Genomic DNA, 50,968 nt, shown 5'->3' on the forward strand with positions numbered 1-50,968 from the left:
TATTTCTCCAGGCCTAAGCAGAGCAAGGCACGAGATGCCATCTGAGATAAGCCTGAGGTAATCCCAGCACTTTGGGAGGTCGTGGCAGGTGGATCACAGGTCAGGAGTTCAAGACTAGCCTGGCCAAGATCGTGAAACCCTGTCTCTACTAAAAATACAAAAATTGCCAGGCGCGGTGGCAGGCGCCTGTAATCCCAGCTACTTGGGAGGCTGAGGCAGGAAAATTGCTTGAACCTGGGGAGGCGGAGGTTGCAGTGAGCTGAGATTGCGCCCTTGCACTCCAGCCTGGGCAACAGAGCAAGACTCCCTCTAAAAAAAACAAAACAAAACAAAACAAAAAAAACCACACACAAAAAAACACCTCAGCATAGTGGCTAAAGGAAGGGGTGAAGGAACTCTAGTTCCAGGGGAACTGGGTTCAAATCCCACCTGTACCACTTACTAGCTGTGTGGCTTTTGACAAACTATCCTATCTTTCTGGAGTAAGCCTCAGTTTTCTCGTTGGTGAACCAGAATTGTCCCTACCTCACAAGGATGCTGTGAGGGTTACCTGTGACAGGACATTTAAAGTGCTGAGCTTGGTTCCTGGAACTCAGTGAATGCCAGCCATTCTAGACGTACAATGAGAGTGTGTAACTCTCATTGCCACCACAAAGAGAATATGTAATCTTCACCACCACAACACATGCAGTGCCTTGGCGGGCTTCCCTCCCCTCAACGTTTAACTTTGAGGCTATCTTCGCTTTCCTTCCCACTTGGAGGTGGAGAAGGAAATTGGGAACAGGCCCCCAGCGGGGGTAGATCTGGGCAGAAGCCTGGAGGAGGGAGGAGGATCATCAATTATTGGCCATTGATTTGCTTGAGCGTCTTTGTGTCCTGCGAAACTGGAAGCCACAGAAGGAGCTGCTTTTGTTACCATTTCTCCCTAGAGCCTGTGACAGAGACTAGGTGTTTTATAAATAGTTGCTGCATGAATGAAAGAGGGTGTCGAGCTCCTTCTGAGGACAAACTCCCCTCCATGAAGTACAAACCAAGGAGTCTCCTAGGGGATACTTGGTGATGAGGGGAGTATTCAGGGACTCCCAGATTCTTTCTTTGCATGCAAGAAACTCAGACAGTTGGTTTCATAAATTCTTCGAATCCTGGAATCTCTGGGTGGAGAGAAGTTCTGGCAGCTGCCCAGCTCCTCCTCCTCCCAGCAGTGCCTGGACTGGGGCTGGGTGGGAGAGGCCTGATGACCTGGCTAGAAAGGAGGCTAAGGGAGTGATCAGGCTAAGGGAAAGTTCAGGGAGAAACCCCCACTGTTTCACCAAAGCAGAAAATAAATCGGAGAACAAGAAAGGGTGCGATCCTGGCTCTGCTACTTCCTGGCTTTGTTATCTTGGGCAAATTCCTTCACCTCTGTGAGGCATAGTTTCCATATCTGTAAAAGCGGGTGATAGTAATAACACTAACCACATGGAATTGTGAGGAGTCAATGAGATAATGCATGAGACTACGCCAAGTCCATAGTGAACATTCAACAATGCTCATTCTTATGTACCTTATTTTTATGGGAGCGGACTCTTGTCCTGCATCTTACACCCATGTTCATCTCTGACATTTCCCCCTGATTCCCCATTTTATTATTTACATAGCTGGTTTCATGTAGCTTTAAGAGCTCAATGACATTTCTGACAGACATAAGACCTTTTTCCATGAAGCGGTCTAAACAATAATATGTAAAGAAAGAAAACCAACTGGAGTATTTGTTTGTCAGCCTTGACCATTCAGAAAAGGCCCGACACTGGTGTGTTTGAACAAAATAGGACAGCTGGTAGGAGGATGGGAGAAAGAGCCTGGGACTGGGGGCCTGGGGGCCTAGGTTCAAGGCCGAGGTCTACCTTGATGCATTGTTTGGCTTTAGGAGGCTTCTTGCCCTTGGGAAACAAGGGAAGGCTGAACTTGGAGACTCCTGAGCCCACTCCATTCCTCCGAAGTCTGAGGGTCTTAAACCTGTAATGATCCAAACATGTCCCCTCTTTGGGATGGGGAAGGGGAACGGGAGTAGGGTGAAGTGAGACAGACCTGTGTGAGGGCCAGGGTGCCACCCTCTCCCTCACCCCCAATTCAGGCCTCTTACATGCCTCAGTTTACCAGGTGTTCCAGATCCATCCAGGTACCCTGTGACCATTCCCCATAACACCTCAGCTAAGTCCTTCCAGGGAAAGGAGCTCACCACACCACACCCATTAATCCTCCTCTGGAAGAGGAGAAAAATAGGTGTCAGAGATGGTAACTTGCTGAGCGGAACTGAAGCCAGATGTGTGTGATTCTCAATATGCCACCACTGCTTTTTAAAAAATTATTTCGGCCAGGCGCAGTCGCTCACGTCTGTAATGCCAACACTTTTGGGAGGCGGGTGGATCACCTGAGGTCAGGAGTTTAAGACCAGCCTGACCAACATGGTGAAACCCCGTCTCTACTAAATACAAAAAAATTAGCCTGGTGTGTTGGCGGGCACCTGTAATCCCGGCTATTTGGGAGGCTGAGACAGGAGAATCGCTTGAACCCAGGAGGTGGAGGTTGCGGTGAGCTGAGATTGCGCCATTGCACTCCAGCCTGGGTGACAGAGCGAGACTCTGTCTCAAAAAAAAAAAAAAAAAAATTCAATCATTAGGACAATCTCAAGTATGTCTCATTCCCAATTGACAGGGGAATGGGCCATAAACCTGGGTGTCATCCTCGGGTGGAGCACCTACAGTAGGAAACAGGCCCTAGGAAGTGGAGTGAAATCCAGAGCTGTCACAGGGTACTCCGCTGTGCCACAGGCCTCTTCCTGTCTTTGGAACTCGGTTTTCTCATCTACAGAATAGCAGTGTTTGCTCCAGAACCTCTAATATCCAGGTCGGGACTTTGTGTTGCTGTGAGCCCAGGTCCCCACCCTGAAGTCTAGGACAGCCCCATGAGCTTGGGTGGGAGAGAAGGGCAATGCAGACGTGACTGTCCTGCCAGGCGGGGGCGCCGCCGCCAGACGCACGAAAACAACCAAATAAATCAGACCCAGGAACTCCTAATCCTTCCCGGCTGTGGCTGCTACCGCTTGCCCCGCCTGGGAGGGGGGCACCGCCCTGCCAAGGGTGCAGAGTCGGGCCAGCAGAGCCGGATTGATGCCTGGCCATCCAGGAGTCCTCAGCCCCCGAGGTGGGAGGTTGCGGGGTTGGAGAAGAAGAAGGCTCTCCCGACACGGTGACTCAGGCCCTCCTGGGTGGGCACGTCCCTGCGCCCCGGTCTACTTTTAGAGCCGGCTCTGGGCCTGAGCGCAGACTGGAGGGAAGGGGGCCCTCATGGGAGGCGCAAGGGCCTGACTAGCTCCTCCAGCTCGGGGTTCAAGCCCCAGGACCTCCAGTTGTCTACCTGGAAAAGGATGAAAGCACATGGAGGGTGGGTGTCACGGGGTGCGGCGCAGGCCCAGAGAATGCGCCCCCCTTCCCCACAAGGCCTGGCAGTTCCAGAGAACTGGGTGCGGCCTCCCAAATAACGACCTCTGTTAAGTGGGACCAGGAGCCTCCTGATGGTCGCTCTGTCTGCCTATTGAACCAGGGGCCAGGGCGGGCGGGGCGTTGGGCGACAGAACTGGGCAGGATGGGAGAGGAGAGGAAGCTGCCAGGTTCTGGGGATCCCGACCCCACCCCGCCGACGGCCACGCCTCCAGCCCACTCTGGCCACGCCCCCGGTCTGCCTTTGGGTCACACTCGTGGCCGGGGTGCCTTCCCTGACTCCGCCCTAGGCCCTGCCTCCTATCTGGCTCCGCCCAGCCCTGGCCAACCTTAGATCCTGTCCCAAGGTCCAGAGAGGCCTAGATGAGGGGTAGTCTGCCTCTGAGAGGCATGGAGCCCTCCTCCCGCGTGGGGTCAGGGAGAAGGGGGGCGTTGAGGGTGAGAAGAAGGGGTGAGGAAACGTTCCTGGCGCCGCGAACGGGAAACCTCCAGGCGGCAGGACGTAGCTGCGGGGACCCGGCAGTCTGCGAGGCTGGAGTGGCCGAGGCCGTCCCGAGCATAGAAACAACTTTGTATACGTGGGAACAGAAAGGCCCAGGGAGGCGCCTGGGCAGAAGTGTCTATCTAGGACGATGCCCCTGCCACGGAACCCTGGAGTGGGGGCAGCTGATGGCTCAAGACACATGGGCTCTGGTGGCGAGTACAGGGATGCAGGGTTTGGGGAGGCCCATGTCAAGGTCCATCCTTCTGGGGTGAGGGGCGGAGGGTGGGAGGCGGAGCCCGGTCTCCGGGGCACCAGCCCTCCACCTAGCGGGAAGCTTGGGAATCGCGGAGTGCAGAGGTGGGGTGCGGGAAAGAGTTCCACCGCCGCGCCACGCTCCTTTTTCTCCCTGGAGGTCCCACTGGCGCCTACCCACCACCATCCTGCCCAGTCTGCTCCATCCCCGGGATTCGCGCCAGATAGAAAGGGGAGTCATTCTAACATTTGTCTTCCCTTCTTCCTCCCACCTCCAGGTCCCATCCCCTTCCCTTCTTCCTTGCAGTTATCCCTGGGAACTGCCTCTGTCCGTTCCAGGCCCTGGAACACCTGAAAACTGCTCTTCCGGCCACCAGTTTTACCTTCTCCCCCATCCGTTTTTCATTGCCATGTGGCATTTCTAAACAGGAATCTGGTTGTGTCACTTTCTTGATTAGAATCATTCAATGGCATCTCATGATCCAAATAGACTCCAAACACTTGGAGCTTGAGCTCTTCACCATCCAGCTCCACCTCCCTCAGCCCCAGTCCCTCTCTGGGGCTTTCTACGTTCCACCCATACGGGGGAACTGTCAGCTCCTCATCCCTTTTCCAGGAACGCCCTCCCTGGCCTAATCCTTGCTGTCTTCAGGGCTTAGTCTGGCAGACTCCCCTTCTTGGGAGGCCTTTCCTGAACCCCAGGTCTAAGTTAGGTGCCCCTTGTCTAAGCTCCCACAGCCCCCACTATGTGCCTGCCTCTCTCAGAGCAGTCACTGCCTGGGTCTCTAATGGCTTATTCATTCCCGTGGCAGGACAATTGATTGAGATATTAATTGCTTTGCTCTCCTGTAGTTTCCCCTCCCACTTGCAAGCTGTAGCGAAGCCCTTTGATTTTTCTAGCCTCGGGGAACTGTGCAGGCCTGAATGCAAAGAGCTGCTTGAAGTCTGATGGCTCATCCTGCGTTTGGAAAGAGCTAAACTTCTCGAAGCAGGCGTGCCAGGTGTTCCCAAGGGATGGGGAGAAGAGGACAGAGAAATGAGGGACGAAAGCTAGCTGCAGAGGGTGCAGAAGCTGGGGGTCCTTTGGGTGGTAGGGACCTGTGTCTAGCTCCCCTGACAGGTGGTAGCTCCCTTGACAGGTGACAGGAGCTGTGGGGATGTGTGGTAACACACCTGGGGTGGCTGGAGTGCGAACACTGGGGAACCAGCCTTAGTGCCCCAAAGTAGCAGGGGAACACCTTAGTCACTGAGCCTCAAGAGACCATATGGACTACTAGGACAATGGACATCTCTGTGTAATCAATGTAGACTGAATACAGGAGGCACTTCTTCTGTGCCCATGTTCAAGGGGGCCAGCAGCTCCTTGCACACGTCAGTGGGAGAGGTGGTAGGGAGCCTCAGTGATGGTTGAGATTAAATTTTTTGCCAACTCATAGGAAAACGTTTAGAGTGAGTCAGACTGGAGTTGGTTTAAAGTGAACACAGAAATGGGGTATTTCTTATTTGTGTGCCAAGCTTCCTCCCTACTACACCTGTGTGTCTCTTAATACACTGCAGAGCTGAGACTGTATGTACCTCATTCAGAATTGTATCCTCAGCACCCAGCGTGGTACCTGGCATATACTGAGAGCTCAAAATATATCGGTTGAATTCACTTTTCTTCTGTAACTACAGAAATCCTTCTAAAACCCAAGTCTGCTTCAGTGGTTCCTCTCTGGCCCTCAGAATAAAATCCAAACCCTGATGATGGCCCACAAAGCCACTGTGATCTCACCGCCCCGTATCCGCAGCCCATCCTCTCCAGCTGAACTGCACTATTTGCAATTCCCCAAACTTGCCAAGTTGTTTCATGCCTCGTGCCTTTGCTTATGAGGCACCCTCTGCCTGGAGTGCCCTTTCCCCTTTCTCTGCCTGCTGAGCTTTCAATTAGTTTTCAGAGCTCAGTGCAAGTGTTTCCTTGTCTTCCCTGACACCCTCTTTTGAAGGCAGAGGAAACCCCTCCTGCTCTGCAGACTAATGCTCAGGCCCATGTCTGTCTCTCTCTTCTCCAAGCCTGGTTTCCTGGACTGTGGGCTTCTCTAGTAGAGTGAGTCCCCCGTGCCCAGCATGGTGTCAGGTACACGACAGGCTCTCAATAAATGCTCACTATTTACTGGGCTTTAGCCTTGATCCTCCAAGGACTCATGGTGTGACCTCGAGCAACCTCTCCCTTCTGAGCCTCAGATTTCCTTTCTGCACAATGGGAGGAGTGGAACGGAATGTTCTCTAAGGGCCCTTTCTTCCCTCAATTGAACTTGGAAATGAGAGCATGTAAAACACAACTCACCTGTGTGCAAAGCAGACCAGCTAAGAGCAGAACATGCTCAGACATAGAGCTGCCCATAGCATCCATGCATGGCCACCTGGGAGCAAGCCCTTACCTAAACAGCTGCACATGACACTGTCACACAAAAGTGCATGTGACCCTCTGGACATGAATGTGCTGTCCTCCCAATCCCCATCCCCCATGAACCACTGACTCTGACAGTGAAAAATTCAGCAGCAGTCAGGGATGCCAGTCTGGCAGTGAGTTAATATTCAAGGAATGAGCCTTCTGCAATATGCATGCCCTGAGGCTGGTGTCCTATGGGGCTCTCCCCTTCCCAGGCCTGCACAGGCAAAGCCCTCCCCAACCCACCACGGGCACAGACATAGATAGTCTGCCTGCGGCAGGGTACTGAGAACTAGACCTTCGGCTCTAATTGCTTCCTGGACAGCCCCCTCCCAATGTCTCCTCATTCATTCATTCAGCAATATCTATGCAGTTCCTATGCTGTCCCAGCAACAGTATGAAGGTATGACCCTGTTCTGCCCTCAGGGGCTCACAGTCCGGTGGGGGAGACAGACAATAAATAGGAAACAAGTGATATAAACTCAGATCAGGAGAAATGATACTGTGGAAAGCATTAGGTGATGTGATTTTTAAAACATGACTTGGTGGGGGAAAGGGGTAGTCAAGGAAGGTGTTTCTGAGGAGGTGGCATTGGAGGAGTTATCAAAAGATGAGAGCCAGCAAAGCAGACAGCCAGGGAAGAGACTTTCAAATTGAGGACACAGCAAACACAAAGGCCCTGGGAAGGGAGAAGCCATGAAATGTGTTTGAGGAGCAGAGAGGAGGCCATGGAACTGCTCAGTCAGTGACAGCAAGTGGCAGGACATTTGGACAGGGTAATGGGCAGGGACCAGAGTGTGCCGAGCCTCCTGGGCCACAGTGAGACTTTGTTTTCGTCAAAGAGCAATGGGAAGCCCCTGGAAACAATATCCATCCCTTCCCCTAGTTCCCCCATCTTGGGAGCCTTCTTAGAGATTATGCCTTCCTCATCTTTACACTGTTGGTGCCCACCCCAAGGCCCAGCATGGGGTTGACATCAGACACCGTTTACTGATAAATAAATGACCAAATCAAGTTCTCCTGGCTCAAGGCTTGACTCAGTGGCTCAGAGTAGGTCAACGGGGCCAGATTAAGACATTTACATGCCATCTATTGGGAAGAGTCTGGCACTCCCATACATCATTCATAACAGAAATAATATTAATCCATGGTGCATACTTCTTTACGCACATGCTGGAATGAAAACCACTTCCTTTTGGATTTTCAATTGCAAAATTCTGGATTAGTTCATGAAAGCAGAACTTCTTCTTTTATTTCCGTTTTTTGTTTTGTTTTGTTTTCTTTTTTCCGAGATGGAGTTTCACTCTCGTTGCCCAGGCTAGAGTGCAATGGCACAATCTCAGCTCACTGCAACCTCTGCCTCCCAGGTTCAAGCGATTCTCCTGCCTCAGTCTTCCAAGTAGCTGGGATTACAGGCACCTGCCACCACACCCGGCTAATTTTTGTATTTTTAGCAGAGACAGGGTTTCACCATGTTGGCCAGGCTGGTCTCAAACTCCTGACCTCAGGTGATCCACCCACCTTGGCCTCCCAACGTGCTGGGATTACAGGCGTGAGCCACCGCGCCTGGCCTCAGAATTTCTTTCTGCTTATGTGTGTGTGCATATGTTACTGTCTTGCTGGCATCCTAAACTGAACTCAGTCTGCCCATTGGTCACCCAGTGCTAGATGGCAGGGTTTGCCCAACCATCCCCTCAGTGACATGGTCTTGGCTTGTGCACTCTGGATAACGAGGAGAACCAAGGGTGCCGTTGTGGCCCAGGCCTAATTGACAGCAAGCAGCCCTACAGGTAGGAAGAAGGCAGTAGCACTGTCAGCAGGTTTGGGAGCTGCTCGTTGTGAGAACTCAGAAATACCCTCCTTGGACCATCAAGGCTTGCTCCTGCCCATCCCTGACCATCTAAAAACAGTACAAAGTGACCAAGGTCCAAGAGATCTCTCAGAGAAGGTACCTAAGGCTCAGAGAGGTTACGTTACTTGTCCAAGGTCACTCAGCAAGTTGGAGATGGAGTTGCAGTTGGGACCAAAGCCTGGCCCCCGAAGCAGACTGGAGGCATTCTCTCCCTGGGTGAACCGGGCTGGGGAAGAATACTGAGGGGCCCTTATCTGGATCCACAGAACTGATAAGAACAAACTGGAAGTTGGACCCAGCCAAGTATTTGAATGGGGACTGCCCTTCCCCCAGCCCCTCTTTTGCTACCCAGCTGAGCTCTAAACCTCTAAGCTCAATGCTCCCTCAGCCTCCTCTCTGGGTCCTAGAGATGACCTCATCTCAGGGCTCCCATGCCACTTCCACAGCATCACACTTACAGAACCGGGCACCTAGGAAGGATCCAGAAGCCGGGTCTCAAGATTTGCTCTCACTTCTCTCCCAGTGGCATATGTGGCAGGTGCTAGCCCTCCTTCACTCAGTCAACCCCAACCACACCTGCTCTATGTATGGCCCCAGAAGGGAATTAGAATCAATGTGGGGGCCTGGGAAAAAGTTGACCTCCCCTCCCCACTTCACTGACCTCCCCAGGGATGGCACTTAGGAAACTCAGACAAAGCAGCTCAGTGATTGTTAGGGGATTAGAAGCTGGGTGGTTCAGGGAAGCACCTCCACATCCAGGCCAGTTCTCCCAGGCCAGGTCCAGGCTGAGCTCTGCCTCTACTAGGTTGCACCCCACCCCACCCCCAGTGAGTGGGAAGTGACAAATGAGCCTGAGGAAGGAGGGGGGAGCTGACGATCGATGGCATTAACATGGTGCCCAAATTAAATATTGACTTTCTTGGTTGACTCTAGGGACACTTGGATTGATGGTTGAGGTTTTGTCATGCCACCACAGGGGATGGGGACATAACTGCCTGGAGCAGGTCCATAGGGAAGCTGAGGCCTGGAGAGGAGGGGCTCACCTTTGCTTCTGCCTGCTCAGGAGGAGTAGGGGTGAGGGCTTCAGGGAGCCTGGAGCACAGTGCCTGCATCTCCACCTTTCCCATGGAGTCCAGAGTCCCATCCTTCCAGAAGGTCTTGGAGTTCAAGCTTTGTTGAGTGTCCCCCCACCCCATTCCCATCTCTAGGAACTGTGGCTAACCTGAAGTGCAACAAATGAGCAGAATCAATCTCTGTGATGATACTCATTACTGGGTCTCAGGACCCGGTCTCCCAAGGTGGTAGGGCTGGTTATTTCTGATCATTATGTAGGATCTTGGGGAAGAGGTAGGGACAGCCTCTCTATTCATGAAAATCTCCCATCATCCTCTCCAGCTAACTCACCTTTAGAGACTACAGTAGGCCCTGAGCTTTCTCTCCCTCTTTACTCTTTTTTTCACCTGTCCTGAACAAAGGGAGTCTCTCTCTTTTCAAAGCTCCACTTTGAGAACTATCTCTAGTCCCTTGATTTATTGACCTCCCACCCCACTCTACAACCCACCTCAATGCTGGTTCCTCCCATAGTAATGACTCCAGCCCAGCCCCTCATTCTGAGTTCCAGCCCTGTGTGTTCAACTACCTACTTTCTACTTGACATCTCCCCTTGACCATCTCAAAGTTAACATGCCTGCTATGGTTTGAATGTGTCCCCCAAAAAGCATGTGTTGGAAACTTAATCCCCAATGCAACAGTGCTGGGAGATAGGGTCAATGGAGGGGTGTGTTTAGGTCATGAGGGCACCGCCCTCATGAATGGATTAACACTGATTATAAAAGAGCTTGGGTCTTTGAATTCAATCTCTTGCTCTCTCTCTCACCCTTCCGCCTTCTGCCATAAGATGATGTAGCAAAAAAAGACCTTGCCAGATGATGGCTCCACAACCTTGGACTTCCCAGCCTCCAGAACTGCAAGAAATAAATCTCTGTTCTTTATAAATGACCCAGTCTCAGGTATTGTTATAGCAGCACAAAATAGACTAAGACAATGCCCAAGGACAAATTCATGACCGTCTCCCCCAAAGCTGGTCCTTTTCCTGTACCCCTGTGCCAATGACCCGGTTATCCATCCAGGTGTGTAAGACAGAAGCCCAGGTGTCATCCTCTGATACCCAATCCACACCAGGTGCTGAGTGCTGACAATTCTACCCACTACATATATAGAAATTCCATTCCTCCTCCACAACACCCTCTAAAGTCTCCTTAATGCAGATCATCTCCTTGCTGGTCTCTCTCTATCCACCCTCACTCTTCAGTGTCCCTGCCCCCACCAATCCATTTTTCATCTACTCAAGAGAAATTGTGTTGATATAGAAATCTGATCATGCCAGTCCCCTGCTCAACACTCTTCCATAGCTTCCCACTCTCCTTAAGGGCCAAAACCCCCAATGGAGTCTCTTCTGCCTTGGACACTTAGCATGTATTTTCAGGGCCTGAGAGTGTGGAAGTCTTCCTGGAGTAGGTGGCCTTGGAGGAGTGGAGGGAGGAATATGGTGGGTACTGGGGGCTGGATTAGAAAAGCCCCAACTGGGCGACCCCATGAGGTTCCAGGGTGGGCATGAGGAAGCCTAAAGGGAAATGAGTCCTGAGAAGCAGAAGTCAGCAGCATCCCGCACCCAGGTCCTCCCTCAGGCCACCTAATTTCCTTTACACTGGCACCTAATGGAAGTGATTTAAGCCCAATTGAGTTTTAATGTGTCTGTTCTAGTCTAGCCTCAACTTGCTTCCCTTCTCGCAGAGTCTGTGGCTGCAGTAAGGGTAAGGGTGAGGGTGAGGGTGAGGGTGCACCCTTCCCCCAGAGCTGCTGAGGAAGGCCTGATACCAGTCCACAGGTCTCCTCAGGACCTTTCCCTACTTCCCCAACACCTCCTCCCTGCCCACCGGTATCCCCAGGATATGTGGAGCCCAGGAACCCTGGCTTTGGACCTCCCTTGTGCAGGCACTGTGCTGGCAACTTTCCCTCCTTCGCCTCCTCAAGCCCTCTCCATGGCCCCATAAGGCAGGCTGTGGGAAAGTACCTCCTTTTCACAGAGGGCACTGAATTCACTTGCTCAAGGTCACTGCCTTTGTTCTTCCTAGAGCTGTGCTGTCCAACATGGTAGCCTCATGGGAGTACTAAGCAGTCAGAAGGTGGTGAGACTGACTTGAGGTGCACTGTATGCATAAAACACACGAGATTTCCAAGACTTCGTATAAAAAAGAATGTTAAATATATCTCAGTCATTTTTTATATTGATTATATGTTGAAATGATCTTTTTTAATATATAGAATGAAATATATTAAAATGAATTTCACCTTTTTAAACTTTTAAATGGTTACTAGAAAATTCTAAATTACATATGTCGTTTACATTGTATTTTTATTGGACATGTCGCAGGGTCTTTTCTCATGAAGGTAGGGACAGTCTGCTCACCCTTGACCCTGCCAGTCAGGAAAGCAAGGAAAGGCTGCAGCTGAGCTTGTGTGGGCCTCTCAGTCTTGTCTCCTCATCCTTTGGGAGAAGACACGTCCCTTTCAGCACCCTGGACAGCATCCAGGGCTGGCTTCCCACTTGGGGTTGAGGAAGGAATAACTGTGGGAGGAGTAGATTAACACCTACAAAATGCTTCCCATGAATCATCTTAAGTCATGCTCCGGATATCCAGTGAGGAAGACTGGGTAGGGATTGTCATTATCCCAATTTTGCAGATGAGGAAATCAATGCTCAGGAAGATTTGTGTATTCCACCCTTCACCCACTAAAGATCCACTGATGCCTGCTTCATGTGGGCCTCTGAGCGCATAAACTGCAGTAAGGTCAACACAGATGACAGCAGTTCTGTGTGATCAGTGCAGCAGTGACAGTGCTGCCAAGGCCTGTGGGGGCCTAGAGAGTGCTGATTGCTGGGCCAGGCAGTTCACGGACAGCATCACACAGCGGGCTACTTGGGCTGGGTCTGGAAGGCTGAAGGAGAGTTTTCCCTCTGTGAGAAGGAGGGAGTTTCAGGCAGAAGGAATGGTACATGCATAGGCATGGAGGTCAGAGAGATGGGCCAGAGGAGGGAGGCAAGGGCCACATTGCCAAGGGCCTTGAACTCTAGGCTAATTCCAGGATCCACAGAAGGCGTCTGAGCAGTGGCCTGGCCAGATCTGCATTTTGGAAAGATCACTTGGGCCATGTGGATGAAGGGCTGGAGACTGGAGGCAGAGAAAATGAGGGCAATGATGTGAGAAATTTGAGTCCAGAAAAGAAATGACAGGTTGTTAGATATTAGCTCAAACGGAAGGGATATTGGACCAACTCATTTTGCAGATAGGGAAACCCAAGTCAGACAGGATCCAGTGGCCTGTCCAAGGTCACACAGCAAGTCAGTGCCTGGGAGAGCAGGGACTGAGGGCTAGGAAGGGACAAAGCCCCCAACCCAGGAATGCTAAGTGGCTGGTCCCAAAACCAGCAGAGGCCTCTGCTGGCAGCTGTGGTTTGTGTTTGAGCAGAATCAACAAGGTAAATACTAAACTTCCTCTTCAACCAGATGCAAAGCAGGAATGGACAGGAGGGCAGGGATGTGCACATTGCACCTCAGCCCCAGAGGGCCCCAGAGGTGGTGACCAGTGGAGCCCAAGACCACGAAGGAGGGAGGTGAGAGCACAGGACAAGGCACTAAGAGGGCCTTTAGGTGATGGTCAGAGGAAGGAATGGCCCAGGATGTGGAGCAGGGTCTGCTGGTACACGGTCCGGGATGGGGGCTTTGTTTGTGCAAACCCCCTTCTACAAACAGGCCCCCCCTTTCTCCCCCCTCTCCCTCTCCCCCAAGGTTCCTGATGGGACCGCCAATCACAGTGCCCCAGCCTCCTGCCTGGGGCCAGCCCGAGCTCTTCCTTCCTTGAGGGTTTTCTAATTGGGATTCAAGAGAGAAAGTTCCTTCCCCTCTAGGGGCAATGCTGAGTGATGGAGCTGGGAGGAGGAAGCCTGGCGGGCCCTGGGGGAAGAGGCTTTAAGGAATGAAGCTGACACACATTCCAGAGAATGCCAGGAAAGGATGAAACATGCAGTGGCACTCCTGATCCCAGGTCCTATCACCAAGGCCGGCCGCACTTGCCCACTGCTGTCCTTGCCACAGCATACTCCTGCGTGAACAAAGCTCCCAGGTGCCTAAGCTGGCTGGTATCAGATTCTGCCACTCCCAGCCACAAGTCCCAGTCACAAGCTGTGGGAACTTGGGAAAGTCATGTCCCCTCTCTGAGCCTCGATTTACTCATCTCTAAAATGGGGCAGTCACAGTACCTACCTTGAAGAATCAAATGAGGTAGTGCTTGAGTGAGCTCTGTGTACACTTAAGTGCTGGGGCTGCCCAAAGGGAGGGAGGCAGAGGAGTGACTCGCAGGAGCTCCGAGGGTCTAGGAGCACAGTCCTGAGTGGACTCTGCCTGCACGGCTCCTCTGACCAGGTCTCACAGCAGGCAGGATTGGAATGAGACCGAGAGCAAGCCTGTGCCATCAAGGCCTGCAAAACTCTGAAGAGGCCTCCACCCCTCCTCCAGCCCCCCTGGGCAGGCCAGTATCTGTGATACCCCCTACCCCAGCAGCCAGTCACTTCTGTCACTCCCACCCAGGCTGCCGCAGCACCTGGCCCTCCCTCAGCTCTCCAGGGACCTGTGTCTGTGTCTCTGAGTCCGTGGGAAGGGGCCCAGAGGCGCCCATGTTGCTAAATGACCAGGCGAGCAAGGACCTTTGACCCTGTTAACTGTGCCTCCGCTCCAGCTGCTGCCTGACTCGAGAAGATGTTCCCACATGTCATCCTGTGCCCCCTCTTTCCGGGGGCCTGAGAACTGAGCAAGGATCTGCTCACTCAGGCATGTAACGAATGCAACTCAGCACAAGCCTCCTGCCCCCGGCACCAAGCCAGCCTGGCTCCCGCACCCCACCCCACCCTAGCCCTGGCCTGGCCCAACACCTGCAGCCCCACCACAACCCAGCGCCTGAGGCCCCCCTTGCAGCCATGGTCAAGTTCCAGGAAGCTGAGCTGAAGCCCCACCTCCACCAAGCATGGGTTTGAAGTCCCAGCTCTGCCTGACTGTGGCCTTGAGCAGGGCACTTCCCATCTCTGGCCTCATCTTCCTATCCACAAAATGGGCCAACAACAGGGTTGTTACGAGGGGCCAGGGGACGTGTGTGAAGCTCCTAGCTTAGAGCACTGCATGAGACTGGTGCCATGTGGTAACAGCTAATCCTTCAAGAGCTTATCCTGTCCCAGGTATTTGCTGAGCACGTTATACATAGGAATTTGTTTCATCCCCGTAACAACCCTGTGAGGTGGGCATTGTTACCATCCCCACTTCACAGATGTGGAACCGAGGTCACTAAGCTCTGTCTTGGCTCTAGCCCAGGCAGTCTGGCCTCTGAGCCCCAGTGAATGGCAGCCATGACCATCACAGCCACCAGGGAAGGCCAGCCATAAGAGGTCCTCTCCCACACTCCCAATCTGCTTTCCCCAACCCAGATCGGGGAAAGGATGAGTCACCCAGAGAGTCAGGGACAAAGATGGGGTCAGAGCCTAGGCCGCCCCCTCCCAGGCAGGGCTGGCCCAACCCCATCACATAATCTGATGAGATCAAGTGAGTTCAACCCAGGAGACAGGAACAAAGTCAGGGTCCCAGAGCTGGGCCTTTACCTGAGGGAAGCAAACAGCTCAGCAGCAAAATCCACAGAGTGAAGTTTATTCCCAACAAAGTTCCCCTCCCCCCTCCCCAGCCCGGGACAGGGATGGACAGGCTGGGCTGAAGATGGGGTTCCAGTGGCTGAGGGGCCTCTGAGAAACAAGGAAGGGCCCTGGGCCCCTAGGCCAAGCCGTGTCTGGCTCCCCAAGCCTGGCTGAGTCCACGGCGCCTCCCTGCCCAGCCCTCGGGAGAGGGGAGAGGGTGCTGGCTCCTGGGTAGTTCCAAAGTGGAGTGTGAAAATAGAGAGATATATATATTTATATGCAGTGGGCAGTCCAGCGTGGCACTCACACCTCTGTCTGGAAGTCACCATCCGGTGGTTCTGTGGGCTCCCAGGCTGCTGTCCGATGCAGAGTCAGCCGTTCTCGGGGCTTGGGGGGCAGCGAGCCCAGTGTCATAGATTTGAAGGTGCTCCAGCTCTGATGGCGCCGATGTTGGGACAAGCTGGGGCGCTCCCCGGGGCTGGGCTTATCCTGTGGAGGGAGCGGGAGGGGCCGTGGAGATGGTCCAGTATCCTCACCCATTGTACAGAAGAACAAACTGAGGAGGCCCAGAGAGGGCTGGTAATGCCCAAAATTATGGAGCAATCAGGTGTCAAAGCAGAGTTCAAATACAGACCTGCCTGGTTCCAGGGTGGGGCTCCTGACCCCTGCCTGTTCTCAGTGGCCCCCGGGACATGTCTCCTGCTGACCACTCTCCCTCCCAATCCTGGAGGACCTCCACCCCTGTTCGCCATCTGCGGCACCTTCCCCACCCCCAGACGGCCCCAGACTGTTGCCCATGCCATGGGGGAGGCCCTTGGTGAGACAGGCTGGGGATGCCTGGGAGGGGCAGGAGGGCAGGGAGGGCACGGGTCCCTCAGGCCCACCTCACCACACCCAGCCCGGGGGGACTCACGGTGCACACGCTCCGCTCGGCCGCCCCACCCGAGGACACACTCCACCGCTTCTCCCTCTGCAACGGGGGCCACCGGTCAGGCTCCAACCCCAGGGGCTGCTGCACCAGGTCAGGCCCTGAGCTTCGGGGCAGGGGCAGCCATGGGAGGAGCCCTCACCTTGGCCGTGGACTGGCTGCGGTAGCGGTCAAAAGTGTGGAACTTCTGGTTGAGCTCGTGGTAGAGTTCTGAATGCCGTTTCCGGGTGTGCATCACCTTCTAGGGGCCACAGGGCATCAGAGGGTTGCTCCCTGAGGCAGAACCATGATCCCCCCTACCCAGGGCACTCAGCACCCCGGGCCCCCCACATCCCTCCCTGCTGCCAGCCCCTCTGGGACAAGCCCTGATTCTCTTCACATCGGTGCTACGGGCTTGGGCAGGGAGGGAATCATGGGAAGATCCCACAGAACCCACAGGCTTGGGCTCCTGGGGTCAGGCTCTGCAACAGAGCTTGGACTACTTTTAGGAGTGGGCCCTCCAGGGACAGACACCGCAGCCAGATGTCCCACTGCCCAGCACACACACGGCCCTTACCTCAAAGTCCAGGTCTGAATACCGTAATTTCTTTCGCTGGGAAGGAGCAACAAGGAGGCGGTGGAGGAGAAGAAAGCTTTTTACCACATGCAGGGGCTTTAGAGACAGGAAGCCTGGCACCCCAGGGGTCTGCCCGCTGCAACTCCCCCAGCCCAGGCCCAGAAGTTAGGGACCCTCATGGGGCAGCTTTTTAGGCCTCACTGAACATACACAGACACACATACACGGGTCAAATGGCATGGTGCGAACTTCCAACATGGCAGGCTGCAATGCCCACATGGAATCAGAGCCGATGCTCATTCTCTGTGCCCTAGAGCCCACCCTGCATCCTTCCCCATCTTGCCCCATTCTCTCTGCCAGCCATAGCTACCCCTCCCCTTGGAATCTTCCACTTGTCCTGCAAACACAGGGATTCAGACTTTCAGAAACCTTCCTTTGACCTCACACTGCCCCTTTTCCTGCCAAACCAGGCACTGCCTCCCTGGCCTCTCTGCTCCCTCATGCCTCTCCTGGCTCTCCTTGTCCCAGACCACTTTCAAGGCCCCCGTAAGCTGTACCGCACCCAGTGCTACTCAAGAAAGAGGCCTGAGAGTCTTAAAATGTTGGCACAGGAAGACTCATGAAGCCAAGGCCAACTTTCCCAGGTTACAGATGGGGAAACTGAGACCCAGGGAGGTGAAGGGAATCGCTCCCAGGCCTTCGAAGGTGGTACTAGGACCACCATCTGGATCTCCCAGGCCTGTGGACGTGCTGAGCACCATGGGCCCATGGCACCCACTCTCCTGGTTTTCCTCTCCTCTCCCTACCTGCTTTCTCCCCACTGCCCACCCTGGCTTCTCTAATACTAGGCACTCACGCTCTGCCCTGGCACCTTATCTTGCCTTTACCACACATCATCCTGTGTATCCTCCTCATCCTGGCCGCATCTCTCTTTCTGGGGGCAACAGGGCACCTCTCCCTGTCTGACGCCCCACACGCACTGCACGTGCAGCTCACACCAATGGAATGCACTTGTAATTCCCTGCCCAAACCTGCTCCTCCACGCATCACAGTTGCCCACGCCAGAATTCTGGATGTCATCCTTGACCCCTCAAAGTGCTGCTGCATTTACTGCTGCCTCCCACACAAGGAGCCTGACGTCCGCCCTCATCAGTGGCCAGCAGGCAGGTGTCCATAGAACAAAACCCGCCATGACGCCAAGCGCGCCCTTCTCCGACGCTGGTGTTGTGTTTTGTCTTTGTTACGCCTTCCTGTTTTTGCCATCTGTGGCAGGAGCAGGCACCAAATGTTCCAGAAACATTTGGGGAGAAAAACCAAACTTGCGAGCCCCCTAGCTACTAACTTAATTTTCATTGTGTGGAGGATGGGGAGTGGGTTTCTGAGGCCGAGCAGGAACAGTCAATTGTGGCTAAGCCATGACTCTGGCCTCTTTCCTTAACCACACCCACTTCATGACTCCAATAAAGTTGTAGAATGTTCTAGAGTTCCACAGCAGGTCACTACTGTCTGTCTGTTCCCAGGGATCCTCTGCAGGGAGCAGACCTGAGGAGGCCAGCGGAAGGTGGAGCATTCACAGAACACACACAGGCAGGGACCCAGAGGGGTTTGCTTTTCCCAGGAAGAGATGGTCAGTTATCACAGGCCTGTGGGCGGCGCCTGCAGCTGATTTCAGGGACGCTAACAGCAGCAATCCCCAATTATCTAGCACTTTCTACTTGCTCCACACGAAGATAAATGCTTTGCATCACTCAATCCTCAAAACTACTCTACGAAGAGACTGCTACATTATCCCCACTTTGCACACAAGAAAACTAAGGCTCACTGATCTCACTGCCAATCACAGAGTCCAGACTGGAACTCAGACCTGCGTGATGCAGAAGCCCAGGCTCACACCCTATGATGTGGCTTCCCCAACAGCATAGCACACTGCCTGAGCCACAGTCTCCTGAAATGAGGACTCATCCCAACCAGTCACCCCAAAGTAGGCCCTAAAGCAAGTACGAACGAGTCGAGAAGCGCACTTCCAGTGCATGAAGTCCCAGCGTGTCTGAGGGATTCACAGACCCCACAGAGCTGCCATGAGCAGAAACAGAGGGAGAAATGCTCAGTGTACCCACCCCCAGTGACTTTTACAAAAGGCTGCTCTGGGGAGGTTGAGGCTGTCCCTTCCTGGCTGCAGCCTGTGATTGACACACAGTCTCTGACACAGAGTCTCAGACACACACCCCATTCCCTACAGCCCCTCACCTCCAGGGAGCCCATCTTCATGGTAGAGCCAGGCACGGTGCGAGGCATGGTCCGGCTGCGCTCCCCTGGCTCGGGCACTTGGCGGGCGCTGGGTGTCGGTGGTGGCGGTTGGAAGGTCATTCCATAGGGATTCTGGAGAGACCCATAGGCAGGGCCCAGCCCCAGGCCCGAGTGGTCCACGGACAGGAAGCTGGGGTAGCCTTCAGTGTGGGCCACTGTCTTGGCAGCCCGCCGGGGGGTCCCCTCCGGCCGAGCCCTGGGGGCATCCTCACCGCCTCCACCCCCACCACCAGGCTGCAGGCTCAAAGTCCGCCGAGGCAGCACCATGTAGTCCCCCTCAGAGCCCGGCTCAGTGGGCCGCAGCCATGTGAGGTCCAGCTGCCGCAGGCCGCCCTCCCCACACATGTACACAGGGTTGGCCTCCTGCGGGGGCGGCGGCTCCCCCAGCCCTGGTGAGGCTGCCATGGGCACCAGGATATTCCCAGGCAGTGGTGAGAAGCTGAGGCTGCCCTCAGGGCCCACGAGGCAGGACTTGGGCTCCTCATCCTCATCCAGGGACAGGCGGGATAGTGTGCCCGTGATGGTGGACGGGTTGCAAGTGTTGACCTCCTTGAACAGAACTGGGGGCAGGAGTGGGAGGGAGGGGGTGAGTCCTGAGGAGAAGGAACCTCCAGATGTCCTAGCCCAGGCTGGGGAGGTACCAAGCCTCTGCGCTTGGACAGGAAAGGAAACTGGGTTCTGGAGAGATGGCTGGGTGGTTGGTAATCTCTCACATACAAGAGGGGTTAAGAAGACAATGGCTCCAAAGTCCCCACAGTGAGACAGGGCAAGAAACAAAGACAAGGCCCAGCTCCCAATGTCCTGGTGCAGGTCCCGACTTTGACCCCATAGCCCCAGGGCTGTCAAAGGGCTTTGTCTTCCCACCTCCCTGTGCAGCAGTTCCCCAGGAGACAGAAATGGAAAGCAATTCTGGTAAGAATCTGGAAATCATATAATAACGTAACACTCTGTACCGGGGTCCTGCTAAGGACTCGATGTTCCGTGATTCAGGCATGCCCCTGAGCCTCCAACCTGCCCTGGGAGGACAGTATTCTCTCCTTTACAGGTGTGTTCACTGAGGCTGAGAGAGGCAGGTTGTTTGCCCAGGGTCATACAGAAAGGGACATTCGCAGCCTTGTATCCAACTCAGGGCTGTCTAACTTGGAAGCTGGACTCCAGCAGCCAGAACTCCATCAGGCCCTCCCATGATGGGGCTCGGGGCCTCCCATTCTCCAACCCTAGGGCCATTCTCAGCTCTGTCACAGCACACTCACCTGTTTGACAAGCCAGATCCACATCCTTTTCAAAGTCTGACTATAGGCGGAAAGGGAGGGGCAGGTGGGCAGAGGGAGGATTAATGTAACAGGGTGGGAGGAGGCTCAGGCTCTCCCCAGCCAGCTTTGCCCAGTCTGCCTGCCTGAGGGTTGCCCATGGCCCAGTCCACAGCCCAGCAGAGCCCAGACATGGTCTACCCCAGCCCTACCTGATGGCTGGGAAAACTGAATGGGGGAAGGATTTCCCAATGCCACCCATGCATTAGTGGCTGAGCCTGAATCAAACCCAATCCCTATCCCAACCCTGCCATGGATGGGGAAGGTAAATGGTCTAGGGCAGGAAGACTGGGGTGTGGGGTGCCCAGAATCTGCCCAGGCCCTGCCCAGGCCCCTAACTCACCAGGATCTGCAGCTGCCCGTTCTTACATGAGTCAGGGGAGTCTTCGCTCTCATCAGCCCGGCACACCCCCATCTGGCACTTCACCACATCCTGGACCTGGGGACAGAGGGCGCCTGCTAGGCCTGCGGCCACTGCAGGGCCCCCGACCACAGCTGGCTGTGCTTCCCACCCCAGATGCCCAGGCAAGTGTGGAAAGCAGGCAACACATCCAGCCTTGGGGAAGGTGATGACACCTGGGTGGGGTGCAAGGGGAGGAGGAGACCCAGGATGCCAAGGATAAGCATAGGGGACAGTTGTGGGTACCCCGGGCTATCAGCTTCCACACTAAGGGCTGCCCAGATGGGGCCTGGAACACCCTGGTCAGGGCCTTGACCCTCCCGGTCTGCACAGCGGGGAAGAAGCCAGGGGCCCGGCAGGTGTGGTGGGTACACAGGGGCGGGAGAGGCCCAGCCCCACCTCTCGGCGCAGGAAGCAGTGCACAGCAGTGATGACAAAGCCCTGCGCAGAGTTGAAGACAGCAAAGAGGGCCTGGAAGAGGACGGAACGGCGGTCTGTCATAGCCAGGACGGCAGACATCCAGGTGAGCGCCAGCAGGGGCAGCACCACGCAGGAGCTCCAGAGTGAGGCCCTGAGGGGACAGTGGCAGAGCCCATCAGAGTGATACTCCAGGGGACAGGATGGCTTGAGCCTAGGCCTCCACTCAGCTGGAGCCCTTCAGCTGCCCAAGACTGGGAGGGCCCCAAACCCCAGGGCCTCAGTAATGTCCCCAAGCAGAGAGGGGCTGAGGAGCCGGAGCCAGAGAAACAGAACAGAGACCGAAAGCAGCGAACTACAGGGTCAGAGCAGGGACCAGGAAGGTGGGGAGGGACACACAGACACAGTGGGACCGAGCCACAGACAGTGGAAAGGGACGGGGAGAAAGAAGAGGAGGTAGACAGAAGCAGATGCTGTTTCAGCCCCAACTTGCACAGAATCACCTGAGAAGCTTTTTTTAAAATGCAAAGGGCCTGGATGGCATCCCCAGAGCCTAAATGGGTAGGCTAGGGAGGGGGACTGGAAGAGGGACAAAAAGACAATAACCAGTGAGAGAACGCATGCGACAGAGACACCCAGACAGAAAGATTAAAGAGGCAGAGCACGCCGGGGACATCCAGAGCATGAATCCTCAGGGAGAAGACCGGGGGCCAGGACCAGTGAAGCAGAACTCCCCACACACACAGAGAAGGTGCCAGGCTCCCAGGGACTGCTCAGAGCCTTGGGCAGAAGGATCAGAGCTGGGGCTGAAAGCTGGGGTTGGGGCCTCCCTGCCAGTGGAGGGCAGAAAAAAAGCAGATGGGGCCTGGCATCCGAGCCATTCCCACCCCTCCCTAACCTGCTACAGCACACGAGGGACAGCGGGGCCACCATACCCTCCCGGGCCAGGTGCCACACTCAGCCCACTCTCCTTTGCAAACACCCCCAGTGGGAGAGTCAGGCACAGCTCTGGGCAAGGCAGAGGGTGGCACCATTCCACAGAGACAGCCGGGGGAGGCCAAGGCAGAGAGATGGGCAGGGGGCCAAGACCTGCCCTAGGAAGAGCAGTTCAGGGCTGTTCAGCCTGGCAGGGGGCGGGCACAATGGGCTCTGAAGCCCCTGGAGGTGGAGCCAAGACCAAGAGAGGGTCTAATCACAGTAATAAGAGCTACGCTGATTAACCACCAATTCTCTACCAGGCCCTACACTGAACACTTTACATATATTACTTCAAATCGTGATCAAAATAACTCCAATTAACAGGCATGGGATTATTATCCCAATTTATAGATGAGGAAACTGGAGTGTGCCCAGCTGGGCAGGGAGAAGCACAGTTGGGATACAAACACAGCTTGACCGACTCCAAAGCCCAAGCATTGAAACAGCTAGTGCAGACAGGGTGAGGGAGGCAGACGGCAGCCCAAGACAGAGGGAGCTTCGCAGTGACGGTGCCAGCCGCCTCCAGAGGCTCTGAGCTCCCTGACCCTGCAGGTGTGCAAGATAAAGCTGGACCTCACTAAGCAGGGAGGCTCGGATGGATTTCAGGCCCTGGGTGGGAGGCTGGGCCTACGGTCTTTGTGGATTCGTCTCACCCTCGCATAACTGGGATTTTAAGATTCTCAGATGCTAGGGCGGGGGTCTCAGTGAATTAATTCTCTACCTCCATGATTCTCTGTCTCCAATTGAGGGTGAGATTCAATGCCTCTGAAATGCTAAGTCTCAGATTCTATGACAGATGATAAGACTCAATGATTCACTCATTCTAACATGCTTAGCTTCTGATTGTCTTATTCTAAGATTCTATCATTCTAATTCTAAGGTTCTATAGCTCAAAAATTCTAAGGCTTAAGATTGTCTGAGTCTCTGTAGGTTGGGGGTGTGGGGCTGTGCAGGATAGAACATTAGCTGGGAGTGAGGGCAGGGGCGGGATCCAAGGGTGGGCGAAGGAACTGGGCACCTGTGGGAAGCACAGACATCCACTCCTCATCGCCTTGGCCACCTCTTGCCGAGCCCTTGAGAGTGTGTGGCGGCTGGCAGGAAAGGGTAAGCTTTCCAGGGCACTGGGCTGATATCCCTCCTCCTCCCCCCACCATGGGCACTGCCCCCCCAATTCCTTTGCCCCACCCACCCCCACCGCCCCCCAGGGGGCACGACTAACATGGCGTTCCTGGCCGAGGCTGAGCTGAGCAGGGGGCTGGGGACCGCTCCACACGCTGAGCAGGGGAGGAGCAGGCTGGCCCAGGGGCACCGCTCCGACCTCGGGGGCGGCACAGACATGGGAGAAGGAGGGGAAACACATGGGAAGCCGGGAGATGGGGCAGAGTGAGCCCCGAGTGGGGTGGGAGGGGAGGGCAGACGAGAGAGAGAGAGCTGGGTTAGGGTGGGTGAGGGGCTGCGGCTGAGCACTCCAGGTGCCCACCTTGCCTGCAACCTTGATGCAACCAAGGTTGGGGAGCCCCGGTCGCATCATCGAGCCCTGAGTCTCCAAGAGCACCCCTGTCCCTCCCTCCCTGCACCATTTCCAGAAAGGCCAAGTCTCAGAGGCCCTCCCCTTACCCGGCCCTCTGCTTCTTGGATTTGTCGGAGATGCCATCACGTGCCATGAGCTTGTTGAAGACGATGATTCCGATGAGCATGTTCACCTGGGGGCCCAGTGGAGTGGAGTGGGGGAGACAGGATCACCAGGTGCCCTCCTGGCAGGGAAATTCCCACATGGGAGCTGGAGTGCAGGGAGGAGGTAGAGGGAGAAACAGGATGACCCTCTGGGGCCACGCCCCTTCCAGGATGCTGAACGGGCACGTACCAGGACAATGACGGCTGCAGGGCCCACAAAGGCGTAGAGCAGGCCGCCCTCCAGGGAGAGCCAGCAGCTGGGGTGGGGGAGAAGAAGGGTGTCAGACACCCGGCAGCCCCCCTCCCCACCCTCAAACACCACCCCTCAGTCCTCCCAGGCTGCCATGCCCGCATGGCCAGTGCAGTCTGAGCCCCACACAGTGAGAGTGATCCACTGGCTCCTGCTGAGCCTCGGTTTCCCCTCCAACAAAGGTCCAGAATTAGGCTCATCCCCCAGGGCTCCCATGGGGATGACACAAGGTTGACTCCTGAGCTAAACAGTCCCTTAGGGATTACCCAGTCCCAGCACATTCCCTCAGTCAGGGAAACTGAGGCTCAGAAATGGGGAGGAACTTGCCCAAAGACCCACAACAGGCATGGGCCAGGATTTCAGCTGGCCGCCCAGTCCAGTTCCCTAACAGATCCACTAACCCCTACCACCCACCACGGGAGGCCCACGTACTAGCTGGATGTACCGTATCCTTTGGTTCGGGTAAAGCCAACAGACACGGCCACCACCAGGGCAGGCAGACCTGGGGGAGTGGGGGCGCCAGAGTGAGACGGCTGCTGGTCTTCAGGGACCCCTTGTTCTCCCAGACTCCCAGCCCAGCTGACCCCTGTGCCCAGAGAGCTGGGCCAGGGCCAAAGCTGAACCTCTCTGGCTGCCCCTGCCCACCAAGGCCCAGCAGCAGAGTCCAGCACTGGCCCTGCTCACCCCAGCCCAGGCAGAGGAAGCGCTTGCGAACGAGGCGGGTGCGCATCCGCCCAATGACAGCCAGGTAGGACTGCCAGGCCTCGGTAAGCACCCAGCAAAAGGAGGAGAGAAAGAAGAAGTGCAGGAAGGCAGCCGTCATGGTGCACACGCCCTGCAGGGAGAGGGAATGGGAGGGAGTGGCCCTGAGCAGCCGCCAGGGCAGGAGGCGCCGGGCTTCCCACGCCCGCTGCTGGGCGCTGCCACAGCCGCCCACCTGAGCCCCGCCCCCCACAGAGCCCTGCCAGGCTCCCCCGCCTTCCTGCACCCACACACAGCACGACACGGGCCTGGTGACACACACACAGCACTCGGCATCTAGGGAGGCGGGTGGGCAGGCCACCCACGCACAGACGCGGCTGGCAGGGAGGGGGACAGACATGAGCACCTGCCACATCACAGCCGGGCAGGCCCCGTGCCTGGCGCTGTGCAGAGAAGGCCAAGGGGGCATAGGGAACAGTCTGCACAGGTCATCCACAGGTAGGTGGCAAAGGAGGCCTCACTCGGGCTCCCACATGCTCACAGACATGAGGAGGCCCAATGCCACCTGCCCAAAACACACCCGGCGCTCAGCTCACACACACATTTGCTGATGTTCACAGACGTTCCTCACTTGAGTACACACCCCCTCTCCAACGTCTTCACATACGGTCTCACACACTATTTCATACACACTCTAATCTCAGCATGGGGCACGCACACGCCACCACTGATGGACATACAAGCAAACACACACACTGCGCTCTCCACCCTCACCCCTCCACCCTCCACCCCGCTCACACCCTGGCAGCCCTGGAAGCCTGCACCTGCCTTGCTCAGCACCCGGGACTGGCCCACGAGGATCAGGATGTTGGATGCCAAGATGGAGAGGCAAAAGTTCAGCAAGATGATGGAGCGCTCAGATTTTATGAACCTGCCGGGGCACAGCAGGCAGAGACAGAGGCGCTGGCTGCCCTACCCGACCTGGTGTGGCTGGCCACCGCCCGCGCCCCTCCCCCCTCACCAGCCACCAGAGCCAGGTGTCAGACCTACCTCCAAAAGGCAGCATAGATGGCGAGCAGAGTGAGCAGTGCCATGCACGACACCGCACAGCCGATCACCAGGGGGACCGAGGGGGAGCCCGCCAGCTCCAGGGTCTGGAGAAGATGGGCAGACGGTCAGATGGGCAGACGGTCAGATGGGTAGATGGTCAGATGGGTTGCTGGGAGAGGGGAGCTGCAGGGGTGCCCCGTTCCTTCATCTACCACAGACTGGCATACCCATAGGCAGAAGGGCAACACCTTCTAGATGTTGTACTCATGCATGCACAGAACAGACCCAGGTATCCATGTGGACACATATTTACGCTCAGTCACCTGCACTCTTCCACACACCCAGACACACACATGTGCACACACACACACACAACTGGCCACTGCTGCATACCCCCAGGTAAATATCATTGCTGTCAGCACAATCCCAGGGACACAGACTTCCACGTGCAATCCCACAAGTGCACCTGCAGATGCACATTCAGAATCACCCAGGTGCCTGCCAACACCATCACTGATGGCTGCTGGAAGCCCAGGGCCTCCTCCCTTGTCCAGCCCAGGCACCTCTGTTCCACTCACCAGGTCCTTGGGCGGCTGGGCCAGCACAGCAAAGGTGGACAGGTGCTGGCACTGGCAGCGGGTGTGAGCTGCCTGGGTCTCCAGGGTCTGGCAATTTTCAGTGTCCCAGTCTCCTGAGCTGGCATCTCTTGGGTAGGGGAGAGATTCAGTGAGCCCCAGGCCAGCTACATGGCCTTGCCCCCAGTCCTGGCCACTGCCCAAGGACAGGCTAAATCCACAGTAAGGCCACATCCACAAGGCAACAGCAGGGAGGCCCAGGATATGTTCTTGACCCCTTAGGCTAGGATGGCACCAAAAATCCCTCTTGCCTTTCAGGCAGGAGACCCCTTTCTGACAAGGGGCCCTAGGGCTGCTCCCTTCCTCACCCAGAGGAGCCACCCAACTCACGCTCTGGAGTAGTCCCAGCTGGCGCAATGGGGATCCGTGGTGCCCTAGGGAGCAGAAGACATGAGTGCAGTCTAAAGAGGGAAGCTCACCACACCCCACCACTGCCCATGCCATGGGGGCCACAGCACCTCCCACACAGGTCCAAGGTTCAGCCCACCATCAGGGACAGAGTGCGTCCCACCAGGCAGGCCTCTGGCCACCCAGGTTGGGGTGCACCCAGGGTTTCTGTGTGGATCTCCACTCACATTGATGATGTAGGAGAGCTCCACAGTGATGAGGGGCTCGGCTGGAGGCTGGGTAGGGGGGCGCACAGTCACTGTCATCACCCGCGATGTGACAGCCAGTGGGGGCCTGGGGGACAGGTACTGAAGTCAGCTCCTGCCAGCAGGTGCCAGCCCCCATCAGAAACCCTGAAGCCGCTTTGGACTGGGGGGGCAGAGGTTTCCAGGGAGCCAAGACCTAGGGGAAGGCCTAGCTCAGTGGGGTCCAGGACCTCGGGTGAGGTCTAGAGCTCTGTCCATCACGCCCTGGGTGGCAGCCCAGCCTCTGGGAGCAGCATGGATATATTTGAGAAGCACGTATCCAGAGCCAGGCAAGGGGTTCCTGAAGGCGGAGGAGGCTGCCGTGGATCTCTGCAGCCAGCACTGGCTCAGTCCTCCTTCCCTTACCTGGGCCTTCCTGGACCCTCAGCAGCCCCATCCACCCATCCCCAGGACTCACCTGGGGGGCGGCAGGATGAGGCCAAGGGTGCGGTAGAGCACAGCACCAATCACAAAGTAGGAGGACTCATCGGGGTCTGCTGGGAGGAGGCGCTGGTGGGAGTGGCCCGGGCCAGGGGGCACCGTTCCTGGGCCCCTCCCCCTGCCAGGGCTGCCTGCTGCCCCAGATGTAGCTGGCTTCCCTGGGGAGGAGAGGCTGAGCACCTCCTTGGGCAGGAAGAGGCGGTCCTCTGAGTGCCGCACCCAGTCCTTCATGCCCCGGCGGCCCCGCATGGGGAACGTGATGTCGCTGGACACAGCTGAGACGGGCTCTCGCTGAATGCTGATCACTGCAGTGGGGGAAGGGTGGGCAGAGACAGACAGAGGGGCAGAGGCAAAGGGTGGCAGACCAGGGGAAGAGATAGATGTAAGGGAAACACGTACCAGGAAAGGAAGATGAGGACACCGAAGTTGGTACAAACACAGAGACAGAGAGATGTACACAGAGAAACAGACCACACAGAGAAGAAGGAGAGGGTGGAATGTGGAGAGAAAGACACAAATATGGGGTTAGGTAGAGGAAAGACGGAACCTCCTGAGTTCTGGCACATTCAGGACCCCCTCCCCTGCCTGCCTCCTTCTACCTAGATTGTCCGTGACAATCAGAGAGCTCTGGAAGGCCTTGAGAGCATCGCCCACCAGGTGAATGAAGTCCTCCACGACACGGAGCAGGTGCACAGAGCCAGGGGACACCTGGGGACAGAGAGTGTGTAAGGGTCCAAGGCAGGGTGGGTCACGGGAGGAGAAGCTGGCAGCTGTGCCCCGCACCTGCTGAGCATCGTCCCACTTCTCCTTGTTTTCCGCATCCACCATGAAGCTCACCACCTGGAAGAAGCGCTGGGGAGAGAGCAATGAGTGGCAGGGGGTCCTAGCCCCAGGGAACAGGGGGTTTCCCCCACTACAGCCTAACTTGCTGCCTCTGCAGCAGACTCTGCCTAGGGGCCTGACCTCCCCCTTCAGTCTGGGCCTTCTCCACCCTCCGCCCTCCTTCCTCCTAGGCGGTACCTGCACATCATCAGCTGAGGGCACGTAGGTGGCCCTCTTAAAGGTGTCAGTGACATTCCTCAGAATGTCCACAGAGAAGAGCAGGTCCCCACTATAGTAGGTGCGCCGGGCCAGTAGCTCCTGCAGGCTGCGCACCACCTGTGACATGCCCTCGCCCGCCAGCATGCGCTGCCCCTTGGCCAGGTGCTCCCTAAGCTGTAGGTGATGAGGGGGCCACAGTCACTGAAGTGTCAGGAGCTGGAACCAGACCCTGGCCCATCCCACTCCAGTCCACCCACTGCTTGCATCCACGGGGAAAGAAAGGGGGAAAGGGTCAAAGAGGCTCAAAGGGGCGCACAGGGGAGACAGAATCCGAGAAAGAGACTCATAAAGACAGAGAGAATCCCAAAGGGTACTTTAAAAAAGACTGAAATAGAAACACCTAGAGAAAAAAAGGTGTTCAGATGTACATATGAAAGATATAAGCACAGTATGGGAACAGGGTACCTCCCCATCCCAAAGGGGTCATGTGTAATGAGTGTGTATGTGTGGGCGAGTGCGCGCACGCACGCGTGCGCGCACACACACACACACACAGTCTCTCTCTTTCTCTCTCTCTCTCTCTCAACACAAGCTCTAAATGCATTCACACAATTAATACCCAGTTACAGTCAAACGTGTACACATATTTGCTGACACTGCTCTTACCCTATGACTGGCCCTGGGCTGGGCGCTGGGGACACAAAACTAAATTCAATGTTTCCCCTGCCTTCCAGGAGGCCCCAGTCTAGCAACACACACAGATACTTGGATGAGCACCTAATGACTGAGGAGCTCATTCTGCAGGAGTGCAGAGGTAGGCACCAGGGATAAAAGAAGACACTTGAGAGTCAGGCCTTGAGGTATGAGTAGGAGTTTGCCAGACAAGGAGAGGCACAGCCAGGCAGAAGTGGGCACAGCATATGCCAAGGCACGTGGGAATGAGTGAGAATCACGCTCCCTCCACCCCTTAGCAGAGTCTGAGACAGATTCTGCGGTGCCCCAGCCCAGCAGGGCGCACTCACTGACAGATACAGGTAGCGGTACTCATGGGAGATGCAGCGAGCAAAGCTGGGCAGCCCCCAGTATGCCACGCCTTGGGCACTGAGGAGACAGCGGCGGCTGGCAGACCCTGCAGGGCAATAGGACAGAGGTCTGGGCATGGGCACTGAGCTCTCACCCACACTCCTCCACACCTCAGAGAGGCTGGGGGTGCAGAAGGGGGGCAATGAGAAGGGGGGCAATGAGAATGAACGGGGAAAGCCACCTGCCCCTTACCTGAGGCGTTCGGGGGGCACTTGTTGTAGATGATCTCACCAGCAGCTGCCTTCTTCCACGTCATCAGCATCACGTACTCATCCCTGCACATCTCGTGGAAGGCTGTGGGTGCAGGAGTAAGGCTCAGCTGGGCCCGTACATGGGGCCCCCAGCCCCCAGGGTCATTAGGGCAGTACCTGGACACCTCTTCTCACTACAAGGCTTCACCTCCTCTCCGGTGCCCTCGCAGGGGTAGCCCTGCGTGCCCGTGGCCTGGCACATGCGGAAGCGGCGCTGCCAGCCTGTGTCACACGTCTTAGAGCACAGGCTCCATGCATTCCATGGCCCCCACTTGCTATCAGTGGCTGTGGGAGAGGGGAGGCATGAGTGGGCCCAGGTGCCCCCATGGCCAGAGCTGCCACCTGCCACCCCTGGGCCAAGCACTCACCCGGGCACTCGAGGTTGCTGCACTCCCGGGTGTCAGTGAGGGCACCCGTGCATGTGGCCCAGGCTGGGCCCGCCACACTGCACTTCCGGCTGCGCTGCTGGGTCCCATTGGCACAGGACGTGGAACATGGGCCCCAGGGACCCCATTCTAGCCACTGGCCTTCCACTGCATGGGGAGACACAAGCAGGGGTGGCTGTTGAGCAGGATGTGTGAGGGCTGGTGGTGTGGAGCACCAGAGGGAGACCCAGAGCCTGCTAGGCATTCAGATTTGAGCCAGGCCAGACCCACTGGAGTGGGGAGGGGAGAGGGTTATGAGGGAGGCTGGAGTGAGCAGGTAGTGCCTGGGCCTCATGCTGCCTGCCTGCCACCAGTTCCAGAAATACAGGACATCTCTCCTCTTAGCACCAGGCACAACTCACTTCTGGCTAAGGAAAGGGGCTGCAGGGGTGTCTTCTGATCTTTGCCAGTACTTCAGCCGAACTTTGTGTCCTCTCACAGTCCAGCTGGCCATGCACCAAAATGCAAGGGCAGCCCACGACTTGGAGAAAGAGTGGTCCCCTTTTGATGGAGTCACAGGGTACTAACTCAAGTCAGGGCTAGGGGGTCACCTCGCACACAGGCAGGCATACTTCTCCAGTCTCCCCATGCTTGGTCAAAGTTTACGGGGCTCCCAGGGGCAGGTCACTGGACCTGATTGCCTCCCCAGGTCTCCCAACCCCCCACCGGGCTGGCCAGCGCCCTCATGGAAGCCCACGGGCGCTACTGACCCGGGCAGGCAGCCATACTGCAGAGCTTAGTCTGCAGCTCGGGACCCTCGCAGGCCTTGCCGCCGTGCTGGGGGGGCACGCAGGTCCGCATCCGGCTCCGGGACCCCCGCCCGCAGCTGCGGGAGCACAGGCTCCAGGACCCCCACTCCTCCCACACGCCGTGCACTGCAAGGAAGCACGTGGCCGGTGGCTGGGCGGCACCATGGCCCCGCCCACCACCAGAGACTGCCCATCCGCCCACCAATCAGGAGCTCCGCAGCTCTGCGGCTGCTCCTCATTGGCTCTGCCCCGGGTTCTGTTGACAGGGGGATCTCCCAGGGCCCCACCAAGGCACGACCCTTCGAAGGGATGTGCAAGACCAAGGCTTCTGGTCCTAATTCACATAGGATAGCCCCTGTGGACGCCTGGACAAGGAGGCCAGGACCAACAGAGGAGGAGAACCAGGGGTCCTCTCCTGAGGGCACAGGAAAATTCAGGAAAGGACCCAGGATCCACGCCATTCCACCCCTCCCCACCCCACCCCTAGACCCAGAGCCTCAATACAACACAGCAGTCCGGGGGCAAGAGAAGTGCCCTTCCCAGCCCCAAGCGCATAGACACACAAATAAACATGAACCTCTACACAGACACCGACACACCGAGCTCACACTCTGGAACACAGCTTCGCCCCAGGGCTTTGCAAACTCCTGCCACACCCCCAGGTACCAAGAGCCCTTCCCAGGTAGGCCCTGCTCTAAATCCACAATACCACTGGCATGGCCTAGGCCCCACTTCACCCCCTCAGGGAGCAAGGAGCAGGACTGGCTGAGGCTGCCCTGCCCTTACTGTCTCAAGCAAGCACATGCATTTCCTTAACAACTACACACTCAACTGAGGGAGGCTTGGGGGAGGCTCCCTGGAGAGGGGGAGTCCAAAGGAGGGAGGGGAAGGTCAGGGAAGTGGCATTTGTCTTAGATCTTGAAGGACAGGCTGAATTTGAATAGCCAAGGTGGGGGAGGAAGGATAGGACAAGAATCAGCAAATGCAGGGAGGTGGGAAAGTGCGCAAGCTACCGATATGGCCAGAGCGGAGTGGGTAAAAACATGAGCCTTGGTTACCAGGATGCAGGCCTTGGGGGAATGATGTGCCCAGAACCGGACCCAGTAGCATGGGCCCTGGTCTGATCCATCTGTGCCCCCAGTGCCCTGCGCCAGGCTGGCATGGTACACAGTTGGGCATGGTGTGGGGAGCAGCCACATTTATTGAATGAAAGGAGGAGGCAACCAACCATTTTGGAGATTAATCTGCCCGAGTCCCAGGCAGGACCTAACCCTGCAGGCAGATGGGGTGGGGAGGAGGATGGGCCTACCTGGGCAGGTGGCTGAATTGTTGCAGGGCCGGGTCTCCCGCAGGGGCCCGCTGCACAGGGTCCCATAGGGGGAGGACACGCAGGAGCGGGTCCGCACCTGCAGACCCTGCCCACACGTCAGGGAACACACGCTCCACGGGGACCACTCCTCAGCCGCCGGGTCGCCTACGAGAGAGGGACAGCGTCGGCGGCAGGGGGCACCTCCCAAGCACTCAGTCTCATAGGGATAGGGGGAGCGGCAGTAAGGTGGGGGCAGGCATCAGAGGGATCCTCCTACCCTGACCCCAAGTAACAGACTCTTCAGGAGGCCACCCAGCCCTTCCCACAAGCTTCATGTGGCACAGATGCGACTGAACTCCAGGACAGAGACAGACAGGTACACACCAAGCACACACGCTACCAGACACACACAGTCGGGCCCCCGCCGCAGAGGAAGGGAGGCGGGCCCGAGTTACCTGTCTGTGCCATGTATAGCCCAGGCTCATCTGCAGACCTCGGCCACTGGGTTTTCACTTTCGGTTCCTCTTCCGGCTCCTCACCTGGAACACGGAGGTGGTGGCAGGGGCTCAGCAAAGGCCAGCTAGGTCCTGCCACAGTGGCACAGTGAAGGCAGCCTTGCTTGCCCTCCGCCTGAGGGCCTGGAACCAACTGCATGATGCTCTCTCAGGATCACATCCTGCCCTCTGTCCCACCACTATTGCTTCAGACAAGGAAACTTCGGTCCAGAAGGCTACACAGGACTAGCTCCTGGCCTCACAGTCATCTTTTCCACCTCTTGCCTCAGCCAGATGTGGGGGAGATTTAAGGGACACGGCCACCCACATGAAAAAGCTCTGGGAACGCTTCTGTGCCAAGTGCGGCCCATGCCCCTCTCCTTTAGTCCTCTCACTGCAAAGAAGAACCATCATCTCTGTTTACAGATAAGGAAACTGAGGGCTAGAAAGGGGAAGTGCCTTGTCCAAGAGCACACAGCTGCATTTGCTCCTCCACTGGACTGACTTCTAGGGACTGAAGAAACATCCAAGCTGAGCTGCGGCAACCCTGGCCCCGAGCCTATCTCTGAGATACAGTTCATGCTCCTCAAGCAGCACTGGACTATGACCTGGAGGCACAGGTCAGAATGCCACCCCATGAGACCCAAGGGGCCAAGGGCAGGTGCCCACATGCAACAGACCTTTCTCCTGCTGGCCCTGAGGCCAGGAGAGCACCAGGTGCTTGAGGAGGCCAGGCTACCTTCACCCTGGCCTCACCAGGCTCTCAGCTGTCCTGATTTATGTGTCTGGTCTAGGCCTTGGAAGCACTACTAGCCCTGGTGGCTTCCATTCTCCAAAGCCTGGCCCTCCTGCACAGACATGAGCTCATCAGGGCTCTCTCTCACAATGGGGTGTCAGGGAGGGGCAGACATGGGCGCAGAAGGGAAAGGCCCAGCAGCCTCTGCATGAGCAGGTGGGACTGGAAGAGCCTTTGAGGATGGGCTCACCCCATGCTGTCCCCAGAGTATTAGGTGCTCCTCTCCCCCACCTCCAGGCTCCTTCCTAATCCTAAAAGCCGGCAGCACGTGACAGGCGCTCTGAGTGTGAAGAGAGCCACCAGGGCTGCCTCTTCCTGCCCCCTGCTGCCCAGCCCAGGCACAGCAGCTGAGAGGAAGCTCTTTCTCACCAAGCATGAGGAGCTGCCACCCTGAGCAAACCCGCTGCCTGGGGGCTCGGAACTGCCATCCAGCTCAGCCTCTGGTCTCATCCACTCTGGGGCCTTTCCCTCCACGTCAGTCACCAGCCCCAGGGCCTGAGCCACACGGTCCTTGAAATTTCTCCATCTCTGAAACCTGGACTCCCAGAAGAGCTTTGGAGTGAGTTAACCCTGGATCCCAAATGGGGTGTTGACACTGACCAGCTGCGTGGCCTCAGGCAGGTCTCTTCACCTCTCTGACCCTGCTTTATCCTCTGGAGAACAACATTCATTATACTCCGTCCCCAGGACTCATGAGGACCCCCTGCCAGGAGGGCCCTGAACCCCTCGGCCCCCTGCTTGGCACACGGCAAGAACTCAGAAGACAGTCGCTCTCGTTTATTTTTATCATCTCCCTTCTCTTCACAGCCTCCACCCCTTCCAGCCCCTCGTGTGCTACCCGAGCCTACTCCCTCTGAATAGCATCTGCAGTTCCACTTGGCCCCTGCCTCTCTTGGGACCACAGAGGAGGTGGCAGGGCCAGGCATGCCAGCTCCTCGATCCCCTCCCCCAGCCTTCCGTCATGCCCGCTCAGCCGTCCCCAGCCCTGGAGCCTTGTGACAAGCTACCCTCTCCACGCCCACCCCCAGGCTGCTGAAGAAATCTACGGCTGTGCCAACTGGCACCGTGACAGCTTCAGGGGCTCCACATCCGCTGGGCACCCGGGGCTTCTCAGTGGCCCTTCTTGGCTCCATTCCCTCCTCATTCCCCACTGCGGCCATACTGCACCCTGTCCTCTCTCCTCAAGCCCATCTCTGCCCACTCTCTCAGCGATGACCTCAACATCGGGAGCCCCCAACTTCTTGCCCAGCTTCTCCAACTACCAACTTCCCTGCAGCCCTTCTCCCCACAAAGGCCAGCTCTGTGGCCTGGGCCTGCATCCCCCACCTCCTGCCTTCAGGAGGGCTCCACCCATTATCCCCTCTCATCAGCACCCATCAGCATTCTCCCCTTGCAGCAGCCCAGGAACGGATCCAGGCCTCCTCCCTTCTTGGACAGGCCCTGCTCTGACCCTCTGCTTCCCTCCACCATCAGTGACTGGTCCGCAGCCGGCACTCTGGTTTTTCACCTGACACACCACTTCCTGGCTCAAATGTCACCTCCCCTGTTAATCCACTGCAGTCTGGCTTCTGCCCACATCTCTCTGCTGAACATGCTCTTGATAAAGTCATCAGCACCCTCCGTGTTGCTAAATCCTGTGGACACTTTGCAGACCTGGTCTTGCTTCACCCCTCAGCAGCATTTGGTCCTGTTGACTCGTCCTGCCTTGAAGCACTCTCCTGGTTTCCCACCTCTCTAGCTACTCTGTCCCCATCTCCTTGAGTGGTCTATTTTCCTGCTGTTTCCCATATCAGGAGTCCATGCTTTGTCCTGTTTTCACTGCAAGCGCTCCTCGCAGGCTTAATTAACCCCCTCTGAACCAATGCTCCCAAATCATCATCCCCCGGCCCTGCCTTTGCTGTGCTCCACTCCTGGATATCCTCCTGCCTCCTGAGCAGTTCTCCTGACCATCAAATTCAGCATGTCCAAGAGGCCCACCCTCTCCTCTCAAACTTCTACCTGCTTGTTCCCCCACCCTCTTTGCCTAGAAAACTCCTACTTGACCTTCAAAACCCACCTCAAATGACTTCTCATCTATGGAGACTTCCATATTGTCAACTCCCGAGGCAGAGTTGGCCACCTGCTCTTCTATGTGCCCTCTCATCACAGATGGGTCCATCTTCTGACTGTCAGAAATATCCCCCAATCTCTACCATAAGCCCGCTGAGGGAAGGCTGAGTCCTCTCCTCCACCCCCAGGGAATGCCAGCACAAAACTCAGCCCAGCGAAATACCAAGAAATAAGCACCAATGAATACATTGTTCCCAGTTTCCCCCACAATGGGGCTCACGGGGAATGGTCATTTGTAATCCTGACTCCCCATGCAAAGTATGAGCTCCTTCCCATAGCACCAGCATTCAGATTTGATACGCCAGCCTGCATCAAAGGGACCACTAAGACAGGCTCAAAGACACGGCTTCTGGCCCCTATTTATTCACAAACACTTTGGAGGTGCAAATCCAGCTGAGAGTCCTCCCATCCAGCTCCTGTGTGGGCTTCCTGCCCATCATCATGTCTGGGGCATCTACCAGTCTGGCATCCAGTGCCTACCAAATGTGGACACGTGAGAGACCAGCCTGACCTGCTTGTCGGGGACTCACACCGCTTCCTGTGGTCCCTGTTCCTCTTCTAACCGCTCACGGACCATCTGCTGGCCAGCCCTACAATGTCACAGGAGGGGCAGGGTGAGCAGGGAGCAGGTGGCGGTCAGTGGTTTCCAGAATCCACCCTATTTGAGAATCAGAACATGTCCGAGGTTCAGCTTTTGGATCCCTTTTCTGGCCTCCTGAGCTGGGCCAGAGAGGGGAAGGTACAAGCCCAGGGCCACACAACCAGGCCCTACACTGCCCACCCCTCCATTCCCACCCATCCCACTCAGAGGAGAGGACAGGCCAGCAATTTATCCCCACACAGGGGAGGCTGGTTCTCCCTGGACGGGGAAGAAGACAGGTAAGAGCAGAGGTATCATTTACTGAAACACACACTTAGGCAGCACACACTGTGTGCAGGCCCCAGCCAGCCCTGAGGCCAGAACAGGGCAAGCCACGAGGAAGCTGAGCCAGGCAGGGTCCGAGAGGACAGGAGGGGCCCCCAGAAGGCACGTGAGTACCCCGAGAACTCCCGAGTGTTCCACCCAGTGAGCTCAGCGGCTTGTGGGCCAGGTGCCCCAAGGCCTGCAGTCCTGCAATCTATCAGCTTTCCCATCGGGTTGCCAGTCGTGGGCACAGATGTGCTGCCTGGGACAGGCTTCCTCACTCGACCACCTGATAACCTCATAACTGTTCTGTTCTGAATAAGGCAACGTTTACTAAACAACTCCTACACGCCAGTCACTATGCACTCGGCATCACCCCATTTCATCCTCATCAGGGCTGGTTTCCCCCATTTTACTAAAGAGAAAGAAGGCTCCAAGGTTTCACATTGGAGAGAGCCTGAGGTGGGATTCAAACCCAGGCCTGCCTGACTCCAGAGGCCGTGCTTTTTCCACTGTACTGCACAGGCTCTGACAAAATGCCACTCAACTTGGACCTCCTTGGAGACACCTTCCCTAATTTGCATGGGACCCCAAGTCACTCCCTGCCTCCATCTAAGCCCCTAGTCCTCGCCCCTCTTATCCTGTTTTCATGCTACTGTCTAATTGCTCCTTTGCACACCTGCTCCCCTTTCCCCTGATGTGAGCCTGATTCTCCTCTGTGTAACCTCCAAAGTGAGCCTTGGGGATCCCAGCCTCAACCACACCACTCCCAGCTGAGGAAATCTTCAGTGGCTCCTCCACTGCTACAGCCAGTGTGAAACTCTGAGCCTGGCATGCTCTGGCCCCTGCTGACCTGTCCAATCCTGGTTCCCTCACCCCACTGGGCAGCCAAACACACTGCAAACCCGTATGGACCTGTGGGAAGGGCACAGATTCTGGAGCCAGACACATGTGGGTTTGATTGACAGCTCTGCCACCGTCTTGCTGTGTACCCTTGGGAAAGGCACCTCACCTCTCTGAGCTTCAGATTCTTCAACTGAAGGTAAGGAGGACACTTCCTACCACATAGCTTCATTGTGAGAATTCAGTGAAACCAGAGATGTGGACTGCCTGGAGCACAATCCACTCTCAATGAAAAGGAGATGTCAGCTGAATGCGGTGGCTCACCCCTGCAGTCTCAGCACTTTGGGAGGCCGAGGAGAGTGGATTGTTTGAGCCCAGGAATTCAAGATTACCCTTGGAAACATGGTGAAACCTCATCTTTACAAAGAAATACAAAAAAATTAGCTGGGCTTGGTGGCATGTGCCTGTAGTCCCAGCTAGTTGGGAAGCTGAGGTGGGAGGATTGTTTGAGGCCATGAGTTCGAGGCTGCAGTAAGCCATGATTGTGCCACTGCACTCCAATCTGGAAGACAGAGGAGGCCCTGTCTCAGAAAAAGAAAGAAAGAAAAAGAACAAAAAAGAAAAAGAAAAGGAGATATCACCCCTTTTCATTATCCCTAGAATGTACAAATGCTTTCCTCCCTCCACACATCTGCTAACACTATTCCCTGCCCTTGAAATACCCTTCCCTCTATTGTAATCTGCCAAAATCAATCTACATGTCAGTTGCCACCTCCTCCAGGAAGCCTTCCTAGACTGACAATACCGGGGTTTGGATATGTTGGTCCCCTTTTCTATGGCCTAGTCCCCAGGTCACCTTCTTCTATAGCTGTGAGGATCCTGGGCTCATCCCTTCTGTGGTCCCTGAGGAGGGATCTCAGTCTCCCATGCCACTCTCTTGCCCAGAGGGCCTAGCTTCCGGGAAGACAGGCATTCAGCAAACATGGGCCAGATATTGCTGGGAGTTCCTCCACCCCAACCACACAGAGGACCCTCTTGCCTCACCCCTGGTGCCAGCAGGCGGGGTGAGCACAGGCTCTTTGCCACTTGCACAGGACTGCAGATACCTGCTATGCTGTGCTTCACAGACCCCGTCCCCCAAACTCCACACAGTCCTGTGCCCTCAGCCTACTATGGTATGAATGTGTTAAAAATAACCACAATAATCATCACTTCCACGGGGAGAGAGCGCTGTGATTTACAAAGCAATCGTCCCTTCCCGGGGCTCCCTGCCTCCTCCCTGAGGCTGGCCCCAGAGCCCTGACCAGGAGCTGACTGATCCCCCTGACATATGCTCTGTCATGTCCCTCCATGGCACCCCATGCCCAGCAGTGCTTCTTGTACCCCACAGTGTATCAGAATCACAGGGCGCAGTGGGGGAAAGAGATGGCTTTTGAAAGGCACAGGCTCCACCCCTGCAGTCCAGTGAAACTGGGTACCCCTATGAGATCATGTACCTAGCCAGAATGCCAGACCCCTGCCTCCAATAATTCTTCCTCCCCAGGCTGCTGACCTATCTACTCAGCCTCCCATCAGAGATAGCTGGGTCCCTGCCACCTCCCCCATGTGGCCAGAAGCTCCTCGAGAGCAGGGATCGTGTCTGACTCAGCCTGCTTCCCCCGCGACGCCCAGTTTCTTGCTGCCATAAAGCCCTTGGCCAAGAGGATGAGGCCCCAGTGTCCTGGGATGGCAGTCAAAGTCCTGGCCCCGTCTCCCTCCATTAGGGCTACCATCCAGCACCTCCAGTCTCTTTATAGCTCCTACCCCCAGTGTGGTTCACACCTCCACGCCCTTGCACAGGCTGTTTCCTCTACCTCAAAAGCCCTTCCTCCTGAGAGCTTCCCCAAAGCATGGGGTGGAAGATGACTTGGGGTGGCTCACAAATGTGCCATTAAATAACACCGGATCCTAGACTGAGGCTATCAGGCTCTCCCAGGTCTCTTCATCAGTTTGTATGGGATAGTCTGGTTTGTGCCTGTTGTCCTGATGTAATTGATGGTACCCACCTCTTCCCCTTCATAACCTCAGATGTGCCATAGTTTTGATGATAAATTACATGGTCACTTTAATCCTTCCAACTGCATGAGAAATAAAGCCTGTGCAGTCCCAGACTTTAACACATCCCCAATGTGTGCTAATTCCTCTCTCTAACAAACGGAGAGGTAGGAAAAGCATCTAGCTAGAAGTTAATAATGGCGCTTTGTTTTCACTGTGGTTGTTTCTTTGGATATCTTCTATTTCAGATAAATGATACTCTTTCCATTTAAGATATGAAACTTATTTTTAATATATTAAATTTTAAAAATGATACGATTGAAAGAGAAATTTCACAGGCTAGTGAATTCCTATTCATTCCTTAAAACCCAACTCCAAATCACCTTTACACTACCGTCCTCCCCTCTCTTCCTCTTCCTCTTCCTTTGACATCTGGCAGGGTCACAATCGTACCTATTACACTAAATTATGATGACCTAGCTACTACTTTGTTAGGCATCTACCACATGCCAGGCACTGAGCACTTACTCTCATCCTCTCACTGAACCCACCCCACAGCTCTGTGGAATAGCTGTCACTACCCTTGCTTTACAAGTGATGAAATAGGGGTGAAGGAACTTATCAACAGTCACTCAGCTAGTCAGTGGTATGGTCCGGAACTGAACCCAGACTGGGCAACTTCAGTCTGTGGCCTTGACCACCACTGTCCTAGTTAGTGCTCTCTCTCCCCCACCAGCGGGCAGACAGTGTGCCCAGCTCACCTCCTATCTCATTCAGAGCCAGCCCTAGGCCTGGCACAAACTCCACTCTGATAAAGACATGAAGATGTGTGTGAGGCATTGGCTGGAACTCAGTCCCTGCTGAGATGTCTGGGGACGTCTGGGCCCCACTCCCCAACCTACGATAGAGAACACAGAGCTCCCCCAGCACAGATCTGGGCTGGAAGGACCTTCCAGGAAACACCACCACCGTGTGTGCTGGGTCTCCCCGCCCCCACTCTGCCTCCTCACTGCCTGAGCCTCCAACAGGCAGGGAAGGTCCCCACTTCCTGCTGCCAGACCAGGATGGCCAAAAGAGAGCAGCAGGGTCTGAGCGCTGGGAAGGAAATGCCAGTCTCAGGACACGGCTGGGCAAATCAGAAGCAGCTTCCTAGAGGGGACAGGGCTTGAGCAGTGCTTAGAAGGAGGCTGGAGTTCTGGAAAACCAAGGGCAAAGACCATTCCAGGGGAGGAGTCTCGGTTGAAAGCGTCGGGGAAAATTTGAAAGAAGGCTGAAAAGCAGGTGTTAGCTAAGTCCCTGGTGGGCCTTGAACACCAGGCTGAGGAGTTTGGGTAACACTGGGGATTCGCTGGGGACTGGATCAGGGAGTGACACACAGATAACTGGGGGTTCTGAGGCCCCAAGATGGGCAGCACCTCGACCAAGTCACAGAGCAGCAGTGGCAGGGTGGGGGTTTGAGCCCACTCTTGCCTCCCAGGAGACCCCAGGTTCACCTGGTGGCCACACCCCAAGAATGGAGCCTGGTGATGGGGAGGGCGAGCCTGCAGCAAGCAGCCAGGGGCAGGCCAGTGCCCACAGGGGAGGTAGGGATTGTGGCCAAGGAGAGAGGCGTGCATGAGGTGGGGTTCTTTCTCCCAAGTGTCACTGGGCACAGCCATTCCCACTGCCCAATGCCTCCTCAGGATTAGAGGGTCAGTGGGCAGGAACTGCAGGCTGGCACCAGCCCTCAGGAGCTGAGCCCTGCAGCTGGCACTACCTCTGCAGCCCACCTTCCAGCCCTGGCCTCAGCCAGCCTCCGTGTCAGTCCTCCACCAAGCTCCTTCCTGCCTGCCTTTCTTTTCTTCCTTTCCCCCCACTTAACAGATTGCGGCAGCAAGATGGCACAAATTTATGGCTCAACTCACCAAAAATAACAAGAGATCTATCAAAGGCAGTTTCCGTGAAATTAACAGGCGCCTGTACCCTCTTGTCAAACTCACTCGGCTCTGAGGCGTCCCAGGCACTCTGCCCAGTCACTGCCCACCAGCCCCCAGCCCAGTGCTCTTCCGGTACCAGCCCAAGCCCACCCTGCTAGGCCTTGCTGTGGATCCCCCTCAGCGGTGTCCCAGAGTGGATGAACACAGCTTCCCTGCCCTGGTGCCTGGGAGAGGGGCCAGGACAAGGGTCTCACCCTTCCTGTTCACTACCATCCCCACGAATCTTGCTCTCAGTCTGGCAGCTGCAGGTGCCAGTGCATTCTCCTGCAGCCCAGTGGGGAGGAGACAAGGGAAGGAATGGAGGAGACCAAAGGCTTGGCAAAGGTGGCGCTGCCACAAGGCACAGACGGTGCCATGGACTCTCAGACATGCCCTGACATGTGGAATAAACAGTCATGTGCCCGCTGTGTCTCGCACCAGAAAGGTTGGGCAGGAGGGAGGAGATGGCAGAATAGAAGAACTTCCTGCCTGCCAAGGGAGGGGAAGGGGCTGTGCCAGCCCAGCTCTGGGCACCAGTGTGCCATGTGAGCCCCCTTATGACAGCTGATGCCACACCATCCCATGCCAACTCCCTACAGGGGCCCTCCCTGAAAAGCAACCCCAAGGAAACATGCCAAGTAGGACAAGGGGCAAGAGCAGAGGTCAGGCTTGGGAACAGCTGGGAGCCCTAGCTCAGGGCTCCCTGCTCAAAGAGACACCTGGCCTCATGCCCAGGAATAATCAGGCATCCAATCTCCACCCATCTCTAGCCCCAGAGGCCTCTGCAGAGGTTCTGATGATGGTGCCTTTCCCATCGCCGGCCCTCTCTGATCCCCAAAGACACCCCAGCTACCAACCAATTCCTGCTTCCGGCTTCAACCAAGCCCAGCTGGCTGCTCCTGGCTCTGTGCTCCACATGGCAGCCTGCCCAGATGGTGCCCGCCCATGAGGGCAGAGCCTTGCTCCGTCCACTGCAGATCACTGGGCCGATGGACCGCAGGGAAAGCCAGACAAAAGAACCCGCCTGCAGCTAAGCACGATGGGGGAGACCCCCACAGAGTGACAGGCAGTGGTGGCCATGCAGGAAGAGCCATAAACCTCCTGATATACGCCTGGCGTTCTCCGCCGATGTTCAACAAAGAAGCGAAATTCAATTTCTTCCTACAGGCACTAAATCCCAGGCCAGCCTCCAGGGCCTGTAACCTGCCCGCGGCCTGGCTGTCACTCGGACGGCTTCATTGACCGCCGTTAGAGGCCAAGCTAGCCTGGGAGAGAGGCCACAGCAAGGACACTGGGCACTTGCCGTGGATGGGCACGATGCCAGATGTCTCATTGGAGAGGCCAAGAAGGCCCCCATCCAAAGTACTGGGTCAGGCTACTTTCAAGATAACTACCCCCTCTAATTAATTCAGGGATACCTCCCCATTCTACAAAGAAATCATTGCCCACCATAAATAAAGGGATCAACTCAAGGTAACAGTCAAAGGTAGAGGCCAACTCCAGGGCTCTAGCCAGCAAAGCAGGGCTGGGGACAGGCTGCACTCCTCCAGTGCTCCTAGCAGCCCTCACACGCTACTCCGTCTCCTTGTAAACACTCTCCCAGTGAAATCCAGATGCCCTTTCCATCCTCTATCCCTGCATCCTTGATCCTCATGAGGATAGGCCAGCACCTGTTATACCAAATGGGGAAACTGAGGCCCAGAGAGAGGAGAGGCCTCCCTGTCGGTACCAGAGCTGCAGAACAGACCCCAGACCTGCCTCCTTCCCATCCCCATGTCATCAGTCCCTGTTCCCTTCAGGTCTCCTGGTCAGTCCCCGGCCCAGCACTGTTCAACGGGCACACAGGATCCAGCTGAGGCCCTCAGGCCCTTGAAGCTGCAGGAAGCAGGGTCTGCAGAAGGCAGCCGTGGCTGAGGGAGTTGGGGTGGGAGTGGGAGCAGGCAGGACTCAAGGGCTCGCAGAGCTTTTGCCCAGTCAGCAGGAAGCTCTAGCAGCTGGCGGCCTCAGTCCCAGAAGACATGGGCCCTGAGGGGGGAGACAGGGGACACCGGGAGCTGAGCCAGCCCAACCCTCCAAGGCAGCCTGGAAGCTCAGGCCTCTTCACCTAGGCACACTCTTCCTTGCCTCTCTCTGCCCTGACCCTGGGGCAACTGCCAAAACTCACTGACCTGTGTGGACAGGAATGCATCCCTGTTCCCTGCCTACTGCAGCCTCCAGGCAAACTTGTCAACTTGCAGCACCAGGGCCTGCCACGATCACTCCCAGCCTTGGGCCTTTGTGCACGCTTCTTCCTCTGCTTACAATGCCCTCATCTCACTTCTGCTTGTCCTTCAGGTCTCTGTTCCTGCATTACTTCCTTCAGGGAGCCTCTCCTGCCTGCCCAGTTAGAAGGTCCCTCCCTGGGTTTATATATCACCCTGCATTATCTGATCTGTGCCCCCATTCTTCTAGCCAGTCTGCAAACTCTTCAAGAGTGAGGTCTCACTGCCATGCATTTTGGTGACTGCAACATTTGGTCAAGGCTCAGCAGAAGGGTGACATCAGTGAACAGCTACATGCATGGCCGAGGATCTGCCAGGATGGACACCAAGGACACTATCAGCCCCTGCAGACCCCGCCCCACCCAGGCCCTGCTCAGACTCACCATATCTCATCTCGGTTGTGAATAGATCATTGCTGCTCCCCGAGTGCAAATCGGCCTCAGCAGGTGGGGCTGGGCCTCCGGGCACCAGGGCATTGGACAGGGTGTGGGCAGCAGGAGGGCCTGGAGATGTGGTGGTGGCGGAGCCGGCCCCCGCCTCTCCAGGGCAGCTGCAGCCTGGCTGAGCAAAGCCGCAGGCCCTGCCGGCAGCGCGGCCACACTCCTCACTCCAGCGGCAGAGCACACCACAGGTGAACTGGCTGGAGTTGTTGTTGTTGATGAGCAAGACCTCGACAAAGCGGAAGGCTAGGGCAGCAGGCGCCAGCAGGCGCGGGGCCTCGGAGGGCTCAGCCGACAGGCACAGCTGCACAAAGTTCTTGTCGAAGTGCAGGAACGTAAAGGGGCCCGAGCCGCTGCACAGCTCCAACCCCGCTGCCGCCTCCGCCTCCTCCTCCTCTGGCCGCCCCACCTCTGACTCCGCCTGGGCCACTGCCTCCTCCGGGCTAGGCCGCAGGCAGGTAAAGTTGACCAGGTAGTGGTCCAGGGGCAGCAGGCGGGGGGCAAAGTGTGCGCACACCTGCTCCTGGCGGTTGAAGCGCAGGTAGAGGGAGTACTTGGTGGGGTCAGGGTTCTCCAGGGTCCAGGAGCAGCCCGAGGCGATGGTAGGAAAGAGGTCCTGCAGCGAGAAGGCCCCGTAGAGCACACCCGAGGCCAGGGCAGAGCAGGCACTGGGGGCGGGGTCGAAGGCGGCGGCCAGGCGCAGGGACAGAATCACAGACAGTAAGAGGGGACAGGCTGGGGTCATCCTATGTCCCTTGCCCTGTGGAGAGAGACAGTGGTCAGTGGGCCCCCAGCACAGCCAGCATGGGCTCTGAACCCCCTATGGTGAGCTGTGGAGTGGGCCTCATAGTTAACACCATGGTCTTTGGAGGAGTGTCACCCAGGTCCACCTGTGTGAACTTAGACAAGGGACTTGACCTCTCTGAGCCTCAGTTTCCTTACCTGTAAAATGGACCAATCATAGTACCTATCTCACAGGTTTCCTACAAGGGTAAAATGAGATAAGTAAGGGAAAGGACTTGGGAGAGTGCCTGGAATCTTGTGAACCCTGAAGAAATAGTAGCTGTTGTTGCCATTGTTCTGTTTCCTCAGAGTCAGCCCATCAACTACAAGCATATTTGACATTCAGATCCAAGCCCCAGCCCCACCATCCAACCTGTATTCTCCATAACTGTTGCTCTCAGTCCCAGTGTGTCATGATCAGCTGTGAGGCATGTCACACGTAACCTGCGGTAATTGTCAAAGCGGTGATGTTTGACTACGATTTGCTTTTTTATAAATTAGAGCAATTTGAGGTTATTCCTGGAACAATGTCATTCTCACTTGCTTTACTGAGAGGGAGAGAAAGGGGCGGAGTTACAGCCAGTGTGCCAGGAACTGCGCACAACCTGAGCCATGCCCACAGGAGCGCACTGTCAGTGTGGATGTCATGTGTATCACTGCCATGGATTTCCTGGTTGAAACAAGGGGGAGAGGCACCAAGCAAGGGGACTTTGGGTTGAGCCCCAACCCAGCCAGCCGCCTGCTGGCTGGGTGACCCTCATGAATCTCAGTTTTCTCGTCCGTAAAATGGGAGCAGAAATTTCCCCTCTTACTTCCCTCTTTCCCTCCAGCTCCATGGGATTATCTTCCAAGGTCTGGTTCAGGGCCTGCTACCCCCTGCCCTGTGAAGCCACCAGCCAGTCGCGACCTCTCTCCTGTACTATTTCCCTAAGACTAGCTCATTCAGCTCATGGGTCTTCCAGTTCCTAAGAGTGGGGACCCGAACTTGTTGATTTCTACCTTCCCTTAAAGTGCTGCACCAAGCTGAGCTCCCAACAGGTGTGAATGTACTCCAGGTGTGGGTGGGCACCTAGGACCCAAGCCCTACCCCTACAGACACACAGAGCAGTCAGGCTAGAGTGGGTAAGGGCTGAGGATGGGGAGAGCTGCAGGTGCCCTCCCACCCATCAGGCCAGGGCTGTGTCACTGCCCACAGCCTGCCCAGCCTCTATCCAACTGTCCAGAAAATGGAACCTAGTGCGTGGTCTGAATCAGCCCCACTTCCAATCCTACCCCGCAAGTAATCCACACGGCCTCCCTCCTCCATGCCACAGGATCACTCACAGCACTGCACAGGCCCCTAGAGTCCAGTTGGTCCACATCAGAGGAGAAAAGATGGGGCTAGGAAAAGGGAGACAACCCGCTCCAGATCACACAAAGGTGGCCAGAGGGGACTCAAGCCCAGGATCTGAGGCCCAGCCCAGACCCTTCTTATTCCACCAGTAGCCTCTGCTCCTTCCCTGTGCTTGCTGCTCAGGCTTCAGGCCAGATGGAGCAGCTATTAGCTCTGGGGACTGAATCAGAAATACAAGACAATTCACAGGTACGGCTAGATTTTCCCAAGACACAGTTGCTCCCAGGGAACAGACTTCCCCTTGGGTCTTTAGGAGTATCAACACTGGGCAGAGGGGGGACAGGATTTAGAACCCTAACTTTCCAGTCCCTGTGCAGCAGCCATGGAGCTCCCCACTGCCTCAGATGCCACATCCCCTCGTGCTATACCTCCAAGCCAGGCCCAAGCAAGCATCTGCCCCTCCCAGTCATACAGGGGCTGGTGGAGTAGCTCCAGGAAGACCTACTCACTGCAAAGGAGCCACCCCACCCTCCTCCCAAGACCCGCATGGAGTTATTCGGCAGAAGCCAGACAGGCTGTGCCTCTGCCCCCACCCACCCACCCTCCTCCTCAGAGCTGAAAAAGGGATGAGACCTCTGGTCTTTCCCACCCTACATCATGCCTGTCCCAAACTGCTCAGCCCGCCCCACCTGCTGCAGCACTAGCAAAGCCAGCGGCTGATGATGAGTGACATCCAATCCCCCTGCTGCCCCCAATTATTTTTAAGCAGGCTGCAAAATTCAGGCCATGGCTGCTGCTCAGTGGAGGGGAGGTGGGGGCTCATTATAACCGCCTCCCCTCCCCCACTTACAGCAGCTCAGGGAACCTCCCCTCACACACACACCAACACATGTGGGTTTGAACACCCTTGTGCCCTGAGGACACACCAAAGCATGAGTGCACAGACGTTCACAGGAGTTCTGCATACGAACGGATACATATGCACACGGACATGCAGACAGACAGGTGAAACCCACAGATTCATGCTGTCATGTGCACTCAGGAGTGAACACGCACACACACGGGTGTAGAGGCTCACACGTGTACACATGCACAGAGGTGCACACGCATTCTCAAGTGAGAACATACATGAGTATCTGGCCCTCTGAGGCTCGGCATATGACAGCTAAGTGTCAGGCAGGATCCTCTGCGGGGCCTTCCTTTGCGTGTCTGAAGCTGGGGCTCCCTCCCCTACCCCGCTCCTGGGCTGCTGCTCCCTACTCCACAGCCCCGCCCCATCAAGAAGCACAAGGTCCACATCCTTCACAGCCACAGGCTGGCTTCTCCAGAACGGAGTCACTTTTAACCCAACCCAAACCCCCCCCCCCCCAGTCTCCTTCAGACACCTTCACGCTCATTCTGGGATTTCATCCTGGACATGCGCGACCCTCACTGTGTCGGCTGCGGCATAAGACCTTTTGGGGCACCTTTTTATATCACTTCCCATCATTCAAAATAAGGCAAAGACCCAATTCCAAGCTGGGTCACAGACAGCCACTGGTTCATTAAAGACCCTCCCGCCTGTGTGTAGCCAGGCCTGTCCTCCTGGGAGCACTGACAACCCAGAGGCCTCTCCCTGAGCCACCCCGGGAAGGGAACCTAGAAGGATGATCCTTGTCTCCACAGGCAGCCCAAGTGGCTCTTAGTCATGATTAACCTCCCTGAGCCTCAGTTTCCCTCTCTGTGCAATGCAGACCGTGAGCCTTGCCCTCAGGATGGCAGACACCTCATCAGCCTCCCAACAAGTTCCCAACACAGAGCCTGGCCCACAGCCCTGTCTCCTCTCCGTCTATTCAGGACCTCATAAACGCTATCCTCTTGCCTGCTGAGTACAGGGCACTGCCTCTGGGAAGGCTCTTTGGGTTGAACCCTAAGTGGCTTGGCTACCTCCAAACCCAGGAAGACCACAGACCAATCCCTGCACAAGAGTTAGAGAGGAGAGGTACTAAGGTCAGCTCTGAGGAAGAACTTCCTGGGCCAGAGGTGGCTGATAGGAGGATCAAAAGGCCTCCTCCCTGAGAGATGGGTGAGGAGCTGACTGGAGTAGTCTCCCTCTCACTTTTAACCCTACCCAAGACCCCTCCTCTAGGGGGCTGGGGGCTGCCTTCACCACATGCCCCTGACCCCAGCAAGCCCAAGAATCCCACTCTGCCCAAACGCACTCAATCCCCTTTCTTTCAACCCCTCAGGGCTCCCCAGCTTCCCTTCTGCACCAATAAAGGAATTCAAGGCTTTCGGCAGCTGAAAGGGCCAAGGAAAGACTGTGGGGTAAGGGGCAGAGCAGCAAGAGAGGGGTGTCTCAGGGCCAGGGCCGGTCGGGGATTCCCGGGATGACTCCCATTTGACGCTGGGTGGCGGGGGAGGGGCGAGCCGGGGGAGGGGGCGCGGTGATGCGCACATCCGTCGCGTTTATCCACCTGGCAGCTCCAATTCGCCTGCCCGTCACTCACCCTCCGCCTCCCGGGCGCTCGCCGCTGGCCCTGCCCAGGCCGCCACGCAGGCGGGGACCCCCACTCGATGCCTTCGGGTCCTCTGCCAGTGCTCGGACCCGAGGACAGGGTCCTCAGGAGCTGCTCTCCCAGAGCTCTGTCGCCCCAGGGGGCGCACACCCTCCATCCTGCCTCCGGAGCTGGGGGACTGGGCCGAGGGGAGGGCGCGACCCCCTCTGTGCAGCCCTGCCGCTCCAACTGCCAGAGAGGGTCGCTCTCTTGGGGGAGGAGGTTCCTCCTTAAGCAGGAAAACGCGGGCAGAACCGGGAGGGGGACAGGGGCAGCCCTCAGCCCCTGGGGGCGGTGCCGAGCGGGCGGCGGGGGAGGGGGCGGTGACTCAGCCGCCCTCCGCCCGCCTCCCCGGAACTTTGCAGCAGCTGGAGCCGCCGTTGCTACAGGAACCAAATGCTTTTGTTCCCCAATGTCAGGGCTGCCGGGGCAGGCGGGTGAGGAGGAGGCTGCCACTCCCCAGTGGGACCCAGGTCCGGCCACACTGCCCAGAGGACTTCCAGCCATCACAGGTTCGAGTCCCCTTCCTCCGCGCCACCTTCTCTTCCCCCAAGCCACTCAGGCCAAAGCCAGGTTTCTTCAAACTCCTCAGGCCCTCAGGCCCGGTGGCCCTGCTAACTCTGACCCCAGGCGAAGGGCCCTGGGAAATTCCTGACGGTGTCTGACCTCCTGGGGGAGGGCAGAGGCTCTTCTATGGCTGAGTGATTTCCCACCTGGCTACCCCTAACAGGCTGCCTGCCTTCTGGGACTCTGACTGGGGTTTCTTCTCTTACTTCTCCCACCTCTGCAGCCTCTACACTTGAACCAAGACCCCAGAGACCTTGGCCTGGCTTTCACTAATATCCCTCTGGCCACAGCTGATTCCAGAGAAATATAGTGGGAAGTTGCAGGACCAAGGAGGAGATGAGGGAAACTGACAGTCACTGGCTCCCCCTGCACCCATACTTTGTGGGGGAAGAGGGGACTGGGGGCTAAAGGTGTTTCTGTCTTTATTATACTGGGGGTTGGAGTGAAGGCACTGGAATCTATTTTTCATTTTTCTCTTTTGGGATTAGGAGTGGAGTGGAGAGGGGCCTGACCTTGGCCTTGAACAGAAACAGCCCCACACCCCTATCATTATTGAACATTGCTAGGTGCCAGACACTCTATACAAACAACCTAACTTCATTCTCCCAACAGCTATATGAGGCAGTGATCAATGACCCATTTTATAGAGGGTCAACTGAGGCTCAGAAAGATTAAGTAGCTTGCCCATGTCACACAGCTTTTGAACATAGGTTGTCTGACTGAAAGCTGAGTTCCTAACTACTTACTCAGCTTCATTACCTGGGGGTGGGGAGGGAGGGAGGGATGGGGGCAGAGACCAGATGGAACCTCACTTTGTGTTACAGAAATGCAGACCACGCACGCACACCCCAGACTAGACATGTCCTTTTGAAGAGTGATACAGAAAGGGGGCAGAAGAGAGAGCGGAAGGAGGAGAGAGGGAAGAAGAGGGGAAGATCTCTTGTCTCAATCTTGGTCCAGAGAAGACCCTCCCTAACCTCCCCAGTACCATCACCAGGACATATCCTGCACAGAGTCCACACTGCCCCTCACCCCAGTAGCAGTGCAGAGGATACTCCCCAGGTGCTTGCTCTGTCCCAGGGTCAGGTGGATTCCCCCACAACCGACTCCATGCACAAGCCAGGCACAGCCCACCTTTGCCCCCAGCCCTTACCTCATGGGAAATGCCATGGGGTAGAGGCTCCCTGGCAACACCTGACCAAGCACAAACAAGCCCAACCAGGCGTCCTGGAGCCCGCGGCCAATCCTGCTGGTCTGTGCGTGAAGGCTCAAAGGACTCTTGACTTGCTGCTGGGGTGAGCCCTCCACTCCACCCCAACCCATCCCACCCCCCAGAACATATGGCCTGACAACCAGCAGTGTTTGGGCATGGCTAGCACAAGGAGGCACCTGGCCTGGCCCACCAATCTCCTCTCCCCAGGGACTTCCCAGCGTCAGTCCTGCAGCCACCGCTGATGCTCTGGCTGCGGAAACCCGGGGTTGCCCACGGGAGAAGGGGTGGCGGGTCCCAGGCTTCGGGCAGGGGGCGCCAGAGGACGCCC

At 56.5% G+C, this 50,968-nt stretch overlaps 1 protein-coding gene across 1 annotated transcript; it reads right to left on the reverse strand.

The window, feature by feature from the left end:
* Positions 1 to 15,233: 15,233 nt before the first annotated feature.
* Positions 15,234 to 45,376, reverse strand: ADGRB2 (adhesion G protein-coupled receptor B2). The gene is made up of 31 exons (XM_011974023.1): positions 45,356 to 45,376; positions 44,151 to 44,967; positions 32,827 to 32,910; positions 32,372 to 32,536; positions 31,024 to 31,188; positions 30,257 to 30,421; positions 30,006 to 30,173; positions 29,830 to 29,931; positions 29,577 to 29,683; positions 28,534 to 28,728; positions 28,297 to 28,365; positions 28,113 to 28,221; positions 27,491 to 27,818; positions 27,016 to 27,121; positions 26,771 to 26,814; positions 26,384 to 26,510; positions 25,806 to 25,909; positions 25,584 to 25,686; positions 24,738 to 24,888; positions 24,486 to 24,555; positions 23,994 to 24,060; positions 23,747 to 23,832; positions 23,349 to 23,447; positions 21,134 to 21,305; positions 20,678 to 20,773; positions 20,278 to 20,317; positions 18,965 to 19,584; positions 16,718 to 16,753; positions 16,304 to 16,402; positions 16,147 to 16,203; positions 15,234 to 15,722 (listed from the first exon to the last, which is right to left on the reverse strand). Exons 1-31 carry the CDS (start codon positions 45,374 to 45,376, stop codon positions 15,537 to 15,539), a joined length of 4,758 nt encoding a protein of 1,585 aa, XP_011829413.1. The 3' UTR covers positions 15,234 to 15,536.
* Positions 45,377 to 50,968: the final 5,592 nt, after the last annotated feature.

Source organism: Mandrillus leucophaeus, unplaced genomic scaffold, assembly GCF_000951045.1.
Source record: "Mandrillus leucophaeus isolate KB7577 unplaced genomic scaffold, Mleu.le_1.0 Scaffold141, whole genome shotgun sequence".
NCBI lineage: Eukaryota > Metazoa > Chordata > Mammalia > Primates > Cercopithecidae > Mandrillus > Mandrillus leucophaeus.

Bases quoted from the DNA above. Each gene is read 5' to 3' on its own strand.
- ADGRB2 (XM_011974023.1), bottom strand. From the start codon at position 45,376: ATGGAGAATACAGGTTGGATG. The intron at 31,189-32,371 runs GTAGGCCCATCC...GCTTCCTTGCAG, and splicing joins CAATTCAGCCACCTGCCCAG to TGCACGGCGTGTGGGAGGAG. The intron at 16,754-18,964 runs GTGAGGGGCTGT...GCTCCTTCCCAG, and splicing joins TGAAGATGGGCTCCCTGGAG to CGAAAGAAATTACGGTATTC.